The sequence below is a fragment of the Lissotriton helveticus genome, chromosome 4_1, assembly GCF_964261635.1.
Source record: "Lissotriton helveticus chromosome 4_1, aLisHel1.1, whole genome shotgun sequence".
In the NCBI taxonomy this organism is placed as follows: Eukaryota; Metazoa; Chordata; class Amphibia; order Caudata; family Salamandridae; genus Lissotriton; species Lissotriton helveticus.
Genome location: NC_136063.1, coordinates 166,971,309 through 167,043,397, shown reverse-complemented (window position 1 = coordinate 167,043,397; position 72,089 = coordinate 166,971,309). Strand labels below are relative to the sequence as shown.

Genomic DNA, 72,089 nt, shown 5'->3' with positions numbered 1-72,089 from the left:
CATGTGGTACTGCAACAAACCGGGCGGGGTGTCAAGAGGCACTTTGCCTCTGGACATGACTGGAACATCAGGGCATGACCCTGGTGGTTCAACTCCTGTCAAGTTCTCGGAATGATAGGGCGGACAAACTCAGCTGTCGGTGTCTGGTAGATCACAAATGGCATCTGCACTTGGAGGTGGTGCAAGGTCTCTTTCAGCTATAGGGGGGGAGCTTTGGTTTGATCTGTTCGCCACCGAAGAGAACGTGCAATGTCAGCAATTCTGCGCTTTGGACTTTCTAAGGTGGCACTCACTCAGCGGCACTTTTCGTTGCGAGTGGAACTGCAGCCTTCTGTACGCCTGCACCACTTCTACCCAAAGTGCTAAAGAAGATCAAGCGCGACCGGGCCCAAGTTATTCTTGTGGCTCCAGACTGGGCATGGAGAGGCTGGCACCCAGAACTCCTGAGCATGGCTATCGATCCCTCACTCAGTCTGCCCCTTCGGGAGGATCTTCTGTTGCAACAGCAGGGGACGGTTCTTCACCCACAACTATCCTATGTCTCTTACAGATACATCATTACCGAAGGTAAGTAACTTGTTCTTGACTAGGAAAATTTATTTTAATTGGCGTGACTCTTACTTTAACAGTCTTGCAGTTTATTTTATATAATATTGCTTTTTTTTTACTGATTAAGAAAACACATTTTTCAAATGTTCAATATAGTAATCTAAATATAATTGTATAACACCTATTTTAGAAAATCCCATTATAAATAAACAACCAAAATTCTATATTGTCCTAACTCTTTGCTCAGATGCCCATTCAAACGTAATCTTGGGTTGTTTCTTAGTGCACTGATAGTGTCCGACAGTTTCGTGCTAATGCCGATAAGTAACATAATTCCATTATAGGTAGTGGTGTTCCCCCAGGGACATTTCACTCCAATTTCTCTGATTCCTGGTTATCCTTTGAAAAAGTGTAGGAGTTCCAGCGCTTTCTCTACAAGAACATTGACAATTAGACTTCATCACTGGCAGGACATCGTTAAGCTTAGTTTAGGGGTTTTGTCACCAAGGACCAAACTGTAAGAGAATCCCATTCCTTCACAGGCCACAATAGTATGCCTTTTTCTGTGACTGGATCAGAAGCAGGAAGAGTATGTTATCTAGCTTCCAGGTGGAGGTGTACCAGGTATTTTCATTAAGGTGCTATCCCCATTTAAGACTGTGCCTGTGTAACAAATTTGCTGAGAAGCTAGACCAGGGAATGGGACAAGATACTTGACTTGTTTTAAGTAAGTCCCAATCAACACCACAATCTAGCTCTTGACTGCATTGTCTGACATCGGAATCCCAATATATAAAGGTATTAATTGATGTTTGTTCACTGTATGCTTCGATTCAGCATTGTCTCGATTGGGAAGTGTTTAAGCGATTGATGCGCTAACGTTTAGCTGAGGAATTAAATGCACTTTGAAAGGAATAACTGGAACTCTTGCCATGACCAAAAAACAATCTCAATAAAAGACCAAGAAAATCGGCACCACTATTTTTGTGGGAATGGGGAAATGTGCCAGACCTGCCCTGTATAATTGAGAGGGTGAAGAGCATTTTGGGGGTGGATGGGTCCTATCACTGTTCACATTAAACGAGCTATGGGTAAAAAGAAGGTAGAAAAATATTATTCGTTTCCTGGTAATTTTCTTATGTTTGCATAATTGCTTTATATTCAATAATGGGTGTTATTCAGGTAAAGGGGTCTCTGGTGGGCACTTGTTTGCCCACACTCTCTACAAATCTGTAGCTTTAATGAACACAAAAGACTGGTTACAATGCACATGTAAATATCAAAAATGAGCTTATTTGGCTGAGATGTATATGTAATCTAGTTTTAATGTGGTGTGGTAGGTAGAATTCTTGAGCAAATATAGAGATGATTAACTTAAATGTCTTTATTTCTAAGCGTTCATACATAGTCAAGAAGAGGTATTGTACATAAAAAAATTACAGCTTTGTATAGATGAGAAGCCACTATTAATCCTATGCTTACTATGAACAGTAGACATTCAAGTTCCACTAACCGGAATATTCCTAGAGATGGTTCAGATAATACTTTTATTAAAGTGGAACTTTGATTTAATACATCTTTATTGAGAATGCCTAACAAAACCGAAAGATGTTTTCCAACATCTGGACCCATCAGACTATAATATTATAAAATTCCAGGATGATTCTGTCCCGACAGAATCATTCTGGAATTTTATAATCGACCCAGATTTTGAGCGTTACCAGGTCCACCCGTGTCTATTTTTAGGGCTCGCTCTGCGATTGCAGGCCAAAGGCCTGCTGTCGCAAAGCGAGACTATTGTGATCATTCCGCCTTTCAAGGACTAAATAGGAGAGGACAAGAGACTGGCATGCGCACGCAGCAAGCCTGCCGGAATCGGATCAGGTCGCGCGCGCCACCACACGCTCCGATTCCGGCAGGCTCTTCACAACACACATACTACAGTGCCCCCCCGCCCCCGCCCCCCCTGCCGAGCATACACCCCCCCCCCTTACACACACAACCCCTACCTCATATCGGCGTCTTCGCGCTCCCTTGACCCCGCTCCTCTGGTGCGCGCGCACACCACTGGTTTCGATTCCCTCGTCGGCTCCTCTATTCCGGGTTTATTTCAACAGCCAATCAGGAGGCAGAACTCCTTTAAGACATGCTCCCTCTCTGGTCCGCTATCATTTTAACTGCACGGTGCGTTGTGCATCCCAGCAAAAACGGCAGCATGGGCCAATCACCATTGTTCATGAACAAACAGTCTTTATTTATTCTTTATATATGGTGAGTCTTGTTTACTTTTATGTTTGTTGCCGAATTAAATCATAATGAAAAGGAAAGAAGGCGGCTAGGTACCCGGTTTGCCGAATTTGCAACGTATCACAAGTTTTTAAAATGTACATTTAACGTGTTCTCTGTTAATGGTGGTTTTCTCACTCTTTTAAGATTTTTTACGAAATCCAATAAAAGTATATTTGATTTGAGTCGAGTTTTCAGATGTTTTATGCACGAGTTCTTTGTCGTAATTTCTTCTCTGATAAAAGTAATATTAGATTTATGGAAGCCTTCAAGCCCCACTGCGCTGAGCCCTAGATTATCCCTAGAGTGCCAGCCAAGAGGCTTTAAGTGTGAGGTGTGCGCCCTCGAAAGGAACTTGTTCATTCCTTTTGCTCCGAAGCTGTTGCGGGCCCTGCTCACACCTGGTGTACAAGCCTCTGCCCTCGACCTAAGTAGCCTGCCATTGTTTGGACAAGGGGTGGTTAACTTCTCATCGTCACTAGGAGGAAGGGATGTGCTGAAACGCCTTGTGTTTGTCCAGCACAAAAACGAGCAAATATGCTATCGACCTTTGGAATTGCTTCCTGTGGGGTCTGGCACAACCTTTATCACAGACTGGCCTTGCCACATGTCCCTCAGCTGAGTGACTAGGACCCTCCCTCTCAATTTTGCAAATATGTATCCTGTACTTGTATAACCCAAATCGCTCCACTTTTTCTTATTATGTAGTTTTGAGTGAACCTGTAATTTGTGATCTGTAACTCTCACCATGAGTAACTGTTGTACTTATAAGTGATGTTACCTACGTGCATGCTAATCTAATTCCTCATGTAATTTACTCTGTTGTAAAGCGCTCTGACACCTCTGGGTAAAGTTCGCGTTATATAAATAGGCATACATACATAAATACATAAGCTGCCCGTAGTGTGAGTGTGTATAGTCTGTCTGCCCCCGGGGGACTCGAGTGGTTTCTGGACAGGCTGCTGCTTGCTGTAGGTGGATGAGGCGCTGCTTTGAACTCTGCGCATTGTAGTGTTTTATGTTTGCCTGCATGGCTGCTAGGGGTGAACTGCCTGCAGGAAAGACTCGGCAATATCAAAGGCAAGTGGATGACTCGGGAGGCTTGTGGCGCTGGGCAAAGTGGGCAGTGCCCTTTGAAGGGAAATGGTGACGCCTCTCAAGGGAAACCGGTCTGTTAGGTTATACTGAAGAGAGTCCAGTGTCTGGGTATGAGCAGTGACGGACATCCCATACCCCCCAGGCGGACCCACACATACACGAACAATGCGAACCAGCGCGTCCTTGGAGACTGGATGAGGCTATGTTTTAAACAATGTTTCCGAACGTCTGTCACGGACAAAGAAAACAAATGAAAAGGCCCATTCCAATGACAAATGATCGTATGTACGTAAAATGTATGTAAAACGATTTCAAAGTAAATAATTAGAAATGTCGAAGTGGGAAAAATGATGGTAGAAAAAGGGAGAGCAGCGTATGCTGGGAGTGAAAGCCGAGAGATTAAATATTCACTTGACTTAATTGGCCATGAACGTGTTAAATTTAAGCAATCCTATTTTCAGTAATTGGCAATTTGGAATGGCGACAGCATGCCTTGTAGGGAAATCCGGTGGTTTCAGAAAGGACCATTGCATTCTAATGTGTGTCATTTATGTGGTGTGCTTTTCCTTTTCTGCGACTAGTGCTTCCGGTAAGTGGTATGGTTCACATACAGACTTCACAAAACTGTCTGTGTTGAACCTGCTGTGAACACCCCACATGGTAGTTTTTGCGTTCATGGCGGCTAGAGGGTGAGTTGCAAAGCCTACTGTACCAAGACTGCACAATTGGAAACTAGAGTCTTCCCCTTAAACCATAGTCTCCCATGTTATGCAGACACAACAGTGACTTCAGATATCACTTCTGGCACTGTAGTGTAGGTCTCTCCTCGCATTACATGGGCGGCTTTGAGTTCACTGGCTTTACAGCCCGTCTCTTCAGACTAGATTTGTCCTGCAGGGGCTTACAGACCTCTCAAGAGCAATGAGTTAGCTCTCTCCTTTGAAGGAAGATCCAGACAGACTCTCCTGGCAGATATGTTGAGTTTTATCCAGGTAACTGGATACATGATAGTAGCGTGTGCTGAGGTGTGGGTCAAAAATATCACCGCTTGGTATAGAGAACTTGAGATGGGAAAGCCCTTTCTTTTGACTTATGCAAGGGATCTTCCCCTGTCCCAGTTGGGCACATTGCTGGATTATTTTGTGACTCATGAGGCCAAAACCTTACAGGTGTCAATTAGGGACATAATAACAGTTTGTAAGCGTCCTCTTCAAATAAAACATTTCTTCCTGCTCTTTGGTCAACATGTTTTGGCTTGGTTGTGTGCGGTCTTCTTCAGGACTAGGTGATCTACTGTGTTGTCCTTATTTATAGTGTCTGGCTGCTAGGTGTCTTAATGCATGCCTCACAAAAGTGGGCGTGTGTTTCCTTTTTAATTGTTGTCGAAGAAAGCTATTTTGCTGTTGGGCTGAGAACATGTTATGACTTCTCTTTTTCAAGACCCAATCTACAGTTTTTCATTTGGCCTTTTATTTATGTGTTTTGAAAACCTACAAGCGGTGTGTAAATGTTAATGGCATCGCGCCGTTGTCGCATGCGTTGTGAATGCATGCGATGCCATCGATCCTGCGATGTAAAAGTCGCGGTGCGATGGCACCGCGAGGTTTTGACATCGATGTAATGGGTGTTTCCCTTGTAAACATGCATTTTGTACTTAGTCCTTGCTTACTAGAAGGGAGGACTGCAAGTAAAAGAGGGGCAGTTACTTGCCAGCCTTGCTTCTCGTAAGCAACTACTATAAGTACAAAGTGCGTGTTTAAGCACTGAATGCAGATTTTCAAAACACAAATAAAAGTCATTTACAATAACAATAGCTCAAACTCTTGCAAATGCAAGACCTATTGCATTGCAAATGCGTGTTTTGTTCCTTTTGTCTGTATTTACTGTGCAAACGTAAGGGAAGAAAGTTAGCAAATTCTTGTCTGCTGACTTATGGCTGTTGGATTGCTCCTGGATTCACTGTGAAGGAAGTGTTCGCATTGGGTGATTGACATCACGTTTGGAACTTCTGTAACTCCACTTAATGTATATTTAAAGTTTGCAGTTCGTGAACCCACAGCCCTGTGTTGTGCGCAAGTCTTACTTAACTAGGGAAGGATAATAGCTAAAGATGTGAAGTGTTTTGAAATATTCACAAACCCAAACCTTGGTTATATATCTGATATTTTGCTCTCTTTTAAGGGCACAAAGAGCTTCCTGCACATGTTAGGTTGCGTGTGTGCACTGCTAAGCCATGTGGCCTGTGGGAGGGACTAGGCGGCTGATTTTTTTCTTCCTTTAATTTGTTCACATATCTTTGTTTGCAGCTGATTCAGCTCTGATCTTAGTACTCTTTCTTTCCTCATCCCCACTCTCACCTCTCATTATCCTGCATTCTTGTGGCTTCGTTCACCCCCCCCCCTCTTTCCTATTGCCCTCTCTTTACCCCCCTATGGCACACTCACTCACCCCCTCTATCCCCTCTCTTCCCCAGCACTCTTACCTCCCCAAACTTCTTTCATGCCCTCTCTTGGGCTTCCTCATCCTCTCTAACTCACATCTTCATCCGCTATTTCACTTTCTTGTACCTACTCATCTCCTTTGTCATGCCTGCTCATCTCTTCTCTTATCCCTTAATCCCCAGTCTTTCACATCACCCCACCCTCCCACTCTTGCACCCCTCATTCCCCCCTTTGTCTTCTCCTCCCTTTCTCTTTTGATACTGTCCTCTCTCTGTCTCTGTTGCTTTCTTTTGGGGCTCTTCTTCCTTCATACACCCTATGTCTTGTGTCTCCTCAACACTCTATCGCCCCTTTCTTCTGTCTCTCTCTCTCTCTTGCACCCACTTAGCCATTCTGGCTTCTTCTCTCTACCCACCTTTCTTTCCTCACATTTCCTCCCTCTCGTCACCTCCTCTGCTCACCGCCGGATCCCTTCTGTATCTCTCCCCTTGTCTCCTTTCTCACCCCTCGTTTCCCCCTCTCTCACCCCTCGTCTCCTTCATCACCTCCTCAAGGGCGTAGCTTCATGGGGTTTGGTGTGTGACAGCCCAATGCATTCTTCGCTTGGTAAATGTGTCTGATGGCCTTGTGTGGGGTCTGCTATGTCTGTGCTGGCTTTTCCGTTGTCCTGATACCAATAAAAGGCTTTAACTTGTTCATTGTTTGGACCAGGGACTCAAATGTATATAATGTCTGGTTTACCAAAAAGTAGTAATCTTGAACCAATAGAAGTACTCCTTGAATGCATGCAGATTTACTACATTTTAGAATTCACAAACATTGGCAATAGTAGGCTTAGAAAGCTATGCCAGCCTCCGGTTTCAAGCATACTACTGGCAATCTAACACCCAAGAGGTGATGGGACGAATGCTTACAAATAGTCGAATCACTGGCAATCACTCAAGATAGCACTCCAAGCCAATGTTTTCCGCCCACTGTGCCACTCTAAACAAAGTTGATTTAGGGTTGGACAGATGGAGAAAATGTGTGTCGGCTCTTGGATATCTCTACAATTTGGCAGAAACCATAGTCAGGGTGGTGCCTGTCAGTGTAGGAAAAGTTTGACGGACGGCCCGTCAAACATGCCAGCTGGTCAACAAACTTTTTCAAAGTTTTTTATTTTTTTAAAACAAACTACCAAAGTGGGAGTTTGCTTTTGAAAAATTAATAAATGACCACTACACCATGGGAGTTTTCACCCCTAGTGTGGGGGACACTTTTCTGTGTCCCACACCACCAGGATAACCTGGCGATAACGGACAGTAAAAAAAAGAAACTAGCATTTGCAATGCAACAGGTCTCACATTTGCAAGAGTTTGAGCTATTGGCACTGTAAATAACTGCCTTTTCTTTATGTGTTTTGAAAACCTACAAGCGGTGTGTAAACATGCATTTTGTACGTAGTCCTTGCTTACTAGAAGCGAGGACTGCAAGTAAAAGAGGGGCAGTTGCTTTCCAGCCTTACTTCTCGTAAGCAACTACTATAAGTACAAAGTGTGTGTTTACGCACTGAATGCAGATTTTCAAAACACAAATAAAAGTCATTTTCATTTACAATTCCAATAGCTCAAACTCTTGCAAATGCGAGACCTATTGCATTGCAAATGCTTGTTATTCTATTCTGTTGAATTTGTAGAGCGTATGGCTACCCAAAGGCTTCCCAGTGATTAGATGAACCAACACACCCCACCCTGTAACTGCATCAAGATTAAAAAGAACAGCCAGCTTACAAACAGCCAGGTTTTCACAGACTTTCTAAAAGTGGATTCTAGATCCATTTGGCGTAGACTGCACGGCAAAGAATTCCATATTTGGGGGACAAAAACGCAAATGAGTGGCATCCCCATCTTGTTCTACCGATTTTTGGTACTGTCAAGAGATGTGCATTAGCCGACACAACCAGAGATTGTAGTTGCAGATGGCCTTTGTTCTAGTAGGCCCTATCACACCAGGCTTTAAACTGCACCCACCGTTCCATTGGGATCCAGTGAAGGTCTACCAGTGCCCTTTTTGCTGACTGACGCCTAGAAGAAGACAAGCTGCTGCATTTTGTATGGCCTGTAGCCTTTTTATTACGTAGCAGGGGTCCAAAGTACAAAGAATTACCATAGTCTAGACTAGAAATTATCAAGGCCTGTATACAAGCCTTCTGGGAAGGAAAGAAAGAATATCTAATACTTTCCTGAGCATTCTAAGAATGCCATAGCAGATTACTGTGAGGCTCTTGCTTGGGATTCCAGGGTTAGTGCATCCTCTTGTCATATGCCCAGACGCATTATGGGTCTTTTGGTGCTGGGTGATGTCCCTAAACAGTCCGGCTCGGGTTAGTGGCTGACTGTCAATGTTATTACACAGTAGCATGATCTCTTGTCTTGTCCCCTTTAAGGTTGAGGCAACAACTTGACATCCAATATGCCACTTCCTTTAAACGGTGTGCAAGTTATTGTGAGTTGGAACAATTTTCTGGGGCGATGGGTGTCGTCTGCGTACAAAACTGTTAGCAATCCAAATGGAGGTACTATCTCAGCGAGGGGTGCGCATATGAAGGTTGAAAAGGGTAGGGCTTAAAAACGAACCCTGAGGCACCCCGCTTTTCGGAAGGAAAGGGTCTGAGTACCGTGTCTGATAAAGCACTTGGAAAGTCCTCCCCTCGAAAAAGGACATTAGCTATTTGGGCACTCTATCTTTTATGCCCACATCTGTAATTCTGTGGGTGAGCATTGCATGGTCTACAGTGTAATCCAAGAGGATGACTGCTGTGGAGCCTCCTTCGTCGAGGAGCTATCTGAGTTCCTCCATCACAACTAAAAGTGCTTCGGTACTGTGCTGTGGTCTAAATCCCATTTGGATAGGCTATGGAATAAACAAATAGATTCACTAAGTAGGCAGGATCTTCGGGAAAACATCCTGCTAGAACTTTGCATTATTATGTCGCTAGATGATCTGAAATATATCTCCAAAGCATTTCCCTGAAAGAACTTATCATGAACAAAAAACATGCGTGAGATCAATTGTGCATTATTTGCATCAGAACTGAGTAGCTGACAGCAGTAGCAACAGAAATGAAACAGGCCATAATTGCCACGTTTACTTCCTGAGGCTGCCAATATCTCCTTTTAAACTAGCCTATCATCAGCAAATGGGCTATTTAGGGTATAGAGTTGGTTACAGTTCTGCAGTGTCATCAGGAGCAGAGTTGGGAGGGCTCAAAGGGTCCAAGACGTCACTTCCACTACTCTTGCCATAGTTGAATTGTCATCCATGCCCCTAAACCTCCTGCTGTTTACGTCTGCTATGACAATTTTGTATTACCATTTTATGGTACAAATGAAGCATCTTTGCAAGTTGCAGAAGGGTGAGACCCAGAAGCGTCCTCTGACCAAGATACGGCCTTGCCATACCCAAAAACAGCTCTATCCACTCTGAACATTTGACACTCCACAAAGGTGCCAAACCAGAGCTTGCCTGCCATTTTGACCTGCTCCCTTGATTCCAGCTTCAGGAAACGAAGGAATAGAGTTGGAGTTTATAAAGTCCTTGCGAATGTAAAGTCACATACAAGCATAGGCAAAGCCAATAGGCCACGCCAATGCACGAGCTATTGCCAGTGTGTTTTTTGCTATGTTGTACACCAGCGTGGCTGCTGTTTAGCATGGCTAAGAGTTAGTGGCGTGGAGTGTTGTAGAAAGGAGTAGTGTGGTGTGATGTAGTGTCGTGTAGGGAGCAGAGTGGAGTTACGTACAGTGGAATAGAGTTCTGTGCAGTAGATTATCATAGAGTAGTGGAGGTGCGTAGAGTGGAATATAGTGTCCTGGAGTAGAGTGGTGTAGAGGGAGTTCCGTACAGTGAAGTAGACTGTTATGGAGTTGATTGTCATCAAATGGAGTGGCGTAGAGTGGAGGAAAGTGGAGTGGTGTTGATTGTAGAGTGAAATGAAGTAGAGTGGAGTCGAGCAGTGTGTCCTAGAGACCCACTGAAGCTGTGTAGAGTGTGGTGGCATACAGTGGAGGGGCGTGAAGTGGCATAGTGTGGACTGGCATGTCGTAGAATAGAGCAGAAGGGCGTGTTGAGAGTGGCGTGGCATATGCATGGTGTAGTAGTACACTGCTGTTACAGACTACATTTTCATTTGAAATTATCATTACATTGGCACAAACATACAATTTTACTGATAAAAGAATACAGCGCGCAAACAATGTGTGGGAATGTCATCTAGGGTATTGATTTGTTTGGATCATAATCAAATATTTGTTTCCACCACACTTCAGAATTACAAAATAAATTGCTTTATTTGTGCTTTCCTACTTCTGATATATTCTGAAATATTTGCACAGTACATTTACAGAAATGTAAATGTTAAAGCCTTTCCTTTCACATGAAGATCGTCACATACATCCTCTTACTTTGAAGTCTGAGAAAGAAAAGTAAACACCAAGCTCCCTCAAAAGACAGAGCCTGACATTTGACCTCTGTCAAGAGAAGTGTGGCTCAGGGGTTAGAGGCAGCAGACCCGGAAGCTGAGATCGGTCCTGGACCAGGGTTCAATTCCCTGCCTCGGCGGGTCTTGGGCTAAAAATTCCACGGACTCGATCATTCTCGCCCCGGTGCCTCCTCGACTCACAGGTTCACACTCTGCGACTCTGGGCAATAGCTTGCTTAATCTCCACAACGGCCCCTCGCGACGGGATGCCTGACTTTCACCTTGTGGATACCCTGCTATCTCACAGGGGAATACCAGGACGGGTTCCCTAAGCAAGCGCCGGGACACCCACTGCGGGTAGCTGTGCGCTATATAAGCTCAACTACATTTACATTTGAATGCACAGCAAATATGACAATATAACCAGATTTAAAAGCCTGTTTACAGAAGGTACACACTAATGCAAGAATACAATAAATAGGCTGTGCTCCACAGGAGGGACAAACTAAAATTGGACAGCCTAAAACAAATAAAGCCAATAGAAAGCACGCAAATGTGAGTTACAAAACGCAAAGCCAACGGTAAACAATGGGTGTCAAGTATTCCTACAGAAGCTTTCGACATGGCCCCAAGAAGTGGAGTAAAGGGGTAGGCTTCGATCTAAAAAGGACAGTCTCTCAATTTCAGCCTAACCATATGCATTTGCAGACCAGTCATCTGTGGTGCCTAGGTCCCAGTCTATGGATACTCTTAGGGCCAGATGTAAGACTGTTTTTTGCGGTTGCAAACGGGAAATCAGCCTGTTTGCGTCTGCAAAATTGGTCTGCCCCATGTACAAACCTTATTTTGCTAGTTGGCAACCTATTACTGACTTGCAAAATAGGGTTTGGGACTCGCTATTAGGAAGGGGGGTGCCAAGGGCGTCTCTTCCTATTAGCGACTTTCACTTCAATGTACAATTGTTTTGCGGCAGCAATTGTGATCGCAAAGCACTCGTAGTTTACCACCTACTTTAAGTAGGTGGTAAGCCACTCGCAAACAGGAAGGGGTTCCTGGGGGACCCCTTCCCCTTTGTGAATGGATGCAAACATATTTTTTATGAGCAGGCAGTGATCGTATGGACCACTGCCTGCTCTGAAAGAATTAAACAAACGTTTCATTTTTCTTTTTTAAATGCATCCCGTTTTCCTTTAAAAAAAAAAAAAACAATAAAAAAACCTGCTCAGACATGGTGGTCTGCTGACCCTGCAGGCTGCCTTCCCTGGGAGTGCTAGCCATTCACAATGGGGTTGCAAATTGCACCTGTCTCAGGAATAATGAGGCATGCAATTAGCGACCCCATTAGGAATCGCAAACCGCGTCTTGAGACACTGTTGTAAAATTCAATTTGGGAGTCTCAAAACGACGCAATTTGCAACTCTCAATTGCGTGATTTTGATCTCCTTATACATTTGCCTTTATTATTCTAAGATTTGTTTTTTAATTTATACATGATTTCAATGTTTACATTGTTTGTGTTGTTTTTTTTTTTTTAAACCTTTATTTGCAAGAAATAAAACACAGATATATGCCTACAACCCACTGGGCCGGCTAGTGCAATATTGCAAAACAAAGTAAAGTTACACAGCTCATCAGCCGACAACCAGGGGTCCGGCAGCCATGGTGCATGATATCGGTCAATTCCAGAACGACAGGATATGGAAAGGTTTCATTTTATAACAACCAAACAAAGAAAAAACAAGGCTATGCCCTAGTTATTAAGTCTGTTCCACATGATGCGGGGAGAGACAGTCCAAAGACAATATGAAAAACAGGAGAACCTTCAGGAGAACAAAACAAGGGGGGGGGAGAAGGGGGACCCAGAGCCAGTGACCTATCGATAACACAGAACAGGAAGGAGCCGAAACGTACAGTCAAGGGGAACGAGGAGTGTCAGGGGGATCAATGAAAGGGGGGTCGCATATATCCCCACGGAATGAGTTTCATTGGTCCCATACCCTACCCCATTTTTTGGGCCTGCCACGGGAGATATAAACAATCTTCTCCCTGAACATGCACCAGTCCATATTGTCTTCCCACCTGGAGACTGATGGAGCCCTCTGAGATCCCCACAATTGTGCAATGTCCCTCTTCGCAACCATGTTCCCCAGAGTCACCCATTGAGTCTGAGCAACATTGCAATCATTCGGTTCCCATACATTCAATAGACAGCGCCTGGCTTCAGGTAGCAGCTTAACATTCGTAACTTCACTCATCACCGCATGTACTCCGTTCCAAAAAGACACAACCTCCGGACACTCCCATACAATGTGGAGGAAGGTAGCAAGCATACCACAGCCCCGCCGACACAGTCCATCCTCAGAGAAACCCATATGCATCAATCGGGGACCCGTGACATAGACCCGGTGCAGAATTTTCAGCTGAACAAGTCGCAGACGCTCCGGATTAGCAACCTCTTTAGGAGAGGATATCGCGGCCTGCCAATCCTCATCATCCAGTTCCAGCCCATCGTTAGTCCAGGTACTACGTAGGTGAACAAGCAAGTCTGATCGAGTATTATTAAGTTTCTTATAAATAAGGGAGATAGTGCTGTCCGGAACATGTCCGTCCAGCACCCTGTCTTCCAGGGGAGAGCTCTCCGGGATGTCAGAACCGGCCGGAAAAACCGACCCAATGGCATGACGAACCTGAAGGTATCGAAAAAATTCCGAATCATTCAAACCATATTCCTGCTGCAGTTCAGCAAAGGTCTTAACTCTATCCTTAACCCAGAAGTCACCCAACTTACTGATCCCGATGAGGTCCCATCTATCAAACCCTTTTGAAGTCCATAGTTCACCCAGCCTCTCCGCGGCAAACAGAGGGGTCGCTCTGGTCAGCCTATTTGTCCATCCTGTAGCCGCGGTCGCGCTGCCCCATACCCGCACCGCCACTCCAGTGGGTCCCGTCAAATTCTTCCTAGCTCCTCGAGAATAGAATGCCCTGTAGTAGTCTCCCCCGGGTAAGAGCAACCGGTCCATTTCAAAAGCGGGATTCGGAACTGGACCGTACATAGCATGGTTTACAGCACTCAGTTGAGATGCCCAATAATATCGTCGTATATCAGGTAACGCAATGCCCCCATCGTACCAGGGTAACGTGAGCTTAGCTAACGCAATACGGGGTCGGCCAGCCCACACTAGCTTCCTCTGGAGGCACTCAATTTCGCGAAAGTAGCTAGCCGGCACAAGATCAAGTGTGTTTTGCACGGCATACAAGAACCGGGGAAGAGACATCATTTTAAACAAGGCTGCCCGTCCCAAAGGGGATAAGGGCAAATTACACCAAGCCGCGACGTCCGACCGAAGCCGGGCGAGCGGAGGCAGCAAGTTCTGGTCAAAGCGCAACACAGGGTCAAGTGAAATATAAATCCCCAAATACTTAAAACCATCAGTACGAACCGGGATCGGGCATACTCGGGGCAAAGAAAGAGGGTCACCGGTGAGCGGGAAGATACAGGATTTGGACCAATTGATAACCAGCCCGGAGTTACGTCCAAAGGAGCGCAGAACATCAAAGAGAACTCCCAGTGACTTACGGGGGGACGTCAAATACAACAAGATGTCATCGGCATATAATGATACACGGTCTTCGAAATCAGGGGACCACCGAATACCCTTTAGGGAGGGTTCCCATCGGAGCCAGGCGGCTAGCGGCTCGAGCGCAAGTGCGAACAACAGCGGCGACAAAGGACATCCCTGCCTCGTGCCTCGCCCGAGAGCGAAGGGCTCCGAAGCTCTACCATTAACCACCACCTGCGCCAACGGCTGCTCATACAGTAGTTTAACCCATGCAATAAATTTTGGACCAAAACCGAACTTGGCGAGAGTGGCCCACAAATATGGCCACTCGACCGTATCAAAGTCCATCGAAGCATCAAGAGAGACCAAGATGGCCGGCTCACTAAGAGATCCCGCCCTCGCGATGACGCCATGCAGACGACGAAGATTGAGTGCAGTATTGCGCTGGGGGATAAAACCGGACTGATCAGGGTGAACCAGTCCGCTAATCACCGTGGCCAGTCGGTTTGCCAGTATTTTCGCCAATATCTTGGGTTCAGCGTTTAAAAGTGAAATCGGGCGATCCGATGAGCAGCGCTCGCGGGGTTTGCCGTCTTTATGAATGACTACAATAGAGGCCAGCCTCTGGTCCCTGGGAAGATATCCAAGGTCTCGCGACGCCGCAAACATACGCAGCAGATACGGCGCCATTTTGTCTGGGCATTGCTTGTACAGCTCAACCGGTATACCGTTAGGGCCCGAAGCCTTCCCTGAACGAAGAGAGCGAATAGCGAGCGCAACCTCATCGATGGAGAAATCAGCCTCCATTAATACCCCGTCTGACTCCGAAAGACTGGGCAACTCAAGATCACGAAGTAGCAAACGCGAGTCCTCCTCCGGCAAGCCCGAAACCGGCGCGTACACGACCCGAAAGTGCTGGGCAAACACCTCAACTATCTCAACCGGGTCCACGACTCGCGTTCCATCAACTCTCTCAACCACACGATTCAATCTGTCTCGCCTATCCAGCCAAGCAATCAACTTCCCCGCTTTATCACCCACATCATAGAGACGCCCCTGCTGCATACGATGCATTGCCTCAGCCGAGGCAGTCACCAAAGCTCTGTAATCAGATTGCTTAAGAGCCAAAACATGCAGTGTCTCAGGCGTAACCCCAGCCTCCAACCGTTCCTCCAACCCAGTAATCTCAGACTCCAAGCGTACCACCTCTTCTTGTTTACGCCGCTTTTCATCAGCAACCAGGGACAAAGTCTGACCACGGATCACAGTTTTATAGGCCTCCAATAGGGAGACTGGGGAAGACACCGATCCCTCATTTTCGGCAAAATATAAATTTATGCATTTGACCACCTCAGATCTGATTTTGGGGTTCTGAAAGTGCCATGGATTGATTGGGGCAATTCGGCCCCCAGTCCCCAAACAGATATCTAAGTGGAGCCACATCGGGGAGTGGTCTGAGATCCCTCTAGCCAGGTGTTTAATTTCACGCACGGAGATCAACTGCACCATCGGCACGAGGATATAGTCAAGTCTCGAGAGACTTCCATGGGCTCCCGAGTGGAAAGTGTACTGAAACCGGCCAGGGTGCAGTTGTCTCCAACAGTCGGCCAACCCAAAGGCATCCAAGAATTTCCCCAACCATAACTGCGATGTAGGGAGGAGCCTGGGGGGGCTACGATCACTCTCTCCATTCACCACAGAGTTAAAGTCTCCACCCAACACCAGCAAGCCTTCAGGCAAACCCAAAATGTCGGCGAATGTGGTAGATTGCAGCCCAGGCGGAACATAAATAGACAGTATGGAAATCAATTTCCCCTCCCATCTCCCCGTAATGCCAGCATAGCGGCCTCTGTCATCCAACACTGTGTTATCTAACTCCAGGGGAAGGGAATTCCTGACCAGGATACCAGCCCCTCTCGATCCCGAGGTAAAGCCGGAATGTGCCACCAAACGATAACCTCTTCTGTTCAATGCATGACATGTATTGCCCACCAAGTGGGTCTCCTGGAGCAAGACCACATCCGGGGAACATCTCTTCAAGTATTGTAGCACAATCCCACGTTTTATTCTGTCCCCAAGACCGTTAACATTCCAGCTCAACACCCTAAGTCCCCTACCCCCCATCCCGGAAGGAGACTGACCGCCCCCCCCCCATCTCGAAACAGTCACATGAAAGCAAATGTAAAGCAAAGCACAGCCTCGGAACAAACAAAAAGAAAAGAACCCCCCCACCACCCCCAGTGAACCCATCAAATGCAAACCCCCCTCCCTGCACCCCTGCGGTAGACCTAAGAGCCACCCCAACTTGCAGTATGCCTGTCCCCCCATTGAACTAACCTACAGAAAGAGAGAAAAGTCCCCAGAGGAGGAAGATCCCCTGAACCCCCCCCCCCCACCCCCGGGCATCCACACCATGCTTGAAACATAGTCTCTAAGCCACTGCAACGGATTCTGGCTCGCCGATGTAGACTCACTGCTCCTGGCCCTCCACGCCTCCCTCAGCGCCTCTCGAGTCCTCCGGGCCCTCATGACGCGTCGGCAAAGTGTCCAACCAGTCACTAACCACCTCAGGGCGGTCAAAGAAGAACACACGATCAGCATGCTCGATTCTCAGGCGGGCCGGGAAAAGCATAGCATATTTCAGTCCCAGGTCTCTGAGGCGCCTTTTCACACCCGTAAAACCCATCCTTTGTTTCTGTACTGCCTGAGTGAAGTCCGGGTAAAAACTAATTGAAACGTTCTCAAATTTAGTGGGCCCATTGGTTCGTGAAGCTTGCAGGATAGCGTCTCTATCACGAAAATTGAAGAGTCTAGCAATTATGGCCCGCGGAGCGGCCCCCGACTTTGGCTTGCCACCCGGGACACGGTGAGCCCGTTCCACAGCGAAGAATTTACTTAGGCCTTTCGGTACCAAATGCTTCAGCACGAGGTCCTCCACCAGGATATCCACAGGCATGTCGGCAGAATTCTCCGGGACACCAACAATGCGGACGTTATTGCGTCTGGCCCGGCCCTCAAAATCTTCCAACCGATTGGCAAACGGGTCACAAGTAGTCCGAAGATGGCGGACCGTGGTCTGGAGTTCCGAGACATCCGTGGTCAGACTAGCAGTCTTTAAGTCGAGAGATTTGACACGCTCGTTTGTTTTCCCAAGGTCTGCTCTGATGAGGGTGACATCAATCGCCACCGTATCCATCTTAGCCGCCAGAGTTTCATATTGCTGGCCCATGGCAGATTGAACACTCGCAATAGCGCCCATAACGTCTTTCAATGTTGGCTCCTCGTCATCAGGAGCACCGTCCCCAGCTTCCTCCAGGGCACCACTCGATCCGCCCGGGGAGCCCCTTGGTCGAGTAAATCGATCAATGGTCTGAGATTGGGTGACCCCCCCTCGGGACGAACCTCTAGCGCCGCGTCTCTCAACGACTGTTCTGCCCGTCATGACGTGGAAGGAGCTCCAACGGGAATAGTAGAATCCAGGCAAAACGATCTTCGTCGTGGCAGGCTCGGAACTGCGAGTGGATAGGGACACAGCGCTAGCAACAGGCTGGCAGCGAGAGCAGAATCGGAACTCCGATCTGGAATTGGGCGTTTACACCAAGGATCAGAAACGAAACCGAAAGTACACCAGGGGCAGAGGGCGTGGCTTATCAGCCGTTGTTGTTTGATTGCCACCTGGGTACCTCGGGGACTCAAGCCCCCGGTTGGCATACGATGTAGGCCTCAAAGTTCAGGGTGCAGTAAGTCCAGTATCCGACGGCCAAATCGATTATTGAAAGGAACGCTGGCATCAGCAGGGCATCAATAAAAAGTACCCGTCGTCATAATCAGGATCATTCACAGGATAGTCGCGGGAGGCGGAAGGGGTCTCGGGAGCCCTTAGCTCACGCGTCCATCTTGGAATCGCGCGAAGCTCCTCCTTCCTTTGTGTTTTTTTAACTTTATTGTTCAAAGGTTGTCACGGTTGGTTTGTTACATACAAAACTTCACTACACCTTTTCCCTGGTGATGTCCTGCTGCTTGGGCCACACTACCAAAGTTCAATCAGGTTTTGCTTGGTCAACCCTTTTAGGGATCCGTCTGTTTGGACATTATGAGAGTTTAGTCGCTGCATATATCAAGACTGTGACCTCTTCCCTCCTGCCAGTTGGAATTCCTACAATACATGTGTAATTTAATTTCCATCAGCATAATGATTCATCAGCTGAAAGTTAGAAGGAATTACCATATTGCTGCCATCAAGGGTTGAAAATGAAGATTGTTCTAAGGTAGTTCATTATAGAAACATCACAACCATTTTTGTTTATTTAGACATTACTTTTAGCAGGCCAAATATTCTCAGAGAGTATGGAAAAGATTGTTTCCTATAAATATATTGAGTAGTATCTCTGTGTACTATGCCATACATTCAGGACTGCATATATGGCATACACATTTATGAAATCATGCTAATAATAGAATCATACTCCATTCTAGAAATGTTATCATATGGATATTAATGTAAACAGCACATCGGGGCTAGATAACTAAAAGCATTCAACCCATCACTTTTTTTGTTTTCTCAATTAGGTAATTTATTCAAAGAAAATATATTCCAGTTGCCTTGTCAGAAGAGACCGACTGTAGATAGCTAAACCTGTTAGGCTCAGGGGGAACTGGACACGGAAGATCTACGCACCTTCTAGGCTCAAGTGGTGGCACAAGGAGTTTTGCTATGGGTAGCTAGCTTTTTGTGAAGAACAAATGTATTCATTGCCTTCTTCCCCATTGTTTGTTCTCCCCGCAGATCAAGAGTGAGTGAGTGACATATTTATAAAGCGCACGATTGCTGAGGCGTCTTGGCGCTAGAAGTGACATGTTTCAGTTGCCCAGGCTCGACCGAAGTTTATTGCGGGGGGGAAAGGCCAGGTCTTAACCAGTTTCCTAAAGAGACGCTTGTTGGACTGTAGCCTTAATAGTAGTCGATGGCTTGTTCCACAATTTGGCTGCTCGATGAGATAGGCTTTTGCCACCCCATCAGGGTTTTAGAATCTTGGGAACCTGTACCTGTCCCGTTTTGGCTGATCTAAAATTCCGCTGCGGGGAGTACCAGGAAAATAGTTGCTGTATATCCATGGCTCCCCCACCCTACACCGCCTTATGCACCAGACGGAGAGCTTTACATTCTACACGCTTTTGGATTGGGAGCCAATGAAGCTGCCTGATGCTAGCGGAAATTGAGTGATATTTGGGAATATTAAGTAGCACTCACGCTGCAGCATTCTGCAAGGACTGCAGTTTGGCAGTCTGACACTTGTCAATTCCCAAAAATAATGCATTGCCATAATCAATTTTCGAGAGGACAACAGCTCCTATTACTGTTTTCCTAAGGCCCAGTGGAATAAAAGGCAAGATTTTCTGCAGAATTGTCAATAAAAATAAGTAGGAGGAGGCCAGATGATTAATCTTTTGCAAAACTTATTTCGTTGCCAAATGTTATTCCAAGACCTTAACTTCTGTTCATTGGTTTTCACCTACCCTGTATGTTCTGAGCTCTCTCTGACCACTTCTTTTCATACCACTTCCAGAATACTGACACACTGCTCTATTGATCTCGAAGTAACTTTTGTTCATTCTACTCTGGCTCATTTATTGTTTTCCATCCTCCCTCAACGTGAACCTTGGGCTCAGGTTGATCTACAAAGTGTTTTCCACCTTTGTCTTGTTTGGTTCTCTGGTTTCCTAGACTTTTCAAAGCATAGTGTGCGTATTCTCTTGATTCCCATTGATCTGTCCTGTGGAAGGCTGAATGGCTCAGGCTAAGGATGCACTCTTCTATTGCTCAATTCACTCTGCCCTACACTCAGCCTACGTCGCCACTCTGGTTGCACCTTTTTTTAGATCTTTAATCAAATCTTTACTACCTCTTCACCATCTTTCTTCACCTGCTTTTAATTTTACCTCAAATAGTGATAATTTATCTTCAGATTTGGCTTCTAAAAGGTTCGCCACAACTGCACCCTGCCAACAGAACCACTTTTTCCTCGAATTTCTCCCTCATTTCAGATTGCATTGTATTACAGCATTTATATAACGCTTACTACCCATATGTGGGGTGCTAAAATGCTTGCTGCAGGGGTAGCACACTACACAGGTTTGGGTGTGTGGATGAAAGAATGTTGTCTTTGTTTTCATTCCATGTGGGGAATGTTTCTATGTCATGCTTGTTGACCACTGAGGTTCTGTTATGAGAGACAATGTGTAGTAGTATACTGGATGATGAAGTGTGAGAGACGGACTTGCTGTGTTATGGTTTTCGGTATGCTTGTAGCTTTGAACAGGTCTTTAGGTCCCTTTATGATATTTCTTATTATATAGACTGCTTAGCTGTTTACTGCACTTGGGTTCAGACTGAGAGTTTTGTATATTTGTGGTCCTGATCTGGCATGGTGGAAGAGAAGTGGCGAGATTTGTAGGGCATTGTTATTATCATCCCATATTTGAGTGTCATCATGAGATGTAAAGAATCAGTAAGACTGTATGAGCTATTTAGGTCCTGCAGTAATGGACTATATTGAAGTCCTCTGAATTGTCCAGCAGTGTGTGACTGATCTCTTCAGGAATTCCATGCTTGTTCGTTTGATGATATCTGCTTTTTTGGATGTACAGTGCTGATGATGGAAAACCCTTGTAGCAGATACATATTATGCCTTGTCTTGAAATTTGTATATAGCCTAAACATGCCTGGTCTTGAAACCTTTTCACAGCGTAAACCTGAATTCTGCCCACAATGAACGTTGCCTGGTTTGACTATGATATAAAAAAATTGTACGATACTGAATCCTGCCGGTAGTTTAAAGGTGATCAAGCCTTAAGAATACAGCCTGGTCCTGACTCTACACACTATATATAACTGCGGCATGCTTCTGAATCACCATTGCCTGAAGCATTGTGTTCTGGTGCTGCATTTTCTCCTTCCTATCTCGAGTTTCGCAGAGTCCTCAAGACTTTCTTGTTCCAACAAGCTTTTAGCCTATAGTATCCTGCGTCCTCCCCAGCCCAGGAACCCTCTAGCGCCAAGAAACTGCACAGTGAACGTGCGCTTTATAAATATTTTAAAATTCAAATTCAAATTTTGCTCATGAACGTGCCTGGTCCTGTCCACAGGATGACAATGTGACAAGGCTCTCAATCCTGCTGTGGCATGATTGTGGTGTAAGCCTGCAACAGCTAAAACTTGGCCTAGTCTTCACCGGAACTGGATGTAGCCTGATCACCTTGATCTCACTATATACTGAAGAATTGGTTCTGCTGGGTAGTACAATTGCTGTGTTATTGTGTATGTAATACTAAGGCAACAAGATCACTCAAGTTATTATCAATAAATGTAATACATTTTTTAAGTAAAACCAAACGATAAGAACACACCAGGAGAGAAAAATGTGCAAATAGCAGAGGTTTTTTTTACTCCTTTGCTATTCACAAGAAAATTGAAAAGGGCTGCCAAGAACACAATTGAATTGCGGCGAAATAAAGGTGACTGTTGTGAAGTTAAGTGAAAAAACTGTGACAAGTGAGGTCAATGGTGAAGTATATACAAGACATACACAAGTGACATGAATATATATAAGATTCAAGAATTCTGTCCTATTTATAAAGTTATTAACATGAATCCAGAACCTAATAATTATTTTAAAGTTAGGGTCAAGGAGACTGTATGGATATGAATGACACTAACGTCGACGTTTCGACCCTTGAAGTAGCGCAGAGAGTTATGCGTCACCGCAGGTCTTCATCAGGACTGTAAAAGACTAGGTGGACAGCCTATAAAATTAATTAAGAGAGGTCAGATGTGTTCTTAAAAGTCAAGTGACTGATGTGTGTGTAGTGGTAAGTAATAGAAGACCAAACGTAAGTAGTAAAATTAGGTAAGAACAGATATTATGTAAGTTATAGAGCTGAAAAGAAAAATGCAAGAGAGGTGTGATGGACAATGAAAAGTTAAAATCAAAGTTAACTGGTGATTGTTAGCAAATTGTGGAAAATCCAGATGGGGAGGGAAGAAGAGGAAGTGAAGTGCAGGGACAGAGACTCCCAAAATTAGAAGAGTTAAAAGGCAGTGTGTGAGAGGACATCAAGACATGAAAGATAATGGGCAACAAGAGATTGTGCCATATAGGGTGTAATACAAAGAAGAGTTGTATTGTCTACCTAGAAGTTACAGGAAAGATTTAAAGAAGGGACACTGGAAGAAAGGGAGACTGTGTAAATAAAGAAAAGAGGCCAAGAGCCAACACATGAGGTACGGAGTAAGAGATGAAACAGAATCGGAAAGAGCAGATGTAAGGACAGCATGGTTCAAAAGGGAAAGGATTTAAGCATGTTATTGTCGGTCTCCTCAGTGTTAAATTCCACCCCACCCCGTTTGCCCCGAATTATGCCACCTGTATGTCTGTCTTTTATTCGATCTCTGTATATACCTCTGTCTACACCTCCTCTATGTACCCGGAGAAGTTACGCCTTTTGCCATGTCAACAGCCCACTTTGACAGAACTACCAATCTTAAAACTCTTGCCCTGTGGAGCAGCAGTCTGAGACTAGTGATGTGCACATGCATTTATTTATTTATTTTGACATTTGTAAAGCGCACTGTAACCCTGCAAGCATCCTGGCGCTGAGACTTAAGGATAGAGCCGGTAAGGGAAACAGCTGATGTGAGTAGAAGGCAGCTAATGTGGAGAATCATATAACTAAGTCAGGGATCAGTCTTCTATTATGACTGATTTTCTTTACTCTTTGCTCACTTTTAGTCTGTCTAACTGCTATTTTTCTTCTTTTCAATGTCCCCAGCTGCTTGTCTTTCATCTCTTTAGCTTGCTTCCCTTTCCAACCCTGCTTACTCTGTTTACATTTTAAATGTATCCATCATCTTGCTTTTCCATCTAGCTCCTGTTCTTATACAGCTTTATGTATCCTTTCGTTCTCTTTATCCTCCTCATATCGGAGTGGTTCAAATGTAGTCCCTCGTGTAAATCTTTCTTTCTTGACACTTAAACGAATGACGGAAGGTCGAGTATTCCGGAGTTTTACCTCCTTTACTGGCCGGATTTGAGACCTCTCTTAAGGCCCATCTGTTGAAGCATTTATAAATAGCTTTATAATACAATCATCATAACCGAATGCCCCTTCTCTCTAGCTTAAAATTTTGTTGTTCCATTTGTAATCATGTGCGTATTGAATTTTACACCCTGAACGATCAGGAGCAGTCTTTAGCGTAGTGTCAAATCCAAATATAGACAGGTTCCCATCTATTGCCCATGTATTATCCCCCATAACTAAAACATTATTGTACCCAATGTGTAGCTACAAATTACTCAAAATAGTTTGTAAAGTATTTATGTCAACATTTGTTATTGGTACATAACAGGGCTGCAAACTCATTCATAAGACATAGAATTATAGGGATTGGTGGTATACCCTTACTCTACATTTAAATTCGTGATTAAACTGCAGTGGCACAAATGTACGACTTTTGTCTGGAAGGATGAATGTGGGTAGCTACACTGTTAAAAAAAAAAAAAAAAGTGATGTTGTGGCACACCGCTTTTTAGCGAATTTCAAAAATAGGTAATCCAAGATAGGTGAGTATAATGTTTCTGGGCGCCGTTGGATTTTGGTGTCCCTTCCGGCAGAAGGACAAAAGGGTAAAGACTAATAACAGGGGAGTGTGGGGGGATCCCACACTACATCCAATAGGCGCACCTATGTAGGTGTTAACCTCAAATGAAAATGCGTAGTTGATTCAAGGTTCTTCAAACCAAAAATTTAGTTTTATTCAAGAGTCATATATTTCAGATCATATCATTGGATCCCCCCACACTCCCCTGTTATTAGCTACACTGTTAGGCAGGCTAAGAGTTCTTCAAATCTTATTGCTTCTTAGAGCTACAGATGAAGGAAGCTTGTATGTTACATTTAAGGGTAGAGAGTATGATGATGACAAAAATTAGGAGAACGGTTCAGCAACAGATTCTGGCCACGATGGGGAATATTAGCATCCTAAATGACAAACCAGGTGTTTAAGAAGTATCGGGCGCTCCTACAATATTGACAATACTCACACAACAAGGTTTTTTTTTGCCTGTGTTGCATTCAAAGGTGGAGGAGAAACACCATATTCCCCTAGTACAATCCTTGGATAGATAAACATAAGCTATACGTTTTGAAGCACCTGCAATTCAATTATAGTTGCATTGTGTGACAAACAAAATTAAATATGAGCATTGGAGATTTCTTTTTGTCAGTGTGGATTTATTTCTTCCAGATGACCTTCTTTTAACCAACACGGGTTTCATCCTAAAATGAGAAACAGCCCAACAACTTAATCAGGGCTGGTCTATCGCAAATTGACAGCAGTCAGGCCTCCTGACTGTATGTATCAGCTTAGAAGGTCAAAACTTTCTTGAGACGTGAGTATATTGCTGTCCAATGTACAAAAGAGAACTGAGGGCCTCTTGGAGGAGCTTTATAGTGCATGGAATCATACCTCCCACACTGTTTACGGTTTGGAGGTATGATTCCAACATGTTAAATACCAAACATGACAGAGTTTTGTTACCGCCAGTTTAGAGTTAGCCATCGCATAATGATGCATGGCCACTCAATATATCGTAATGGCTGAAGCACTTACAACCTGGAAGAATGGACTCCAATTAGCCCCCATTTTGAAATATGGCCCTATTGGAAACGGCCCGTTCTGCAGGGTCACCCCCAAACTTGTTGTCTTCCTCCTCCCGGTTTTGCTGAATTTGTTTTGATTTGCACTTTACCACTGCTAACCAGTGCTAAAGTGCTTGAGCTCTCTCCCTAAAACAGCAACACTGGCTTATCCACAATTGGCATGTTTAATTTACTTATAAGTCCCTAGTAAAGTGCACTACCTGTGCCCAGGGCCTGTACATTAATACATTAAATGCTACTAATGGGCCTGCAACACTGATTGTGCCACCCACTTAAGTAGGTCTTTAAAACATGTCTCATGCCTGCCACTGCAGAGCCTGGTGTACAGTTTACACTGCCATGTCAACTTAGCATTTAAACCCCCATGCCAAGCCTTACACTCCTCTTTTATTACATATTAGTCACCCCTAAAGTAGGCCCTAGGTAGCCCATAGGTCAGGGTGTTGTGTATGACATGTACTTTTAAGCTTTACATGTCCTTCTAGTGAAAAACTCCCAAATTCGTTTTTTACTACTGTGAGGCCTACCCCTCCCATAGGTTAACATTGGGGATTCCTTGTTACATCAAATAAGCCGTAATTCCAAATTGGAAAAAGGTAGAGCCATCATGTTTAATAACGATGGAATTGTAATGATAAATCCTCTTTAATGGTAAAACCAAATGTATCATTGCAAATTGAAAATCCCACTTTTAGAAAGATGGAGTTTTTCTGTTCTTAGCCCGGTGTGCCTGCAGCCTGTCTCCAACACATGTCTGGGGTGTGCATTCACTCTAGACAGCCACACACAAAGGGAGCTTAGGTGGAACTTGATTGGCCACCCACATCCTACTGGGCTGTCTTGGGCACGATTGGAGGGAGAAGCTGGCCACTGCCCCACACTTACACCAGAATCCTGTCCCCACACAAAGGACTGCTTAATGTAGCTGTACTGCTATTCTGCTGGACTCCTGCTTTGATGTGCTGACGTGATGCCGTCTTGTCTGGGAGTGAGAAGGACTGGACCTGCATCTCTACAGCCCAGATCCAGAGTTACTCCAAGGGCTTTCCTCCTCATTGAAGTCTCAGGGACAAAAAAGACTCACAATCATCCTGCTCCTGCACTCTACCATCTGTGAGTCTGCCCTGCCAAGCGGTGCCACCCCAGTACTCTACCCTTGGAAGTGGGCCTAAGGCAGTGGTCTTCAATCTATGGGGCGCAACCCCCAGGGGGGGCCATGGAGGCATGGGAAGGGGGTCACGCTCTTCATTTGATAAAAGAAAACATCCCAGACGGTTAATTCCGGGAATCTCCTGTGCTGGGGAATCGTAGTCCGCTAAAGACACCTTTCTGCCAGTGTGTTGCTGGCTGTGAAAGAAATGCAAATGTGTGCAATGAGTTAATCTGCAAATGTAAAGGATTTGCAAATTACCTTGTTGTGAACATTTGCATTGCTTTCAGGCCAGCAGCACATTCAGAAAGGTGTGTTCAGATGTCTGCCTTGCTTTGATTTCTCAGGAGAGTGCAGTTGCATTCAATTGATCAAATCACGTTTAACTGAGTTGTGAAGTGCTTGCTTTTTATTTATTTTACAGAGTTTTATATAGCGCAAACTTGACCCGAATCGGCTATCAGAGCGCTTTACATAGCACCAGTTGCATTATATGAGGACACAGTCAGCATTTTTGTATATCTGTATTTGTATTTTTAGGTCTCACCTGAGCCAATGCGCTTGCCCATTGCTCTGGCGAGATTATAGTAAGGGGAAAAGCACAGTCTACCAAAACGGCGGATTAGACACAGTTCATGTGATCTATGCGCGTGCACAACGCCAGCCACGTCACACACCACCATTTGTCTGTGCCTCGCATCAGACTTCAAAGGCTGCCGCCCCCCCAATCAGACTTCAAAGGCTGCCGCTCCCCCAATCAGACTTCAAAGGCTGCCGCTCCCCCGCATCAGACTTCAAAGGAATGCGCTCCCGCGCCACAGCAATGCCGAGAGCTTGTCTCCGCCTGCTCTCCCGTATGCTTGCACCTTCCTTCCATGGCCCTGGGTGTTCTCCCATTCAGTGCCTTCTCGACCCCGTACTTGATTGCTGTCCAAGCCCCAGCCCTCGCTGCCTCTATCATTATACACTCTCCCTGTGTTTTCCTGTTTCCCCTTGCTTTTTCCCAGCACCATCATTCTGTGCTTTGATAAATTAGACGCGCTTTGTAGCACTCAACCCTGCGTGTTCTGAGCTTCAGTCTCTGTGCTCTGCACCACATCACTCAGGGGCACCACCACATCGCTCAGGGACACCACCACATCGCTCAGGGACACCACCACATCGCTCAGGGACACCACCACATCGCTCAGGGACACCACCACATCGCTCAGGGACACCACCACATCGCTCAGGGACACCACCACATCGCTCATGGACACCACCACATCGCTCAGGGGCACCACCACATGACTCGGGGACACCACCACATGACTCGGGGACACCACCACATGACTGAGGAACACCACCACATCACTCGGGGACACCACCACATCACTCGGGGACACCACCACACCACTCGGGGGCACCACCACACCACTCGGGGGCACCACCACACCACTCGGGGACACCACCACACCACTCGGGGACACCACCACATCACTCGGGGACTCCACCACATCACTCGGGGACACCACCACAACACTCGGGGACACCACCACATCACTCGGGGACACCACCACATCACTAATACACCACCACATCACTCAACAGCACTGTCCTTGCTTGCTACCAATAAGCATTACCATAGCCAATAAGACTCGCATTAGGAAAGTGTAAGCTATTGGCTTTGTGAATAACAATGCTATTAATTTATATATTTTCAAAGCCAACACATATTTAAAAAATGTGTCATTTACAATACCAATAGCTCACACTTTCCTAATCCGAGACCTATTGCATTGCAAATGCTTGTTTTTATTGTTGTGCACAGGGAGAGTAAGTGATTGTCGTATTTACATAGCGCTTACTAGCCCGGAGAATGTGTTGAAGCGACAGTTATGTAAAAAGATTTCAGTACATAGGGTCTGAATATTATTAAAATCTATGGGCCTCATTTTCAATGAAATGGTATAGGGCAGCTCCGCAAGTATTTTTTGCTGCACTGCCCTACGCCAATTCGAAAGAGCAGGAATAGAATGTATTTATACGTACTGTGCACTCCTGTCCTTTCTGCTGACCCACAATTTGGTGCCTAGCACCAACGCAGACACCCTTGCACCATGGTAGGATGTTTTTTTTTGTTGCAAGAAGGCACGCCTTCCTGTACATAACCCATGGAGGCTTTTGAAAACAATTGAGGAGAAATAAAGTAGCATCCCCTGGGGCAGCCTAGTTTTGGCACATCCTCCAGTTTACAGTTTGTTTTGTTGTAAATCTGGGAATGTGTCAAAAGCCATGGAATCCCCCCACCCCCCCGAGGCAGTGTAAGGCAACGCATCGACCTTGCGCTGCGTCGCTTTACACCATATCTATGAGACCTTGAAAAGCCATGCAAAGTGACTTTGCGTGGCCTCGTAGATATGAGTCTGCACTTTGCGCGGCCTCGTAGATATGAGTCTGCACTTTGCGCAACCAGAGCATCATAAAAATGACAAACCGGCAGCGCAGGGAGCTTATAAATAGGCCCCTATATTTTGGAAGCAGCCTGTATATTTTGGAAGCACCATTTTATCGTAAAATGTTTGCTCATTTTGTAGCGGTCTATCTTATACTGTTTGTAATGCAAGTATAAAATAAAGACTTGCATATCCATAGTGCTTTGTCACAAGCAGTTGCTTCATAGCACAATAAATACACGTCACTATTCTCCACTGCACCAACCACAATTTAATTCTGTGGCGCTTTGGTTTCACACAGACTTTTGCATAGATTTCATAATTTATTATACTGCATGTATTTATTATTCACTAAAGCAGCCCGATATTATATATGTAGCTACCTAACGGTGAGAGACCTAAAAAACGTACGTATGTGTTAATTAGGATGAATGATGTTCAGCTACCTCCAGTTACATGCAGCTGTAAATGCCAAGCCATCAGCATCCCATGAAATATAGTATGGTTTTCCTCTAATGCCGTGCAATAAAGTTGCAGCTTATGCATTACAGCTATTATACCAAGGTCCACTGGAATTATGTGATTGTGGGGCCACAGCGATTTTAGCATAATTATAGATTTGCCACATAATCCATCATCTGCTGCTTAATCTGTTAATTTTAACCAAAAAATTATTTACTCAAAAGGTTCAAAAGTTACTAAAAGGCAGCAACAGGTGTTGCCGCTCTGTTGAAGGCCCTTTGTAAAGCTGTACCGGATACCTTTTTGTTGCTTATTGCTATTCTTGGGTGTTAAACTGGTACTAATGAGGTGCAACCACAGATTGACCGTTTCTCTGAAGAACATTTATGGTTGTCAATGAAAAGGAATACTAGGTTCTAGAAATTTTTGTCAAGAGGGGGTCCATATGCCTAAAATATTTTGATGGAGGGGGGTCCCGGCATCAAAAAGTTTGAAGACCACTGGCTTAAAGGTGTTTTGCAGATCAACGCCATTGCGGGAACAGGAGCACTGCATCGCACTCTGAACGAGCGCATCGCCTTGTGAACCACTCTTCAGCGCATCGCCTTGTGAACCGCTCTTTAGAACCAACGCATCGCTGCCACTGCTTGGAGAAACTTGGCGAATCCCCTTCAGAACCACCTCACTTCATAAGCGGTGCATCTCTCTTGGAATCGACGCTGTTCCGTGGAGAAAACTGATGCATTGCCCCAACTGCGCGCGGAACAACTGTCAAGTGGTGGATATCACATCCAATGAAGGACAAAAACACATTAAACAGATTGAAATAAGGCTGCACAAAAAAGCAAATCTAAGCTGGATAAAAAAGCAAGGACAAAATAAAGGATAGTGGCATTATCGGGGAAACCTATACATTCCAAGAGCCTAATAGATTTCAGATGAAGCGTGCTTCTAAAATCAAGGTTTATCTTGTGAAACCGAAGAATGAAGGAAGGTCAAGGAGCAGCATCAAAAACTATTTCTTCTCAGTGGGGCTAGTACATGAATAGTACAATCTTCACTGGTAGTGGCGCCACAAACGGTGAACTTAAAGAAATCAATGAGGTAGAACAGAAGAATACCCTCTTTTGGGCCAAAAGGTGCATGTGGAAATGGACAGACTGAAAAAAGCATATTCCTTATCTGCAACCATATTCTTCGCTGAGGTGTGCAGGTCCGCATCACACACTTTTTTCACATTGATCATCATAATCTTACGAACCTCAAAGATCACACACCATGTCCCTCTCTGCGCCTGGTGCTCTAGACCACCTCCAAAAATATCTAAGGAGGTTAAAAAAAAAACATGGTAGTATACCATGATACGCCAAACTCTCTATTAATCCCCAAGCAGATAAAAGTAGCCATATCAAGCTTTCTCACAATAAAAACACTAAGACGCATCTTCCGGCTCCTTGGATTCCCACACAAGGTTTAAGCTACCAACTCTTGTCTTTTCAAAATTGGACTACATTAATGGCCTGTATCACGGCTCAACTTCGTCAACTATGAGAAGACTACAAAGTATTCAGAACGCTGCAGCTAGACATCTCCTGCCTTGAGGGTGCCACACTACTTACTAGTTGCCAGAAGATCCTCCTTCAAGATGCTTTGTATCGCTTACAAACCTATATATGGCACATGACCACTCTTCATCCGAAAGAAAATCAACAAACACAACAAAGGAACCTACACTCAAGAATGGCTCACCGCCTCCTAATTTCTACACATAAGGAAGAAAACATGGGTGAACAGCTTTCTCTATTTATGCCGCCAAATCATGGACTACCTATTTTCAACTTCAAAAGTTTAGCAAGAGCTGGCTTTTACCCACATCACAACAATACTCAAAACTCAAGAATATACTGCAACAGTATACTCAGACATGACAAACTATACTTCTCACAATATGGAAAAGAGCTGTTGTTATACAAGTAAACATCATTGTACTTTGAACTATGCGTCCTGTTATGAGTAGATAAGTGTATATAATGGAAAAAATGTATATTGTACCACAAGAAACATGTATATCAGACCATGTCGAAATTGCTACTTCTATGTACTTACAAGTGCATATATACAGGATTATGCTTGCTACTAATAACTACGAGTGGCACATATATATTTATGTATATACAAGTTAATTACAGTTATTTGAAACCATAAAAACTATACCACAAGATAAACGTGGACAGCAAACCATGTAAATACTGCCACTTCAATGTACATATGTGTACTTATATAGGATTCAATCAAGCAAACAGAACTTTACCAAGCATTTATATATATCAAAATATAATATACATTTTGCAATTCAAAAGAAAAATAAATTCCTTCCCATCCCGCCTCTCTCATCCCAAACCTTTCTGACTACTATGAACTCCCAAACAGCTCAAACTTTCACGTTATCCTTTTCTAGCCATGCCACCAAAGTAAAAAGCACACACGACCACTATTTACAAAAACTATTTACTACTTTCCCTTTTCAATTCCATTCCTATTATTCTATTCCTTCTCCAAATCCCCCTTTTCAAATCCATTTCTATCCTATAGGAAGCTGGCTCTTTATATAGTATACCAAAAAGAGGTCCACTTCATATAGTATACCAAAAAGAGGTACACTGTGCAAAGGTGCAGTTTAGCGTTGGGTGCCCCGTTGAAGTCAATGGGGATCAGTCAGGTTAAAAAGAGACTGGGACTGGGGGATTGGGGCCTTCATTTCTGGAGGGTCAGGGGACCATGCTGGCACCATTGGCTCATTTCAACTCTTGCTTGAGGGCACGGGTGCAGTGTTACTTTCTGTGTCCGGTTTAGCTGCTGTCCGGAGTCCTTTAGGAGTGCTTGCAGGGAAGCAGCTCTGCTACTCCCCTGGAGGTCTTGGGTCTCTGTTGAAGGCAGGAATCCTCCCAGGCTTCTGGAGGCACAGCAGCTGCAGGACGAGACAGCTTTAGTGTCAGGAACAACAGACAGGCCAGCATGGGTTGGTTCTCCTCAGTCCTTGCTTCTCATTGGGTCGTCAGGAATCTGATTTCCTGGTGCAAGGGGCTCCCATAAATACCAGATTTGGGGGCATAAGTGTAGGGCAGGGGCAGCTCCTCCACGAAAAAGGCGAAGGAGCATCGCCCTACTGCTTTATAAGTAGTGCAGAGGAAAAATAAAATCATAATTTAATTTTTCCTTCCTAGAGGACGGGTAGGCCAGAGCAGGGGCCAGGGGAGGAGTGGTGAACGCACTTAAAGTGTGCAGGAATTTTTGGCCGGCCAAACATTTATTCACACTTTGCATGTTCCCCAACAGGCTGCATTACACAGCCTGGTGGGGAACATACACAGGCTCCCTGTCGGAGCGCCGAACCAGGGCGCTCAGACCAATCGTAACACTGCAATACAGCTCTGGGATTGGCTTAGGGGAACCAATCACAATGCAGCTTTGTCATTGGCTTTGGGACCCGGTGTTTCTTGCAAAGAGAGGCTGTGCCCGGTCCTAGGATGCTTGTTTCCAGTCCAGGGAAGACATGGCTTGACAGTTCGTGCTGGACTATTCCCATGAGGCACAGGGTCAAACTGATTTGCATATGGCCATGTCTGAACTGGGGTGGTGGAGCGAGCTTAAGAATGGTGATGGATTAAACCCAGATCAGTTGACTGGGGGTGAGTGTTTGATCTGCTCAAACGCTCTGTCCATCATCCCCTTTGGTATCGCTTTGTGCCTGGTATGCAACCTGCATGTAAATTTGCTCCAATTTTTTTTTTCTTCTCAGCCAATTTCCCCTCGCTACCGTTCCCTACCAGCTGCCACTGGTGTAGGGAATAGTCAATGGACTACTTACTCCTAGGGGTCACTAAGCCCCATATATAACCACTTCCTGTGGGAAGTAGGCCTAGCGCTGTCCCCAAGTTCCTAATTCTGTCATCACCAAGATGGCAGACTTTAAAATGTATCATCCACATCAGGTAGCCCACGTGGAACTAGCCTGAGAGTGGACAAGCATCTCTAACTACTAATTTTCCTATCCAGGCGCCAAATGGGTACTAATCAGAGGGGTTGGCATCCCCTCACCTCTGAAGGAAGCCAGATTTGCAGATCATCCTGTTGGAGGGGCTGTAAACACCTCCCGTCAGAGCAGGCTTTGTTCCATGGGCTCTCACCCCTGGAAGTCAGAAAAGTATCTGTGGTGGCTGGTTGGTCAAAGGATTCAGCCCGCACACTAGTAGTTGGCAGGCTTTCAGGGGGCACCTCTAAAGTGCCCTCTGGGTGCATTTATTAAATTAATCACTGGGATCCATGTGGGTTTATTATTAGAAGGTGTTTGATACCAAACACAATAGATTGCAGTGAAGCCATCATGTAGTTGGGGAACTCGGTTTTACCAGGGTCCAGCACATGTACTTAAAATGGCTTCCCTGATCACTTGTACTGGTACTAATTGACTGATGTAGTATAGTGCATCCCGCCTTAGGGAAGTAAGGCCTGCTGTAGGGTTGACTTACCTATACTGCATGTAGTGTCTGTAGGCATGGCACACAGGATATGTGCCCTGTCGTGTTTTCACTTTTATCTGCACCAAGGCATGCTACCTGCATTGGCAGTCTGTATGACTTAGATGAGGGGGGCCTTGGGGTAACATAATACATGCTGCAACCCTTAGGGACCCTAACTTTGCCTCCCTGCCCTAGGTACCAGGGATACCACGTACTCTGGACTTACAGGGGGTGCTAAAGGTATTGCCAATTGGGGAAATAATTGTACAATTTAGGGTAGGCGATCTGGCACTGGGGACCTGGATAGCTAGAACCCAGTGCACTTTGTCAACATTGCATTGAATGCCAGGCAAAAAAGGGGGGTTGACCATGTCAAAAAGGGTCACTTTCCTGCATAGCCCCTCTACAAACTCTACTAAACATGCATGAAATCAAGATCACAAACCTAACAACTAATGCACAAGGAAAAAAAACATTTTCTTTTTTACTAACTACTAATGTTGGGTTCCGGAACAGTGTGCTACTCGCCAAAAATGAGTCAATGTCTCACCAGGGGTCGTAAGCGTTATATAAATACATTTACAATTATTTAATCAAAACAAGACTGCACGGGACTCAGAGCCAGGTCGGGCAGGGTAGTACTGGGCTCGCCAGAGCTCAGTGAGAAGTGGGTTTTCACTCTGTATGGGTGCATTACAGTTTGGCCTGCCAAACCGTGTTCTCCACCTGTGTTGCACAGCCCGGTGGAGAGAGGCTGCTTATGCAGCGTTGTGATTGGCTGGGAGAATCTGGGAGCCTAGGTGCTTCTGGTGCTGTCATTGCAGAGTGAAAATGGAGGAGAGGGGGGAGGAGCTACGCCACGAACCAAGATGGCCGCGTAAGCTCCCGGCTCCGTTGCCCTCCGCCGGCGGCTCGTATATCCTGTTCACCATCCTTTACCTACGCCGGACTCCCGTGTGTATGAAGATCGCCTGATACCGTTGGTGCAATCCCGGTTTTTCTACCTGTTTGGGTGGCGGAGTTCTGTCGTGGTCTATTCTGGGCCTACTCCGGGGCTGCAGCCGGGACCTCGATTTTTGGCCCATCCGGGCTGCAATCGATCAACAGCGGCTGTGGGACCAGGGTTCCGTCCGGTTTCCCGAACTCGGTCTTTCGTAACTCTGCCTCGTAATCCAGTCTCCAGCTGGCGCTACAGATATGTAATCGTGACGGACGGCGATCATCCTGAGTTGCAGTCCGGGGACACCTGCCCGGAGACTCCGGTGGGGGAGACGGGGTCGAGGGGCTGTTCCCCGTGACCGGCGACGGTGTCGAGTTTGCTAATCAGAGAGCGCCCGCTGCTATCATCGGCTCGGTGTGTACCTAGAGCCTCGGAGGTGAGTCCGGGGCTCGAGTCCTGCTTCGTCTCTCAGCCTGGGAGATGGAGGGGACGGATGGCGCACCGTTGTTGAGATCCATAATGGCCGCCATTGGGGCGCTCCGTTTCCAATTCACCGCCACGTATAACCAACTCGCTGGAAAGCTGGAGAATATCTGTTCGCGACCGGACGACGCTGCTGCGACACGTGAACAGCATGCTATGGTACCGGTGGATGATTTGTCCCATCACTCTGAGGTTCCCGAACGACAGCCTGCTTTAACCCATTCGGATGCTTTTGGCCTCGTACATGCCGCACCCAAAACGGTGCTTAGCTTTCCCTGTATGACCCATGCCCGGCGAAACATCGTTGCTGGAGGTACTGATCGCCAAGCACAGTTCTTAGATGACCATTGGAAGGGTCTGCCTTTCACTTTCGTCTATCCCGGTTGGTTGTCACCTTTTGTGCCCGGCCTTTGTTCTGGTTTTGTTGACTCGAACTCCCACGGACGCTGCGACTACCTCAGGACTGCCGTGGTTCGGAGGGCATGGGGCTCGATACGGAATCGCACTGGCCAGGGCTGACTTCATCCGCATTCCGACTCCGATCCATTACCATCGCTTTGACCGAACCGGGAAGTTTTTCCTACTAGTAATTGTTGTCACTTGGGCGACACGCATTTCTATGAATAACCGAACTTGCCAGGGCTGATTTTGACTTCTGGGGTTGCTATTTTCAGGGCTTTATGCTGGGATTTTACCATGCATTTCACAGGGAGTCGGGTGGTCTTGGTTGATGACTTCCCCACTTGGACGCTCGATACTTGATTTTAATAGATTGACAATATGCTTTGGGGAGGTCGCAAATGGTGGAGGGTACAGGTGGCCGGGAGTGTGTTTGTTGTTCTCCTTCTCCTATTTCTCTTTTCCCTTCTTTGGGGCAATTCCTGGGCGACAGGCACGCTGTTAGTGGGGTAGGCTGTAGCCATTGCAGGTGTGCAGGGTGGGGGGGGGTTGTTATTTTAGTTTGTTTTGTTCTATGGTCCCTTTCTTCATTCTTCTCTCTGTCTTTTGGGAGGACTTTCTGCCTTTACAGTGGGGTTGGCTGTCTTCCTTTTTATCTCACTCCTTTCTCTGTTTGGCGTCTATAATTGCCTATGCCTCTCTGTCACCAGGGGGTGGGTTTCTGGGATGGTGCTCTACTATATCGCTTGCTGTTGTATTGCCTGTCGTTCTGGGTTCGCCTTGGCGACCGTATTGTTCTGATGGCTGTATGGTTCATACCCTGATTCCGGTTGACCTGCGGGGCACGTCCCCCCCCCCATCTCTTCTCCGTTTTTATTTTATGGTGTGACGCCATTGACATTGCAGCCGCCACCACTTCTACGTAACCTAAAAAACTGAAAACCTCGTATATCCTTCTGCTGTGGGGCGCCTACGATCACATGTGGTACTTATATTGCTGATCCTAACTGGTCGTGTTTATGTGCATGTCTCCTGGCTTCATTTGCTACGTTTGCGGCCGGCCCCTGTGGTTGTGGGCCTGCACATGTAATACTTTGCATACTTCAATAAAGGTTTTCAAAAAAAAAAAGAAAGAAAGAAAATGGAGGAGAGGCGTGCGGCGGTGATGGTAAGTTTATTTTTCTGCGCGGGACTCGGAGCCAAGTCGGGCGGGGCAGGACTGGGCTCGCCAGAGCTCAGTGAGAAGTGGGTTTTCACTCTGTACGGGTGCATTACAGTTTGGCCTGCCAAACCATCATGCACACTTAGCTTTCAGGGGGCACCTCTAAAGTGCCCTCTGGGTGCATTTATTAAATTAATCACCGGGATCAGTGTGGGTTTATTATTAGAAGGCGTTTGATACCAAACACAATAAATTTCAGGGAAGCCCTCATGTAGCTGGGGAACTCTGTTTTAGCAGGGTCCAGCACATGTACTTAAAATGGCTTCCCTGATCACTTGTACTGGTACTAATTGACTGATTTAGTATAGTGCATCCTGCCTTAGGGAAATAAGGCCTGCTGTAGGGTTGACTTACCTATACTGCATGCAGTGTCTGTAGGCATGGCACACAGGAATTGTACCTTGTCGTGTTTTCACTTTTATCTGCACCAAGGCATGCTACCTGCATTGGCTGTCTGTATGACTTAGATGAGGGGGCCCTTAGGGTAACGTAATACATGCTGCAACCCTGAAGGACCCTAACTTGCCTCCTTGCCCTGGGTACCAGGGATACCACATAATCTGGACTTACAGGGTGTGCTAAAGGTATTGCCAATTGGGGAAATTATTGTACAGTTTAGGGAGGAAGATCTGGCACTGGGGACCTGGATAGCTAAAACCCAGTGCACTTTCTGTCAACATTGTATCAAATGCCAGGCAAAAAAGGGGGGGGGGTGACCATGTCTAAAAGGGTCGCTTTCCTGCATAGCCCCTCTACAAACTCTACTAAACATGCATGAAATCAAGAGCACAAACCTAACAACTAATGCACAAGAAAAAAAAATCTTTTTTACTAACTACTAATCTTGGGTTCCGGAGCAGTGTGCTACTCGCCAAAAAAGAGTCAATGCCTCACCAGGGGTCGTAAGAGTTATATAAATACATTTACAATTATTTAAAAAAACAAGAACAAGATGACTGGTCTTGGGTATGGTGCACAATATAGCAGTTAACAAGTATAACAAGACGCTATTATCATTTTATTTTTCTGCGCGGGACTTGGAGCTAGGTCGGGCGGGGCAGGACTCGGCCCGCCAGAGCTCAGTGAGAAGTGGGTTTTCACTCTGTACGGGTGCATCACAGTTTGGCCTGCCAAACAGTCATGCACACTTAGCATGTTCTCCACCGGTGTTGCACAGCCCGGTGGAGAACATGCCCAGGCTCTCAGGCAGTGCCTGAGCGGCCAAACAGGCCGCTCAGACCAATCATGGGGCTGCTCATGCAACGTTGTGATTGGCTGGGAGAATCTGGGAGCCTAGGTGCTTCTGGTGCTGCCATTGCAGAGTGAAAATGGAGGAGAGGCATGCGGCGGTGATGGTAAGTTTATTTTTCATCCCCCTCCCTTCCCATCAGCACTACCCCCTTTCCGAAGCAGCCGCCACTGCGTGATAGTATCTAGAGAGAAGGGCAACATTCGGCCTCCTTCTGCAAGCACATGTTGAGAGATTAGCATTAAATCTAGTTTTACTCCATACACATTTTCGACATGCTCACTGATTCTCAAACGCTCTGTTTGCCATGCAAGCCAGGAGGGAAGAGGTTTAAAGTGTCCATGTGTAGCTGGCCACCGGAAGACAGGCGGTTAATAAGACATGCACACTTTAAACTGAAAGTGCCATGAGCTACGCCCCTGTCCTGATGCTCCGTTAAGGACGGAGCGAAGAAAAATAAAATGGTAATAAATTAACTTCATTACCATTTTATTTTTCTCTCTGGGGCATTTCAGTGGGGTGACGCTCCCCCGCTCAGAGGAGCCGCCTCTGCATATATTGCAAAACATTCTTCACCTAGGCCCTGCCAGAAAAAATAGTTGGACAGGCTCCAGACACCAAGACGAGAGTACCAAGGCCTCTTTTGTACTTAGGTAAGACTGTGCAACTAATTTATCAAATACGTTTTCCTAGTGGATCTAAGCTTCCTCAGATACCTGCTTTCTCTATAGGTTGAGAGATGGGAAAAAATATAAACCCTTGTTTATGGCACAAAAAGCGTTCTCTGGTCCTAGCCTCCATAACATAAAGGCCTGGTGTATTGTCCAACCTGATCTCTTAACACAGTGACCAAGCCATAGCTGTTGATGATTGAAACAAATATTTCTACCTAGTTGGTACATGCTTCTTCATTCAGAAGGCACAACTTTACAAGTGATTTGACTCTTCAGGTAAAGTGTCCTAAAATCTTCAGGAATGCTAAACAGATATTTCTTTATGACTTTCTCAGTTGACAAAAGGCTTATGATTCACAGAAAGCGGGGGTACACCCGAGCCATGGCTTTCCTATAACTCAGCAACTAAAATAAACACACGGTTACAAATTCTACTAGACACAAACTTTCTAACATGAGAGTAGACAAAATAAAAAGGTATCCAGATAATTCATTCTTTGCTACATACTGACAATAACAAACATATCCTCATCAAATATAAGACTTGATTTATAAAGTTCCTATGCAGAAAATTACATTTGTGATCTGCTGTTCTAACATATGGAACAGATTTCCAGCAAGTTAGGGATACAAAATGATCCATGAAGTTTTCTAACGAGTAAAATTTGCATATGCAGAAATTCACCAGCATTTATGACCTTATTTCTCTTCACTGTCGACAATATTTTCCTCGAGCTCTTCCCCAGCATTTCCTTTTTCCCACCCAGGAATAGTAAATGCTACTATCTTTGGCAGCAGTGTATTTAAGTGATTCCGGAAGTGGCAAACTACTTTCAACATACATTTAAATACCCACAAACATAAAAGCTTGTGGGAGTTCACTTTCTGATGGAGTGTGCTTCACCTACAAAAGCCAACAAATCACACCTCAGTTTTACCCTTGCATATCTGGAAGAGTACCATTTAGTCGGCAAAAATTTCTGTAAATCAGTACCTATGTGGCTACATTTAATGCTAAATCTGTGAAAGGCACCGGATTTATGCTTCAATTGTGGAGCCAAATTTTGCAGCAAGCATTACTAAATCATGTAACGGATACAAAAAGTGATGGATATTGGAATGCCTGAATTCCTATTCCTGGCATGTGAGCTCTAACTAGGGTGAAAACGGTCCCGGTTCAGGGAGGACCTGGCCTGGCTGTTCAGGCGAGACTGCGTCCATTGGAGCTGGGTCGAGATTGAGTTGCACATGGCTGGGTCCAAACTGAGGTGGCATGGTGTGCAAAATAACAATGGACTGGGGTGAAGCCTGAGATTAATTCAAGCATTCCATTCATCACTTTTTGTAAACCTTACTAAATCATGTGTCAAGAAAAGTCAAATTATGTGACTTAACGTGGCACATCCTGTGACAACATTATTTCACTATTTTGTCATTTTAATACACAATATTATTTGGATACAAACTTCACCTCTCTAGTACCAGTTTAACACCTGAATACAGCAAACAGTAAAGGAAAAAGTAATTGGTGAAAAAGCTCCGTCCCAGCTAGCATCATGCATGATGGTTTATTTTACTATTTTTTATCTGGTGGAGCTTGATCAGTTTTTGATGAAACAGGCTAAATATGCAACAGGTGGTAGATTGTTTCAAGCGCAATAAATCCATAATTGTGTCCAAAATGGCACAGCTGCAGAATCATAGAATTCCAGCGGTCTTGCATATATAACATAATCTAAATTCAGGGCAATGTCCAATTAATGCGGATGCAGGGAGGGGGCAATAGTCTTTACTAACTTGCTTTCCCAAACCACACACCAGCTTGACTACGGAACTGAATGTGATAGTATACGACCAACCAACAAAAATTGATATAACCAATGAAAAAACTGTTTTACAGTTCAACATTTTCTTGCTGCACATTATCACTTTGTTCTAGGCCATGTATAGCATGATGAGTGTTTTCTCACTTTCTTGATAGTTTTTGAAAAACTAGAGCCCTTTAAACTTGACACAAGCAAGCAGAGCTGTAGCATAAATTCTAAGCACTATCTTAAATGTGGTCTGCAACAGTATACAGAGTGGCTGCTGCGCAAGACGATCAACTATTCAGGTATGTTTATTGCAGCAAAAGTACAAGAAATCTTTGTAATATAAATTATTTTACAGTAAATAGTGATAATCTGTCCCACGTATTATTATAGAATCTTAATATCTGACGTGGAACATCACATCATGGAATTCAGTTTGCACCATGTTTATCGGCCATCTTGAATGTTCCTTCACCAAGAAACTAAGTTGGAGAGAGAGCACATTATAAATGTAGCTAATCAGTCTTCTTACGGACTATAATCCGAAATTACAGACTATTTCTCCTGATCTCTAAATTTAAGCAAAGCAGAGCACACAGTCAAGATCATGATCAATTTTGTAGAAGTTCCACATTTAAAAAGTTGCACTTCAGCTGTAAATTTAAACGTGATGCACTTGTTGAGAATGGCCATTCAAATATAGTCCTCTCTGTAAGACAGGGGAAAGTGCTTATGGTACTCATACGGAGGCTTTTTCTAACTGGCCAGTCTAAATTAGAGTGTACCTTGATTCAAATGGCATCTGGTATAATGTGTTATGCTCTTTCTTTTTCAGGCCAACAAACAAACCGGCTGGGTCAAATACCTATTATTTTAGGCAAATGTAGGTCCTGAGAGACGATCGCTTGGGTGATGCTGCTACTTGGGGCTGCAATGCTAAGTTAGCAACAACATGGTTTATGCTTTGTGCTTCCAAAATGCCTTTTACTAAAGACATTTTGGAAGAGTTATAAGCCCTGTCCTCTCTGAACCCAATATCATCTTTCTAATGCTAGTGGGTTTGTTATCAAGGAGTTCTGGTGATAAACAGAATGATCCATTAATCCACGCAGGACGATGGTTGATAGCATACACTTATTGATGTTATATATTCAAGAGTCAGATACTTAACAAAACTCTGACTACTTAACTATCTGAAAATGAAGCACCTCTGGATTGGCTGATCCCTAAAGGATGTTTACTCGTGTCATCCTTTAAAGTAACTTATTAGAGCATACTTTGTGTTGCACTGACATTACGCAGAACCATATAACTGTTACTTTCTATTTGAACATGCTGGAAGACCGACTGATTTTCAAACACAGTTACCAACATGGAAAATACTAATTACATTTGAATGAAATTTTGAATGAAATTTTATTTGTAACGCGCAGCTATGCCCAGTGGGCGTCAAGGCGCCTACACCAAAATATAAAGCTGTTAACAGACAGAAACAGAGCCTACTGGTATGCCTTAATAAAGAGCCAAGTTTTCACAGACTTCCTAAAGAGATCAAGGGAGGGAAGTCGTTTGATTTCAAGGGGGAGTGAGTTCCACATCAGAGGTGCCAGTATGGAAAAAGCTTTGGACCCCCATCTGGCCTTCTTGGCTCTGGGGATTACCAGTTGGTGTTGCTCGCTGGATCGTAAGCATCTGCTCGGAACATATCTGATAAGTAATGAACCAAGGGCATCAGCCGAGCCTGCAGTTAGAGCCTTATAAGTGAGGCAAAGAAGTTTGAAGGTGATCCTTGACGGAATGGGGAGCCAGTGAAGGTTCTTCCTCGCTAAGGTCATAGATGACAACCAGGGCAAAGCGAGAGCAAACCGCGCTGCAGCGTTCTGTATGACCTGTAGACGCTGGAGCAAGCCCTTGTTGGCCCCGGCGTACACTGAGTTACAGTAATCGAGCCTTGAGCCAACAAGGGCAATCACCACCTGTTTCCCCGCCTGTGGGGACAGATAGTGCACAATCCTTTTCAGGGTCTTGATGACGCCCCAACAGGTCGCCACCGTTCTATTCACCTGTAGCTCCATGGAGAGCTGGGTGTCAAAGATGACACCTAGGTTTCTAGCAGATTTAGTAGGTATAGGGCAGCTGCCTAAAGAAGGGGGCCACCAGTCATCTGACCATATGTCCTGGTCCTTGCCAAAGACCAGGACCTCTGTCTTGTCCCCGTTCAACTTTAGGGAGTTGGAAACCATCCACTCTGCAACAAGTTGCATGCAGGCCCTAAAGTTAGAAGCAGTTTCACTGACAGAGTGGGTCAGGGATACCATAATCTGCGTGTCGTCCGCATACGACACTACCTCCATCCCCTGAGATCTTACAAGTCTTGCAAGGGGGGCCACGTAGATGTTGAACAGGGTCGGACTCAATGCCGACCCCTGTGGCACCCCACATTGCAAAGACTTGGCAGGGGAGAGGTATTCACCTAGCATGACACGTTGCTCTCGATGTTGTAAAAAGGAGCTCAGGAGACTGAGCGCTGGTCCGGCTACCCCTGCCTCCCTTAACCTAGATGTTAAAGTCAGGGGAGACAGGGTGTCGAAAGCTGCTGAAAGATCCAGCAGCACCAGTACGGTGGAAAGACCCAAATCTACTTTTCTGCGGATGTTATCCATGACTTTTGTCAAGGCAGACTCCGTGCTATGTAGCTTTCTAAAGCCATGTTGGGACCCATCCAAGAAGCCGGAGGCCTCGAGGAAGTTCGAGAGATGGAAATTCAGGTGGGTCTCCAACATCTTAGCAGGGGCCGGCAGCAGAGAGATGGGTCTAAAATTTTTCAGCACTCCAGGGTCTAAGGTGGTCTTCTTCAGAAGCGGCTTTACGATGGCTCTCTTCCAAAGTGATGGAAAAATGCCCTGTTCCAAGGCTCCATTCATTACCTCAAGCATCGGGGGGAGAATGATCTCTCTGCAGTTTTTAAGTACCTTGAGGGGCAGTGGATCAAGGGGAGATGAAGATTTGGTTTTATCCAGCAGGCTATTAAGATCTTCTAACGTAAGAGCCGGGAAGTGTTCAAGGGACTGAGGGGAGTCTACATTCCAAGCCTCCAGACGTGTGATTTGTACGGAATCCTCCGAACTGAGTAAATTCCTCTGCGTCTTTAGGGCTATGTAAATATCATCTATCTTTTTATAGAAAAAGTTCGATATGTCATCACATAGCTCCTGGGAAGCAACTACTGGATCAGAAACCTGAAGAGAGCAAAGGGAGTCTACAATTTTAAAAAGCTCTCTGGAGGATGTTAACGAACAGGTTTATAAATGGTCTTGCTTACTGTTAATAAGGGTGCCCCCTACATAGAGTGTGCTTGAAGGACACCAATTTGTAGATCAAGAACAAATGGCCACAATGTCATTAGCACTAAAAAGTATACCTTTGAACATTTGGCAGATACTGGAATTTCTGTGTGACAACAGTGAAGTTATATTTTAAATGTGAACTGTTACCTCTGGACAAAAATGCAGAAGTGTGGTAACTAGGAACGGGTGAGTTCTTGTTCATACTTCATTTCTGCTTTCAGAATAGTGTTATGCACATGGCCATAAAATACTTACTGCAACAGTTAACGATGCAATTTCTACAGATGCCACATCCCTTAAAGCATCTACCTACCCAGAAATAAAACCCTAATTGCAGATCTTGAAACAGAAGATGGACAAAAAAGGAAACTGGCTGCACACATAGGCAAAACACTGAAGTATACAAAATGCATTATTCAAGAGCCGAAAGGCATGAGAAACTGAATAGAAAACCAACTCAGCAAATAAATAGACAATCTCCCTCCTGCCATCCTAGAGGTGTCCTGGCATGACATGACTCTTCCTCGCACAGGGGAAAATGTCAGTTATGGCAGTCTGTCACACAGTCCGGGAAGAGAATTCACACAAGCACACACCATCCAAATGCACCTCACTCAAGTGGCATCAGTGCTGCATTGAACTACGAAAATACCTTTGCATATATAACATAGAACACAAAATAGAAGCGCACCAGTTACCACCCTCACTGTAAACAACTGTGAATCCTACCTAAGAGCTCTCCCTTGTTCAGTGCTCTGTTGCATTCAAGCAAGGTTCACACTACACACATTCACATTCAAAATACAAGTTTTTTTTTGGGTGCAGACAATTTGATACCATTACCATTGTACACTGCAAATTAATCGTCCTTAAATCTAAAAACTAAGTTTCATTAGATGACCATTGTAGACTTTTGCTCCATTTCGTCTGTAAGTAATTGTTTATTCTCTGTGAGCCTTCCTGTGAAAACTAACCCAACTGTTCAGCCTAGAAAAAAAGAAAATGCATCCCGCTACTCGTTAAAACTAGATAAGGTTAGGATAGCTTAGCATTTAGTTGCTGTATGTCAACATACAATAAACTATGTAACAGAATTCATCAACACATAATGTCGGATCATACTTATGGAGTACAGTCTAAAATGTGCGGAGACAATAACAGTGAAGAAAAGTTGTTTAATTGGCAGAAAAAGGTATACTGATAAGTGGGGTATATCTCCTCAACAATAAAGCAGCTCTACAAAGCTGCACTATCTCTGCATCAAATGAAGTCAACGACATTCTTAGGAACTGCTACTGAAATCTGATGCTCTGGGGCTGGCTGGGCCGCCAGCTTAAGTCGCTGGGCAGTAGTTATAAGGGAACGGAGTTGTACAAGTTTTAGTGGCCCAACTTCCCGTGGGTCCTGCGTTTCTAGCCAGCGCAGAGCTGTTTCTAGTCCTTTTATTGCTTCACTTGCTGAAGGCACCAAAGCACCTTCTGCTTCAATGTCACTGCTTTCATCCTCGCCTGGTGTTTCACCAGCAATGACAACACTTATCACTGACTCGTCCATCCTGTCCTCCGCAGGGTCTTCGACCACTGGGATTACATCATCCAAATGCACCCATTCAGCCACATCCTCAAGTGTCAGTCGCTTGTATGCCAGGGCAGCAAGATTGGCCAGATCTGAAAACACTTTGCCGTACTCCTCTCCATCCGTCTCTGCAGTTGGACTGGATTCAAATGCGGCCCTCAATCCAAAGAGCCAACACTTCTCAATACTTCCAGCCTGAATCATATTCCATGACTGCCCTGCAAGGTAAATCATATCCTTCAACATGAAAGACTTGACAAAGTCACAGGGACTGCTGTCACAAGAGACAACCAATTTCAGGAGCTCTCGTTTGTAAAGTTGCTTGAAGGAAGAGATCACTCCTTGATCCATGGAAGGGATTCTGTTTCTAGTGTTTTTGGAGAGGAACAAAACACGGATGTTGCCATCTGGGGTCTGCAGATCTTCATCAGTTGGTTGTGGTGGAACCTGGTTGACAAGTAGAACAGCTTTCTGCGCAAGGCAGCACCTTCTTAGATAACGTTTAACTCCTGGGACAAATTCGTCAAAGAACCACTCCCGTAAGAGTTCAGGGGTCAGCCAGGCATTCTTGCTATATCTGTATACAGCAGGGAACTTGTCTTGGTTATGATGTCGAAGACTGGGAGGATCCTGCAGCTTTCCTACCACCAACGGCTTGAGCTTGTGGCTTCCTGTGAGGTTAGCAGCCAGCAAGATAGTGACCCTATCTTTCACCTTCTTAAATCCTCCCACTTGTTTGACTTGCTTCATCTCTTGCGTCTGGTCAGGCAGCAGTTTCCAATAAAGTCCTGTAATATTGGCATTGTAGATCTGTTCATCGCCATATCCCCCATCACTCATCGGAATTTTGGGTTGTTCTGGATAAACCACAACTGGTTCAATTTCAGCTGGCTTGACTTCAGCCTCACCATAGATACGCTGACTTGATATTCCATGCCTTTTTTGCCAACGCCAAAACCAGCCGTGACTGGCTTTGAAAGTACAGTCTTCACCATAAATTTGCCTAGCAAAGGCTTCAGCCTGCGCTTGTATGATTGGACCAGATAATGGAATTCCTTGTTGGCGAAGAGCAATGAACCATGTGTACACTGCCCTGTCAATCTCCTCTTCGTTGGCCAGCCTCATCTTCTTACGATGCGTGCCCACGTCACCACCAAGTTGGTCAAGAAACCACCGCAGCTTCTGTTCATCTTTCAGCCAGCCCCTCAATGTGCCCCCTGGCACCCCAAAATCGCGAGACACACTGGCCTGCCTCTCCCCATTCTTCACCCGCTCAATGGCCTGTAACTTGTCCTTGATTGAGTATGCTTTGCGAAAGGCCATTTTCACCATTGTGGGGGTGCAATCTGAATCATTAAGCGAGGGCTCAAGTACCTGTCCACCCTCGCATGCCATAGTAAGTAAATCTAAACCGTATGAAAATTTTCTGAAAATTTCCACACAGAGAGGTTGATTAATTTAGATTAGCTTACAAGAACTGCATGGAGATAATCACTGGTTGATCAAGGATCATCCACAATTAAATCAGTTAAATTTCTAGTATTAAATGAATACATATTTTTTTTTACAGATAATTTCAGTAATTCATTAGTTTTTTTTTTTTGCTTTTGTTGCAAGTTAAAGAGGCCGTATTTAAAAAAAAAAGTTTGAAATCCACTGATGTACAAAATATTTTCTGAAACAAAACATCCACACTTATTCATATATGGCCAAACTTCTGACTATTGCAGGTAATGCTGTTAGCGGCAGTCACAATTTGCTCTGGAAAGCATGCACAAAAACTAGGCCTGGAGAAGCCACGTGCTGATGCATTAACCTTTGAAGCGGATGTGCTTGTAATGAAAACGATGACCCAGGTGTGAACACAATCCTGGGATATTTATCTCTGCAGGAGCGTACATGTGATGATGGAAAGACCATGTTCTTTAAGTACCGGATAAGGGTTCACATTTTTTAAAGTGCAGCACTAGGTATTCATACCCAAAAGAAAGCAAAGCAGTCCAGATTTTGTGTGTAAGCAAGGCACCCACGCTTTGAGACACCAGTTGGGCATTGTAACATGCCAGTAGTGCTAGAGGTTAAGTATTCAGAAGGGAGATATCGGATATCGCATTCTCGTGGTGGCATTACCCACCTCTCTCCCCAAATTTTTCTTCACAGAAGGTAGGGCTGGATACCAGTCGTACCACAGGAGAGGCACGAAAAGGCCAACGTAATTTCTATGAGCAGAAAGCAGCCCCAAATTCACGCCATGATATGAGTGCCAATATTGACCATGTCTCCCGATGGAAAAGTAATGAACTGAAATGTGGCAAGCATTGGTGCCAGCCTCCAAGCTCTGGGCTATGCGCACGGCTCTAAAATGTCACGGAGTGTATGTATGTTCTTGTTGGAAATACTGCCAAAGTAATACAAATGGCCTGTTCTCAGCAAAATTAATTGATTGTAATTCTGGCGAAAATAACCATTGGGCGATGGGTCTGGTACTTATGTTGTGTTTCCAGCGTTAAAGCAATGAGTTCGTTCTTGATGCCGACAGCTTCTTTTTTTGTTAGTTCGGTGGTAGCACGTGTATCACTTGAAATGCAGTGTGCTCAATTCACGCCCACTGTTGACGTTCTGAAGGATATGTCCCAGATGTAAGGCATTTCTTTGGTGCAGCGTCCCTGATTATGGGAACGGCTTTGAATACCTGGAAGCACTGTAGACACCTTGTGTTTATGTTCGGGAGGTGGGCGTAGAACCAGTCTCATGGATAGTGCCGGTGCGGTGTTGTCGGCCAGCTGTTGATGTGGTGATGCATGCAGTACTTAACCCCATGTGTAGAATCTGGCGTCTCTGATATGCAGTATTCCCACATTAGGTCAGTGTTCACGGACTGGAACAGTTGTTACCTCCGGTACAAAAATCGTGGGGTTTAGTATTCTTGACTTGTAGACAGGCCAGTAGTTCACTTTCAGACTTGGAGACAGCTACCCCCGGGGCAGGACTTGGGAGGCAGTTTCCCCCCTTCAGACAGCCCAGTTTCTGCTGAGATCCAGGCGCTATGCCACAATTGCAGGGTCCCTGCTCTGTAGAGGTATGCACAGCAGTCCCAGTCAGCCCCAAAATGCAGGCAGGGCCTTGTGACAGGCTCCACCGTAAGCCGACAGTCATTGGCACTCCAAGCCTGGCCCCTACCCGCCGAGACCGAGCCCGGGACCAGGGCGCGGTATACACGGGGAGCGGCGGGCCCGGGGCCGCCGGGTTCACGGCTAAGACAATTGTTTTCCCTCTCCCCTTTTGTTCTTCTCTCCCACCGACTCCCATAGGGCGGATTTGGGCGAAGAGCGCAGGCGCCGCCTGTAGGGGCCGGAGGGGGCGTTGCGTTCACAGGATGTGAAAATAGGACTACAACAGACTGAGAATAAAACCTAGAATTCACTGTAATACGAGGCAACTATGGCAGAAAGGGAATGTTGGAAAGCGTTCTCAGATGGATACCGTAAACTGTGCATTTGAATTATAAAAATAAAGCACGACTAAGTAAACAATCTGGAAGAACCTACGCATTTAATCCATCCTTGTTTCTGATGGTTGAAACGGTGTTTTTAAATTACAAGTAGTCACACATATCCGTCATTATGCAACAGTCTTGCACATTTTAATGTCCTAGAAAAGTAGCGTTATTAAACTAACTGAATAACATGTCATTTTAAGATGGCCGCCACAACAGCATGTAGAGTAAAGGAGCTGATGGAACCCGATACATCATTAATCTGTATTTAAACTACTACGTCTATGTCTCCCAAGGTAATGCGGTGGCCATTTTAGATTGGAATTTTTGTAGTAGTATATCCAAGTCCAAGTTCAAATACTTTATTCGACAACATTGTCATAAAAGCATGTGTCCCTAATCTAAACAGAATAAATACTAATCTAAAATATTTAAAAAAACATATTAAATTCCATACAATTTGTACTTTGTTGACGAATAACTCATTGAAAATATACATTTAGAAGAATGAATCACAGCACAAGTCTAAGCAATGTAAAATTTGATAATCCGATAATTTAGGGTTTTAAACTGCGTTTGCGTATTATCCATGCCCACCCCAGATATTTAGCTACAGCAATTGCAAGGTTAGGGGCACAATTTGATTTTAAAATCCTTAGGGCCTCTAAATATTCCCTTGTCCCTAGGTTTCTACATGCTGGCTTCAACCATTTACTCAGCCCTGTCAAGTGTCACGCTTCAGACGTGACACTAACGCATTTCAGTGTGGTGATCCGCATCACCGCACTGAAATGGAAAGTCACGCATAAATGGCATAGCGCCTCATCAGCTGTCAGGCCGTAGCGCTGCTAAACATGCACCAATATTCAATGCAGACTGAACCTAACGCTAAATTTTGTAGTGCGCTTTGCGACCTGCTTCTGGAAGGCTTCGGAAGTGGCTGAGCTGTAGTGCTACAGTGTAACACTAGTATTAACCACGTGGCGCCGCAATCCTGATAGATGACATCAGTAAGAGCGCGCCATCGCGAGCGGGTGGTTGTGGGAGCGGGAGGCTTAACTTGTAATGGCAGAGCTGCTCGTGGTAAATAAAACCTATGAAAATGAAAATCCCTGCGACCGACCGGAGCCACCCCAACCCCACCGACTGTGGCAGCTGCTGGAACTCCTCTTTTGCTGAGAGTCACTGAAGTATGCCCGAGCAGATGAAATTTGCGGCGGTCGGAAGTCGCTGCGGCCACGAGGCTGCCCGTACTGTATTGCCGCTCCTCTCCTCTCACAGAGTGAGTAACTGTTAAGGTAATTGAAGAATAAGTGTGTAATTCCTTGAAACACCGAAGCGACACCCTTCAGATGTACACCAAAGAGCAGGGATGGCACTTGTCCCGCTGAATGTATATGAGCTCGTGGGGCACCGGATCATGACCGCAGCAACAAAAGTAGTGCCCTGCAGCGCACAGGGTCGTGTCATCTAAACAACCCTAACCCCCAGTCCAATTTATGTATTTGGAGCAATGTTTGAGAAAGTTGGCAGCAGGTTTGAGCACCGACGTTTTGACGCATGACATCACCAGTGTGCACAGCTGTTCCGTGCTCACCCGATTGCTTAATTTGACAAGACATCGTTTAATTCAAGGCCTCCCAGACATCCCCGCAGGCCACCCAGGCCTTCTCTTGGATAAGTGGTATTATATCCACCTCCTTTTGTAGATATACTGGCCTTGGTGAGGGGCACTAACCTCACGTCATCCCACTCCTGCCAATGTGTCTGCCATATTCCAATGGCACCTGACAGTTCGCTTGCCTCCAGTATGTTTCGAGCACCAATAAAACTGTCAAGAAAACGCTGTTGATTAATGACCCGCTTGGGATCGATCAAGGTTTGTCTAGTGGAAATTTCAAATTTTACACAGAAGGTAAATGTGCTTGCTGCAAAGCACGCGCATCATGCAGCTCACAGAAGTGCATATAATGTAGAGAGGTTATTTAGTTACTGCTTTTGTCTGAGAGATTATTTTAATAGTTGCAATTTACAAATGAAAATCTCCCCGATCTTTTATTATCCTAATGTTGCAAAACGGGTTTAGTTGAGTAGAAATCAATTGTTATTAGTAATGACAACCCCAAACCACGGTGGGACATTTTAAATTCTGAGTTTGTGCTTCTTCAGATCAAGCACTCTTAAACTATACCCACTATACCTCTTTTGCAACATTTCATATACACTGCTTTACCACTTATGATTTTGTCTCCATGTTTGATGTACAGTTCTTTGACACCCTAAAATGGTACAAGTAGCTCTAAAAAGCAAAACAAAAGCATGTTAGAGAGAGTGGTTGTGGACACTTAAGGGTCACTGTTAAAGGGTGGTAAAGCGCAATCGTCTTTATTGTTCGATTTTGCTGGCGAGCATGTGTCACTCATAGTTGTTGAAATGTCACTCATAATTACACTGAAATTATGAAAATGTCACACATAGCAATCTGACACCTTGGCAGCTATGTTTACTTCTTGGGGCGGCATATAAAGGGCATGCAAATAAAAAATGTGGGATATCCTCTACCAATGTTTTACAGTAAAAACAAGTATTTACATTATCAGGAGTCCATTTAACAGTGAAAGCATTTAGTGGTAGGGAGCCAATTCTAAACTGAAAATACAGTTTCCTATCTAGAGGCTTAGTGATCAAATCCCAGTACTGTTCGAATTTTGGACTATTTTTAACTTCCAAAAACTGGGAAGTCAACACAGAAGATTGGTAGGAAATCAATGCAGCATTATTTATCATGTCCCAGTACAATTTTTTTAATGTAATTTTAGATGGAAAATCATCTGGGTCTACTGCAGACCACAATGATTCGAGGTGCAGTTTTTGGAGTAGGTTCCTCACTTCTTTAATCCAGAGTATTTTATGGAAAGTATCAGCGTTATCAACATCCAAAAGAGCAGCAGCATAATGACTCAACTCAGGAGTAGTTCTTATGCGTCTCCAATATAAAAGGGGTCGCAGTCTGACCATGTCCTCGATCTTTTTCCTCCCAAGATCGTAATGAAGAGGAACTGAGGGGGTACTCTGTGGGACGCCAATTGTACACCGAAGGAATTTGTTTTCTGCAGCTGTTAGTGTATTCAAATTGGTGAAACCCCACAATTCTGATCCATAGAGACAAGTGCCCAATACTTTCATTCCATAAATCTCCATTATAGGCTGCATTGGTTTTGTGAATGATGATTTATGCTTTTGGGCTATTGCTCCTGCCAGTTGTTGAAATTTTAACGCTACAAAGTCCATGTGAGATCTCCAGTTCATGTTAACATTTAGCGAGATGCCTAGGTAGGTAAAAGCATCCACTTCCTCCAGTAAAGCCCCATTGTAGGTCATTTTCCCCTTAAATTTCTTAGCGGGATTCAAGTTCATGAATTTGGTCTTGGATTCATTTATTTCCAAACCCCGAGATCGACAAAAGTCACCAAAAGCGTTTATTGTCTTTTGTAGACCACTGGGGGTCCGCGAGACAAGCAAAGTATCATCTGCGAACATTAATACTTGAACTCGCTTCCCATCTAATAGAGGAGCATCCGTCTGAAATTGATTTAAAAAATCAACTATGCCATTGATGTAGAGAGAGAATAAGGTGGGGGCCAGAACGCAACCCTGTCTCACGCCTCTCTCGATAGGGAAGGATTCTGTGACATCTCCCTGGGCTCCCCACCTAATCCGGGCATAGTTGTTTTCGTGCATCCTCACAAGCAATGTTAGTAAATCAGGGCTTAATCCAAGATCCCTTAAGACAATCCAAAGTTTGTGTCGGGGAACTAGATCAAAAGCTGACCTCAGGTCAACAAAAACAGCAAAGAGAGGACCATTTATTAGGGTCACGTTTTTCCAGTATATCGTTAGAAAGTGGAATACCTGATCGACGGAGCTAGTTAAGGGGCGAAAGCCAGCTTGGTACGGGGAAAGGATATCCTTGTCGACTATCCAATTTTGTATTTTATTTTGTACCATCCTGCCCATCAACTTCTGGGCACAGTCGATAAGGCTAATAGGCCTATAGTTGTTTGGTAAGGCCTTGTCCCCTTTTTTGTAAACAGGTATTATTTCCGCTCCTTTCCATGTTGGTGGTATCTTTGCCCCTTGTGCAATGGCATTTCCAAGCCAAACGAAGTATTTACACCAGCTATCCCTGTCCGATAAAAACACATCTGCCGGTATTCCATCAATCCCTGGCGCCCTCCCTCTGGTCACTCCATCCATTGCCTCCTGTACATCTTTCAGGGTGAATAAATCGTAGGTAAAATATACCCTTGCTGGAGGAGGAACGGTTAGCAAACCTAACTGATCTGCATATTGAGGTTTAAAAAAGTCCACCCAAGCCTCCTTTGCTACATGATTTTTGGGCAATCAACCAATCCCCCTGAGCCCCACTTTAGTATGGCCCAGAATTCTTTCTGGTGTTTGTCAACACATGCTTCCTTCAGGTCTAACCAGAACTTCTCATCCCACCGTTTTTTTGCCTTAATTTGTGTTTTTCTATATTCATCTCTAGCATTTAAAACTCCTATTTTAGCTCTCAGCGCTTTACTGAGATTTTGTCTCGCTATTCTGCAGGATTGGTCATACCATCCCCTCTGTTTATGTGGTCCGGTACCCTTCCTCTTCTTACTTTTCTTAAGGAATAGCTTCTGTATATTATCAAAAAACTTTGGCTGTGATTCTTCAATTACTAATTTAAAATTTGTATCATTCTTAAAAGCCTGCAATCTGGATACTTCATCGATAACCAAGCCCTCAAGGGCCTGTCTATCCTCTAAATTATTTGTCAAAGTTGACCATTTTATATGACGAAGATCATTAGATGGAACAACGTCTAGTGTCGTGAACTCCCTAGACGACTTTTCTAGGGATACTCTTTGTTCTATGTTGAAGAGCAAAGACAAAGGATTGTGATCGCTCTCCAACCTAGGAATGACCTGCATATCAACAACTTTATGCCATCCTCTAACATCTATAAGAATATAGTCTATCCTGCTACTTGATCTTAGGTAATCAAAGGTATGCCTACCCTGTAGATCCGAAGGTGTGCGGCCATTAGCAGCCCTCAGTCCTCTGGATAGGCATAGACTTTTGACCTGTATTGCTACTTCTGTCCACTTTTTTATCACCTGGAGGTCTAATTGAGGAATTCCCCATTTGGTATCTTCCTCTTGGGTCAGATCATTTTCCTCACAGCCTAGAGGTTCGAAAGTTGTGTTTAGATCTCCACCCATCAAAATAATGTACTGCGTGGGTAGTAACTCTATGTCGTTATCTAAAACACCTATTACCTCAGAAGATCTGCCCCCTTGGGTTCCCCTTGCATAGATATTATATATTACTAACTTCTGGCCATCAGCCCAAGTAAGCTCAATGGAAATTAGGTCACTATTATTGATGTATCTCTGCTTAATAGTGCATTGCAGGGATTGTCGTAACCATATAATTAGACCCCCAGAGGGACGTCCTTTGATATTCTTTTTCGCGGGTATGTAGAAGTTTAAAAGTTTGTAGTAGTATATCAAGAAATGACTGGGTAACCTGAAAGAAGACAGGATGGTATAGCTGCAGTGGTCTTCAAACTTTTTAATGCCGCGTCCCCGAGTGTAAAAATGTCTTCGTAGCTCTCCAACATACATTTTTTTTCACACTTGCTTTATAAAATTGGCAACTAAAAATATTTAATAATTCGAAACGTTGCGCCTACAGGCATGCCAACATGTTAAAACTGAAAAGTGAGACAGTTTGAAAACAACTATCCGGGAATGTATTTTTCCCATTGACTAATAATAGGAGTACTGCGGTGTAAGACACACGCCTATTATTCAAGCGCCTTCAAGATCCTCCCTTTCAGTGGTAGCTACATGCGGGGCGCACATTAATTGTACAATGGTGCGAAGTCTGCGGCCTGCGCTACCAACCTATCGATATGCTTTCCTTATTTCCAGCTGTTTGTATATTCGTTGGATCAGAACCGAACAAGTGAAAGGAGATTCAGGATTGGGAAACTAACACGGATAGCCGCACTGACCGTGCTGGTCATCACTGGAGTGGTTTCTCAGCAGCTTCAAGATGGCGGAGTGAACAGACGTGTCTCCAGAGAGCTCTGCCACGACCGCCAAATATCCTGCATCTGGTTGTGAAAAAACTGCCAGCGGCCCACAAAATCATGCTGGAAGCCCCCACGGGTGTACTGCAAACTTTCAGAGCCGATGGTGAGAACCTCAACTACAGGGTAGAAAGCGAGTCTGAACAGCAAAGATTCAGGCTCCGGCCCCTCCCCCGCCAGACCTCTGCTGTAGGTGTACCCGGCCGGGAACGCCTGTCCAGCGGCATGTGGTCCTCGCTGCTTACAATCTAAGAATGACCCAACGATCCCCCGGTACCATCGGAGTGACCGCGACAACACTCGTCAGATGCTTCTCAACACCTGAGCACCACCAGGTTAGCATGCTGGAGGTGCACTGGGCAGCGGATGGAAGGCCCCCACCCACCCCAGGACCCCAGAGAACACTCTTCATCGGAGCGGCAAGTCCCGCCACGGATCGGGGGCGCAGACGTTCTCGCGGAAGTGCCCCCACCCAAGAATCCACGCACACAGCCCGCTTCCAGGACTGGAGGCGTGAGGACAGCTGAGCCTGGCCTTCTTTCAGTCTTTCAACCCTTCAACCCCGTGTGCCCCCTCTCCAACAACTTCTGATGCAATCAAACAAAATGCTGTTGCAATCAAGCAGCAGCACTGCCGGGCAAGAGCGAGGATCCTCCAGCTGCATGTTTATTGTTATCAACCTTGATCGGACATCTGGGACCCGTGAGTCCTCTGCAGGCATGGGGGTGCAGTGGTGGTGAATCTATTCGGCGCTGCCTGCGGTGCGACGCTCCTGGGCTTTCCGTCCCATTCTGAGCCTGGGAGGCTGACACCATTGGGTAATGTTCGTGCTATATAAAATCGCATTAAATAAAATTAAAAAAATGAACTTACACTGTGAAGCAAAGGCAATTTCAGGCAGGAGGCAGATAAAAAAGAAACATTTCTGACTTGAAAATCTCTAGTCTCTTGCCTAAATCGGATCTGTTAGCATTTGTGAAGTTTTGCTTAGGTATCCCTTTTAAAAACGCAATCAAATACGAATGCCATTATGGGCAGCATGGGCTCCCTGAAGTGTAAAAGTATCCACAGAGTGATCATTTATCAGAAATGGGGGTGAGGGGATATGAGAATCATTGGAATGCTCATCCCCTCTCTATTGACACCTAATTCCATACAAGACATACTTGACAAAATATGTTGTGATGCTCCACTACAGAGTGGTTCACTGGCACTCTGTTTAGTCCCACTATAAACATAGTACTTTGTTCAGCATGATGATCCTCTTGGTCAATGCATGCCCCCGTGATTAATTCAGGCCCCTCTCAGGGGCCAACCTCCCAGTTTGAAGACCTCTTGTGTAGTGTGATGCTTCTGTACCATATACTTCAATAAACAGACTCCAAGACCACAGAAGTCTTTTTCTGGTGTCTAATTTTGCAGGTACAACCTAGGTGCATGTTTCTCCGTCCAACTTTGTTTAACTGATTCACATTCCATTCCAAGCGTAAACAACCAAGGAATTGGACTTGGAATGTGGCACAGCAGAACACAAGAAACTACACTGAAGAACAAAAGAAGATAACACTACACACCCTCCTTGCGACAAGATTAAAACATAAAAGATTGGCACAATAATATAAAACATCAATACAATGATTGAATAAACGTAACGACCAGTTATACCTAAATTATATACATACCAACATTTTAAGAAGGGGAAAGTGGGAGATTTCAATATAATAATCATGAGAATGTATTTCCCCCTTGGACTTCTATTGAAGCAGAGGCAATTTCAGGTGGAAGACAGCAAAAATAAGCCAATTTGTAGCTGCAAAAATCGTGAGTCTACCACCTAAATCGGGTCTAATGGCAAGTATAAATTACTAGCAACAGTAAAACAATAAAAAAAAGTGTGCAAACGATACATCTACTGTCTGTGAGCATTTTTACACATCTTCATGTCACAGAGTAATCTTCAAAAGCATTTGCTGTTTTAAACTTTCCTTTACACACTATTGTTCTATTTACAACCATCTCAGGGCCTATGTCACCTTACATAGCGTCCAGAAAAATTCCCACACCTATCACTTTGAGGTTTATTCTGGTCATTCATACCTTTCCAAGACTCAACCCTCCAGATACCCCTCAGAACAATTTTCAGCCTCTATGGAAATAAATTCATAAAAACTTGGTAGAACATCACCTATTTCCACCAAGCTAGATTCTTCAAAACTCCGGCAATTAACCTCCTGTACTTTGAATGTTTTTCTCCATCAATTTTCCACAATTATTTTCATACACCAACCATTCACCTTAATGTTTTTTCTCACCAGCTACGTTACATTCAAATACTTCAACCCACCCCCTACCGTTAAAGGCCATATTTTTCATCACTCAATTGCACTGGTTTACACATTAACTTAACCGCTTACAAGGGTTCAAGAAACTTGCTCTCTTGTTACCTTGCATCATTTCTTCACTCTGACCCACTGTCCAACAATAAATTCAGTTTCACAGGTATTGTTCTTCTTATTGTTATACTTTTTTGTAACCTTCATGAGTTTTTCTAAAATTATTGTTCACATCTTCTATAGACAATTTGTTGGGACAGAAATGTTTCCTGTATGGTGTACAGTCATTTTCCATGTCGCTGGTATTCTAATTAAATAGGCAAATCACTTGGAGAATGGGATACAGAACAAAGAACAATCTGAAGGGGTGCGCGCGCAGCAAGATAGCTGCGCTTTAGTGCAGCTCTGGATCGGGACCAATATCCGTCATAAATACATGCAGGAGGCACCTGAAAGCAAACCTACTACATCGATTTGGGCATCGGAATGTGGGTGCATTCCAAATATGCTGCAGTGAGCTGCTTTCTGGACTCAGCACGTCTATAAACCGACTTCGGAGGTAAAGCGCACGGAGATCGGAGCGCAAATCAAGATGGTGTCCACCTTCTGCTATGATCGCAGCGGAATGATGGCGCTGACATGATCCACTTGCTAACCTACCTCCTACTACAGGGTGAGTGCTAGTGGTCATTGCGGCATGCAGCAGGACCAATAACTGCCCACAGCCTTCATTATTTACGTCTAGATGACCCCCGCAGTCTGATCGCATCCAGCACAATCTCGTGCTTTACCAAAATGCAAATGGCGACTTAGATCGGGCAAAAACTTTATTCCAAGACGTTGCACAATACCCGCTGCTGAGAATACCCATACTGTATGATTGCTGCCCAAAGCGCTCCAACTGCATAGAAGTAGCCCGGTCATCAGACAGCAGTGAAAAAGATCAAAGCCAGGCTGTCAGAGAAGAGCACAGAGACGCGTACCACGGTTGCGGCTCAGCGCATGTTTAACAGCTGATGTGGGGAGCGGCTTCTACGTGGAGGGGGCAAACAGGAATAAAGTGCTCACAGAGGAATGGATTGAAGGTGAGGGGGTCCCCTGTCATTAATATAAACTGAGTGGGGAGGCGATCCGGTGGAGCCTTGCCTGAACCTAAAATGGCGGCTATCTCTTCTTCATGAGGCCATAGGGGTCTTCCCCTAACTACCCTGAAGAGACAGCAGCAGCTCCAGAGTGGTCCCAGGATCTGTCCCACCACCAGTCGGGATAACTACAGCAGTGGGGACATGTGGAGACAATCATTTCATTCTCAGCTCAAGTTCAAGTTTATTTTTATTTGCTTTGGTACTCCACTGAGGACCACAAATATTATACAGATAAAATTCAATTACTACAGCGTTTAAAACTTTTCATTATCAGCTTATTTGTTTGATATAGCAGCAACAGCTCAAGCCCCAAGGGAAGTCCTGGTTAGTGTCACAGGCAATCCGAGTGAGATATTAGTGGTCCCCCACCTGACCCTATTATGGCGTCTCTCTCTCTCTCTCTCTCTCTCTCTCTCTCTCTCTCTCTCTCTCTCTCTCTCTCTCTCTCTCTCTCTCTCTCTCTCTCTCTCTCCTCCCTCCCTCCCTCCCTCCCTCCCTCCTCTCTCTCTCTCTCTCTCTCTCACAGCTATAATGCAGAAATACTATCTCTCTCTCTCTCTCTCTCCCTCCCTCCTCACTCTCACTCTCTCTCTCTCTCTCTCTCTCTCTCTCTCTCTCTCTCTCTCTCTCTCTCTCATAGCTATAATGCAGAAATACTCGGGAGGTAAGCGGAAACTGACTTCGGCCTCAAGCAGCTCCATTGCACAACCAAAACCCCCCTCTAGCGAAAGTCTAAAATGGGTAGCGCTGTTTCTAACTCCAAAGTCAGAATCCCTTGCCTGACCCCAAGATGGCTGCCACAGTTTCCCTACCTCGTTGTGCTACTCCTCTGAGCAAAAACCAGACCTAAAGCGCTTTGATACCTCCGGGTCTAGCCAGAACTATATAAAACTTTTTAGATGTACCTTGAAATGCAACGATCCTCTGGTAAAGCGCTCTGATACCTCCGGGTCTAGCCAGCGCTATTTAAACTTCTCAAATCAAATAAGAGACCTGATCAACTTGGCTGATTCCCGGTGGAGCTGCTTGACAGCTATTGAGGACATTGGCCCTGGTTTCCACCTAGACCGTCACCTACCCAGACGGACATTGGGCACAGTTTCTCCTCGTCTCGCCGCTTTGACTCCTTCCCCCTCTCCCTCCTACGAATTCTCGCAACATTGTTTTTGTGTACTGTACCTTACTATGCTCTTGTAACTGATTTAACGCAACAATCCTAAATGTAAAGCGCTCTGATTCCCTCGTTGGTCAAGTTTGCGCTATATAAAACTTTATAAATAAATAAATGGCAGAGCTGAGTCTCCAATAGTGTTAAATATCCTCTGCTGCCATTGTCCTGAAAATGACCCTCACTCTAGGAAGTACCGCACCCACAGTTGTTAGCGGTCTATCTGTTCTAACCCGCCATCGTCCACAGTTGGTAATCCTGATCCTGTCTATAATAGGTGACTTAGTAATTAATTCAAGGGGCTTTGCCATCATGTTTATGCTTGGTCATAAGTTTTGGTGACAAAAAATCCTGACAGTCACATGAGCCATGGTACGTGCTGGGTAAACACTCTACCTCTAGGGTGAACTGGCTTAACTCACGCGAGGAGGGACGCCCAAGTAAAGGAAAGGGTTGAGCAGTAACCCAAGGTCGCATTAGCCCAAGCGCCAGTGCATTGTATTGTATATGCTAATATTAGCTGTGTGGTATTCCGTTCTAAGAATGTGCATTCAAGTAATTTTAATTTCTACATAAAGCACTAGGTTGGACAATCATTTATTTTGCTGCTGGATAGTTGTTGAGTGCTGGGCTCGGGCACCTCCAAACTTCATTCCTGAAAAACCTGTCAGTGCTTGCCATTGCTACCAATTAGATTTAAGTGCTTAAGGCATTCTACTTGACCCAGTTTGCAGACCCAAAGTAGGATCGACCCTGGTGCATAAGAGGCAAACAACCCCAGTCCCCACAGCAGAGGCCCAGTAACCACTCCTTGGCGTGTGGCCCCCGCGAATTGAGTCTCACATCATTGTTTAACCTCCAATTCGAACAACCATTCTCAATTATATTTCGTTCTTTGTCATCATCCTCTCATAATTTCAAATGGTGTCAATACTGTGGCTTCATTAATCATCATCCAGTATGTTTTCATTACTTGCATTTCCCAGTTCAGGATGCTTCCGGTTCTAACTGCATGGGACTCTTCAACATACCATTACCACTGGGATTGTACACTGATGTAAGTCTGTGTCTCGCACCAACTCTTTCTATTGCACAGTCTTTCTGTACCCTGGGCACTCCCCAACTTTTCGCTGACTTATACTGGTGGTAACTGACTCCGACTGACCCAGGGCTCTGCCTAACCAGGCCCAGGACCAGTGCTATGCTGAAAGAGACACATTAGAATACAGTTAAAACACGTAGATACACTAGGGTACACAATGGTATGATGGGGTACCCCTGTGATTGGCATGACCTACCCTATAGGCCCCTAGTGTATAATAGCGTAGGGGGGATGTAAACTACCTAGAAATCCCTAGTACCCTTGGGTATGGCAGTTTAGAGGCCAGCAGCTCTTTTTGAACTTGCACGTGTGCACTGCCTGAGATCAGTTTAAAAGCAGCCCTGGGTGCCAGGACTGCTTTTATAAAGTAAATTGTGCCCAAACTCGACTTTTGGGTTTCGGGCACTTAAAAATGGATAACCTACACTTATTTGGCATATTAGGAACCCTCAGGGCTGCCCCTAGGTGTCCCTGGGGTGGGGCCAGATATGTATAAGGTACACACTTAAAAAAATTTGTTTTATATGTCCTGGGTTAAGTGAAATTTCACATTTCACTCCCTACATTGTGGTCACGTGCTGCTCAAATTCGACTTTGATGCTGGGAGCACTGTGGAGGTAGAATCTGCAATATTTCTACAGATTCAGAACCCCTAAAGCCTCCCCTAGTTGCACATGGGTGGGGTTCTGTAGATATAGGACAAGCCCGCCCCCTCTTACCTGTAGCTCTACAAAGACGACTCGCGGCCCCCGCTCCGCGGGAGCCGCTCGCAGTCGGAGACTCTGGGGCCCTTGTAAATTTGCCTGGAACTTTTAAACAGCCCACACTTCATATCTGGAACGCTGGCCGATTTTAAGGTTGACACCGGGTGTTTGTGCATCGGAGCGGGACTGCGAGGACCAGAGGTGCTTGCGTTTCTTCATCACCCGCACCTGGTGCCTCTTCCCGTCCCCTCCTCCTCTTATTTAGCCACGCCCATAACCGCTACCGCGGGCGCGTGCCGGGCAAAGGGCGGGCCGTCTGAGGCCGTCCGAGGACGATTGAGGCCTGGCTGGGCCTCCTCCCTTTGATTTTGGTATTGCTCAGTATTCTGTTAGCCGACATTGGAGGGTTATTTTCTCATCATTGTTTATAATTATTTTGTATTCATTTTTCTTGTTGGTGTAATATCCATTTGTTAATATATCAAAATGGCACAACGCTCAGGGAGGGGCAAAAAAGTTACTCTTACTGCCAATGGTGGGGTGGTCACTGGGACTCTCGATAATTTTATCAAACGGGCAACTGGGATTTCGGAAAAAGAAACAGCCCTGACGGAGAAACGTCTGTCTATTGACCTTTTAGCAGGAAAACGTTCATCTCTAGGCATGATTGGGTCAGTGGCGACTCCAGAACATTGTATAGTATCACAACCTTTGGTCGTCCCGAGCTGAAGTTCTCCTTCATTGCTGGTGGGGCCTGATGATTTGTTGGTTTGCTCAATCTCAAACCGAACCTCATCCAGCATTGTTTCTAATGGCTCAAGTTGTAGAGCCTCTAAATCCTCACTGCCTAAAAAACACGCTCCGAAAGTTCAAAGCCAGGTGTTAGGAGCAGGTGAGAAGCCAACAGTCACATTGAAAACAACTAAAAGGAAAAGAGGGGGTGGTCATCAGAAGGGTGGCTGCATAAAATATCAAAAATACAAGATTTGAACCAGGATCCACCCATTATAGTCCAGTCTCCTAGCTTAACCAGGGTATCCCATGATGTAATCCAACCACCTACACAATGTAGTCTAAATGAGGGCTTTTTCAGTAAAATGGAAAAACTTGTCAAATCATTGATGTTACCCATTTTGGAAAGAACAAAAGAAATTAATCTAAAACTGGACCAACTAGAAAAACTAGTAACTGCGAATACATCTATGATGGATGTGCTGGTAAAAGGCACAGAGAGCCAAAGTGTTAAGTCTTCTGTTCTGGTAGTCCCAGGGCCTAGAAAAGCTACTAAGGGCGTCCAACCAGCCAATGCTATGAGCTCTGCAAACCTAACCTCTAAATCACGTGTAGAGGAAAATACTGTAGTGAGTACTGGAGACAGGGGTGTAGGTGCAAGCACGGTGGCTAGTTCGCAGTCTACACCGCATCCAAAACCAGTAGGTAGACAGCTTAAGGGGGATCCACGCCTGGGCAATGAAGATCCTATAAAAACGTCTGCCTTGTGTAAACCTCCCCCCCGAATCTGTACCGTATACAATTGTATTAACAGGCGTCCCGGGGATTAGGTTAGAGGAACTAGAATCACATAGAGAGCTGAAAAATAAAGTAATTTTTTGGCTGAATAGAAATTGAACACTCCCCCCCTCTTCTAATATAGAGATTTTAAATGTTAGAAGGGTGAGTTGGGTGGGTCGTAGCACCAAGGATCTTGAGGGTGACTGTGTCATCGTAAATTTTAGAGACCCATGGGTAGTCGATTATATTCGCTGTGAACCAAGGTTTGCTAGGGTGGGAGACATTCAATCAATAGGCCTAGACTACTTTTATCCCCATGTGAGTAATGGTCTACCTCGCCAACTATACATCCAAGGTAGGTTGAGACCTCATGGGGAGAATCAACTTGATTGGGCGGCGCAGTATCTCCCATTGAGAAATCGGTTTGAGTCACTCATAGGGTTGGAGGGGGTGGACTGACTCCCGAATGGTCCTAGTGGGAATTTTGCGACTAAGGAAATTGGTAGGGCATCTTCTGGTAGCTCAATTAGGTTGGCAAGGGAGCACACAGTGGAAGGATTAACAGTGGCTGGAATGGTGGCTGGTAGTGATGTGAATCTAAGCGTTACTGCTTTGACGGATTACCTTGCTGATGGTCAGGGCTGGGAAAATGATATCCATCTGGAAGTAAGGACTACACAATGTGTAGAAAGTATACACCCAGTACCACTAAGTAATCAATCTGATGGGTGTGCTTTCCGTATAATCTCATGGAATATAGCGGGTTTTACACGTAGGATACAGGATGAGGCATGGACAAAATATATAGAAAGTTTCGACATTATCTGTTTCCAAGAAACCTGGAGCAGAAATGATCAGGATTTGGATGGATATCAATCTTTTAATGTGCATGCTGAACCTTCACAGGCAGGAAGGGCTAAGGGTGGATTAATGACCGCTATTTCTGTAAAATACAATACCGTGAAAAAATCTAAACTAGTGGATTCTCTCTGGTACCAACTACTTCTGATTGTAGATCTTTTTCCAGTTCCCTTGCTTTTGATCAACTGGTATTATAACATCTTTGATCCCCATACCACATCTGTTATTGACAAATTACAGGAGGAGATAACCAAAGTGACTAATAGTTCACCCTCCTTGTTTATCATGTGGTTAGGGAACTTCAACTGCTCTTTATGTACATTTAGTGGGTCTAGGGCGTGTGGCTTGGTTGATATTAACGAGCAACCACTGGCGCACTTTAAGCACTCACTACAAGGAGAAGCACTGAACAAAATCATTCTGATAAATGACCTTTGTATTTTGGACATGCCATCCTCTTTTAAATCCCTGCCGATACCAACCTTTCAAGGGACGGGGGGCCAAATGAGTGTAATCGATTTTGCAATAGTCTCTAGTACGTATACTCTTTTTGTTGATAAATTTACAATAGAAGTAAATCCCACTAGCGACCACAACCCACTTGTTTTGGAATTGTGCCCTGTGATTGAGAGGAATCAGTCCTCCGTACAACAAATGAAATATAGCCAAAATCAAGGTGTAACTTTAAAATGGGATAGAGTTGATGCAAGGAGGTTGGAGGAAAAGATTTTTGAAGCAAATAGTCTAGAGATAGATATTTGCTTAACGCCCACCTCCGAGCCTGAAGTTATAATTCAGAACTTTGAAGCTCTTTGTGGAAGTGTGTCAGCGCATCTCCTTAAACCGGTAGGCAAGGGAGAACCAAGGGAGCACAAATGGTTTAATGCTGAATGTTCTGCAGCACAAACATCATTAAAAAAGGCATTGCACCAAGTTCCCCGGGACAAGGAGCTGGTCAAGAGTATAAGGAAGACATATAATGATACTATTGATAAGCGGAAATTAGAATTAAAAAATAATGCTTGGGATGACCTTGAAAAAGCTTCAGATTTGAGAGATAGTAGGCTGTTCTGGAAGGTAATAAATCGTCCCTTCCTAAATTGTCAGGAAAAAGGTAATATGGCTACCCACATAACAGGGGGAAACTGGGTAGTCCATTATGCTAAAATCTTTAATCCAAAAAACGTCTGTTTAGCGACTAATAGTGAGGGGCATATCGATTTTGATTTGCACCCTGAAACAGCGCTAACACTTAGTCTTTCACTCTCTCTCCCTGAAGTTGAGGAGGCCCTAAGGAAAGGTATCTCGTTAAAAGCCCCTGGTCCAGATGCAGTGCCATTAGACATTTTTAAATATAATATTGATGTGTGGGCACCATTATTATTAAATGTTTTTAGGGCGATCGTGGTCGGGCGTATCCCCTGATCATGGAAAGAGGCGGTAGTTGTACCAATTTTTAACAAGCATTTACAATGCAACGGTCTCGGCATTGCAAAAGTTAGAGCTATTAGCATTGTAAATAAACGCGAGTCTAAGGTCTTGACATTGTAAATGACAAGGACTTTTATTTATGTTTTAAAAACAAAAACATCAATAAAAGTCATTGTCATTTGCAATGCCAATAGCTCAAACTCGCGTAATGTGTATGCCAAACTACAGTAGCCTCCTGACGAGTGCCCTTTCACTTAATTTTTTACAAATGAAAGCCCTGGCATTTCTTTTTTTACAAATTAAGCACGGGTGGTGTCCGTGTCTGCATGGCAGTGGTGGTGTCCGTGTGTGCATGGGAGTGGTGGTGTCCGTGTGTGCATGGGAGTGGTGGTGTGCGTGTGTGCACGGCAGTGGTGGTGTGCGTGTGTGCACGGCAGTGGTGGTGTCCGTGTGTGCACGGCAGTGGTGGTGGTATCCGTGTGTGTATGCCAGTGGTGGTGTCCGTGTGTGCACGGCAGTGGTGGTGGTGTGCGTGTGTGCACGGCAGTGGTGGTGTCCGTGTGTGCACGGCAGTGGTGGTATCCCTGTGTGTATGCCAGTGGTGGTATCCGTGTGTGTATGGCAGTGGTGGTGTCCGTGTGTGCATGGCAGTGGTGGTGTCTGTGTGTGCATGGCAGTGGTGGTGTCCGTGTGTGCATGGCAGTGGTGGTGTCCGTGTGTGCATGGAAGTGGTGGTGTCCGTGTGTGCATGGAAGTGGTGGTGTCCTTGTGAGCATGGAAGTGGTGGTGTCTGTGTGTGCATGGCAGTGGTGGTGTCCATGTGTGCATGGCAGTGGTGGTGTCCGTGTGTGCATGGCAGTGGTGGTGTCCGTGTGTGCATGGCAGTGGTGGTGTCCGTGTGTGCATGGCAGTGGTGGTGTCCGTGTGTGCGCGGCAGTGGTGGTGTGCGTGTGTGCACGGCAGTGGTGGTGTGCGTGTGTGTACGGCAGTGGTGGTGTGCGTGTGTGCACGGCAGTAGAGGTGTCTGCAGATCAAGCCTATCATTCAGGTTCAGGGACTTTAATTACTGTTATGGCCCTCAGCAGCAGATTGGCATGCTATTAGATAGCCTGGAATTGTGGGCTTTCCAAAACAATAGGTATTGAAAGGAATACAGGGGGTTCACTTGTATGTCTTATTTTTCCAGTAAAGTCTTGAAATGTACTGCATATTAGCATATGTGTTAATGACCGACGCTGCAAACCGCACTAGAACATGGCTACTGCATACCCACAATCCATTGCCCGCGTCATAGTTTGCACCTAAAAAGTATGACAACCTACCAGTCTGTCTATGGAAGCCCAAAAAGTGTCTCAGTTAGGACCCATTTCTTACTTCACCCTAAACATTTATACACATACTCCTGTGTGCTATAAGCATTCATTTTCTACATATGACCTGAATGCTAGTATGATAGAGAAATGCACATGAATATGCAATAAGTGGCACTGAAAAACATAAATGGGTTGGGTGGTCAGTCGCAGGCAGACAGCCAACCTCTAAGGTCGCTCTTCAAGGTATGCAGTCAGCGTAGGGTGGTGTCACTAAAAAAGTGGTCTGTGACCATAGTACCCTTCGCCTGTGGTAATTTCCAACACACAAAACTAGCATAAAGACTCGTAAAAGTTTCAGTCTTGAAGAAAAATCACAGTATGTCACCTACCTGAATCAGCTCAACCACTGCTTGTTTCCTCCGAGCCCCAGTTATGCTGTTTGTAAGCAGCGACTAGACAACACCCGGCGCCGTGGATACCGAGGAAGGACGAGGGCGCTGGTCCAGTGCAAACTAGGCAGCCATCTTGTAATAGGTACCATACTCTCTAACAGGCTCTGCAATCCGTCTAATTAGAAGAATACTAATTGTTTTCAATATAGCAACCCTTAAACCAAAATAGCATAGAATTACGAAAAAACCAATATCTCATTCGTAAAATATAGCTAATGTCCACATTACCAAAGCAGTTTAATCATTATAACAAGAATACTTTTCTTTCAATGCTTTCAATAATCTAAATGGTACCACCCAAGCCTTTATTTAGCTCTACATACGGGTCTTTAGTTCAAAACATCCACATAAGTGGCGCGTGGGGGGGGGCTGCCGCGCGCCTCATGAAGAGCGCCGCGCGCCCCTCTGCAGACTCCTCTGCATTCCAGAGAGGCGCGCGATCCGGTCTGGAATGCAATTCTGTGGACACAAGACCTGGCCGCGCGCACAACGTTATCCTGTGGGGAAACGCTGCACGCGGCCAGGTCTTGTCTCCCTTCGGCGTCTCAGACTGCTGAGACGCCGACAATAGTTCTCGGCGAGAACGCACTTTCAGCGCGTTATAGCCGAGCCCTAAAAAGGGTGATAAATGTGACCCGTGCTGTTACAGGACAATTTCATTAATAGATGCTTCTTGTAAGCTGATGGGGAGGGTTATACTAGCTCGTTTGGAGACATGGGCAGATTCATCTGGCATTATTGTTGACTCACAGTATGGGTTCAGGAAAGGCAAGGAGACGACAGAGCAGTGTCTTAACCTGGCCGTAATCATGGGTAAGTACGTGAAGGCCAGGGGTGTTTCCATTCACCTGGCCTTCATGGACTTATCCAGTGCCTTTGATACGGTATGTAGGGATAAGCTATGGCGGATAATGTAGGCCATGGGGTTTGAGGAACGTTTGGTCACGTTACTTCGTAGATTACATGCTGCCACTACTGTAACTATTAGATATGGCCCGGGGGGTGAGAAGACAAAACCCATCCCATCAACTGAAGGTGTACGCCAGGGCTGTATTTTGGCTCCTTTTTTATTTTTAGTTTATACAAATGGTCTAGAAAGGTTTTTGTTGGAGAACTGCTCAGACTTTCCCAAAATAAATGGTAAGCAGATTCCTTTATTATCCTACGCTGATGATACTGTATTAATGACCCTAACTGCTAACAGTATGCAAACCTGCTTAAATGCATTTAATAATTTTATGCAGGATCTAGATCTTAGGGTCAATTTTACAAAGTCCTTTGCCATGGTATGTGGCCCTAGAGGGACAAAAACTCGTAGGCTCGCTGTAGGTAACTTGACTATTGAAAAAGTTGAACATTTTAATTATCTGGGAAACCTATTTAATAAAAATCTGAGCTGGGATCCATTAATAACGGCTCGTGTACAAAAGACCACATGATCCATAGAGGCCCTTTTTCGTTTTTCGAGCAAATTGGGTCAAAAACCGATTGCCGAATTGAAGGCTCTGTATAAAGCTAAATGTTTGCTTGCCTGTTGCTACCTATGGGGTTACAAATGAAGGGTTGACCCAATGGTGCTGGGACCTGGGTATCGATTGGTACATAGATAGGGGTCCCAGACCGAGCTGAGCTCGTCATGAGTTGCGCTGATCGCATGCTCATGACGAGCTCAGCTCGTCATGTAACGCGGTAATTCGAAAAAAGCCGCACAGCGCAAAAATGACCGCAGCACGCATGCGGTTAAAGTAAAATTTTTAAGTCCGCTCCAGGGAAGTTGACAGGGAGCTCGTCGAAAGGCAAGCCGGCGAACCCTCACCGGATCCGGACTGGCTGGGAGCTTTGAGGGCCCTCAGGAAGAAAAGCTCCAGAAAAGTTTCTAAGTGTGAAGGTAGAAACTGAGACCGGGACCTGCCGCGAGCTGTAGCTGCTCAGGGCTCCATAGCCCCCGGCCTGAAACTCTGACTTTGGCCCGATCTATCGCGAGCAGGTACCACAATATGGTGCTATAATCTTCTAAGTGCTATATTTTATTAAATCTTTGAAAATTCATATCTCCGGTTCCCTACATGTGATTTTTGTCGTATTGGTGTCATTTTACAGATAAAAATAGATCCTATTTTTATAAATTGGTATTGGATTTTTATTATGTGTTGTGTCTTAATTATTTACTGAATAGGGTTTTTTAAATGCTTTACATACCTGTCTTTGAAGTTAAGCCTGTCTGCTCGCAGCTAAGCTACCAAGGGTTGAGCATAGGAATCATTTTCTAAGACCTATGCTGAGTTCTACCATGTGCTAGTGGCCTTATTGCCAGTGGCAGACCTACATTTGCCCCTGCCAATAACCCACTTTCCAACACTTTCTAAATAAGCCTTAGTTTTATGCAATGCAAAGTGAACTCCATTTTCACTTAGAATCTATGCAGGCATAACTTTATTCATAAACACATCAACCAAAATATTCAAAACTGCATTGTGTCTGGTCTGTCAACTATCTGCACAACAGGCCATCATGAAAATATATCAATCAAGTCAAAGATATGTTTCCAACTATCTCCTGTAGGATCCATTATGTCAATGGCAACATATTCTCAAGGGTCATTGGGGCAGTAAATGTCACATATAGGTGGCTGAATATGTTTAACATTTTATCCACGATCAAGAGTTTGATACATTTGCTCACTACCCTTTCAATGGCTATATTCATACTGCCCACCAGACCATGTTCTTCAACCCGGTTTAGTTTTGGCTATACCTAAATGACCTTCATACCACTGTTTCACAATTTTTCTCTCAGCACTCTGGGTGGCACAGTTCTGCCATCTCTTTATACCATTTTTTTCCAATGATTATTTAATTTTGTACTTTTCAAAATAGTGGAGCATCCGCCTTAAGCATTCTTTCTTGGGCCAACCACATACCTAATATTACATCGCCTTTTCTAAAGCAGCGTCTTTTCCGTATTTACACATCCATTCTAGATCAATGTCAGTAATTCATTGTCAAGCTTCTAGTGTATTTGATATTCATTCCACACATCTTCCATATACTGTTCCATCTAAGTTGGCATACTTGTCCGAAATCCACAACAACATTTTTCATTGGTACAAAATAATCCTGTAACTGCATTGACATCTTAGCATTTATTGATAACACAGTTACCATTCCTTCCAGTCTTAAAAGTTTAACCAAGGGCTTGTGGTCAAAACGTATTGTGAAGTATTTCCCCAGATGGATGTTTTTAAGGCTATCAAAGCCCATACTCATGCCAGGGCTTCTTGTTCTATAACTGAGTATTTTTCTTCAGCTTGAGAAAGAGACCTTGACACATAAGCTATCACAACTTCCTTGCAACTGTTATCAACCTGTGTTAACACTGAATCCTACCCTTTCTTTGTAGCATCTGTTGTGACGATACTCTGTTCTGCAGTCAAAACTTTGCATTGTGGAAGCATTTACAATAGCATTTTTTATCAATGTACAATCCCTTTGACATACCCACGACCATTCAACCTTAACCTTATTCTTTAAAAGTTGTCTAATGTGAAAGGTTTTGTTGGTAGATTTGACACATATTTGGCATAAAATTCAGCCATGACTAAAAATGACCTGGCTGCCTTAGCTGGTGGAGACTCTATCTAGCCCTAGATTCCTTACCCTAGAATCATCCCCACGCATCAGACTGTGCCTGGAAACATCTTAAGCAGTACCTCTGTGCACCAGTAGGTGGCATCATTTTGCTCTGCATCAGTAACATCAGAGTTGTCCGGGCTAGAAGTGACCTGTGCAGTGCCTAAAAAGGTGTCACCCCAGCATGCTGACATCAGTTACTTTTCTTGACTTTTCCACCACAGAAGTGCAGAGCCACAAAGGTTGCTGATGTGCCAGTGTGCAGAAACAAAGGACCTCATGGAAAGTCTATACCAGATAAGGCGCTACCAAAGGTAAGTAATTTGTTCATATGATAGAGACGGCTTGCTGAAGTTTCCTTACCTTAGAATAGATACCCAAGCATTACCTATCTGGAGGTGGGTCTGCAAACAGGTTAACACCAGGAAGCCCTTAAGGACCGAACAGGCGAAGTACCCATTATGCCACACCTGGCTGTCTAGGCTGTCTAGGCAGTAGTGGTTGGTAAACATGTGCAGAGAATCACACATTGATGTCTAGGACAAGGACTCCATGAGCTAACGCAGTGGTCGGAGCCTTAGCTTTGGTGAAGTGAGCATGTATGCCCTCCGTGGGTTGCTAATTGACCAGTGCATAGCAGATTTTAATGCCGAGTACTATCCACCCTGAGGTGGTCAGTTTCTGCACAGCCTGTTTTTTCTTTGCGCCAACAAACCAACTGAAGAGTTGGGCGTCCACTCAGAACACTCTAATACGATCAATGTAGAACAACAACGCTCTCTTTGGGTCCAAGTGGTGAAGTCTCTCCTTCTCTTTGTAGAGGCGAGGTGGAGCAAAGAAGGTAAGTAATGTGATGGACTGGCCTATGTGAAAATGTGTTACTACTTTTGGTAGGAAAGAGGCACGTGTTCTCAGAACAGTTGTTTGTCTGGGTAAAAAGTCATTGTGAGGCGACGATCCACAGACCCCTACCAGGAGGGCGCCCTCCCCCTCGTGTACCTTGTCCGGCACCCCCGGGACTGACTTCAGGTCACGAAAACGCCGCAACCAAGGCAGGAAGCCGAACACCAGCCATCACCAACGAAACCCCGCCCTTCTCTCTCCCACAGGAGCCAACCAGAACGACAGGGCCAGAGGAACCTTATCACGATGACCCCGGAAGTCCCGCCCCAAAGGCAGAGCCAGCACAGGATAAATACAGGGATTCAACACAACACGTCGTCGGAGTTTCGTGGCAGGACCCTCTGGCTGGAGACGGAGAAGGAGAGCAGACGTGCGAGGACGAAGTGTGGACCGAGGAGTGGTGGAGTCCCTGGGAGGTGGCTGGAGAGCGGCCGTAACTCGGAGGAGAGTTACGGCGGACCGCGTGAGTGCCTTTTTCCTCCTTTATCCCTACTCATTAGGAGTCCGTGTTAAAGT

At 45.0% G+C, this 72,089-nt stretch overlaps 1 protein-coding gene across 1 annotated transcript; it reads right to left on the bottom strand.

The window, feature by feature from the left end:
• Nucleotides 1-44,963: 44,963 nt before the first annotated feature.
• Nucleotides 44,964-48,718, bottom strand: TIGD5 (tigger transposable element derived 5). The gene has a single exon (XM_078686644.1). The coding sequence runs from the start codon at nt 46,772-46,774 to the stop codon at nt 45,065-45,067; it is 1,710 nt and encodes a 569-aa protein (XP_078542770.1). The 5' UTR covers nt 46,775-48,718; the 3' UTR covers nt 44,964-45,064.
• Between the last annotated feature and the right edge of the window lie 23,371 nt (nt 48,719-72,089).

Bases quoted from the DNA above. Each gene is read 5' to 3' on its own strand.
- TIGD5 (XM_078686644.1), bottom strand. From the start codon at position 46,774: ATGGCATGCGAGGGTGGACAGGTACTTGAGCCCTCGCTTAATGATTCA.